General features: G+C 34.2%; 1 protein-coding gene and 1 long non-coding RNA gene across 2 annotated transcripts; one reads left to right on the forward strand and one right to left on the reverse strand.

Annotated features, from left to right (window-relative positions):
- Nucleotides 1-14,784: 14,784 nt before the first annotated feature.
- On the reverse strand, nt 14,785-16,195 carry LOC123534838 (uncharacterized). Its single transcript, XR_006683087.2, has 2 exons — nt 15,887-16,195; nt 14,785-15,553 (listed from the first exon to the last, which is right to left on the reverse strand). It is a non-coding gene; the product is annotated as an uncharacterized LOC123534838 (long non-coding RNA).
- A 12,232-nt stretch (nt 16,196-28,427) lies between these two features.
- Nucleotides 28,428-56,190, forward strand: LOC123533905 (uncharacterized). Its single transcript, XM_045315879.2, has 9 exons — nt 28,428-28,532; nt 35,176-35,263; nt 36,692-36,858; nt 39,918-40,042; nt 47,299-47,444; nt 48,247-48,319; nt 49,949-50,144; nt 52,272-52,365; nt 53,306-56,190. Exons 2-9 carry the CDS (start codon nt 35,194-35,196, stop codon nt 53,518-53,520), a joined length of 1,086 nt encoding a protein of 361 aa, XP_045171814.1. The 5' UTR covers nt 28,428-28,532; nt 35,176-35,193; the 3' UTR covers nt 53,521-56,190.
- Nucleotides 56,191-60,948: the final 4,758 nt, after the last annotated feature.

Raw genomic sequence — 60,948 nt, forward strand, 5'->3', positions numbered from 1 at the left:
GACTGAAAAGTATGTATTAGTTCTTTGTGCATATAATTAAAATAACACTTTCAACGTTTTTTGTCATTTTCATCTATTTTTTCAATTCTACTAATGGCCAGTGCTAATGGCTTCATATTTAGAAAAAATATCTAAACAAGTCTTGATTCAGCACACTCTTTTAGAGATGTTATGCCTTGAAGTTGTTTAGTCTAAAGTTTTGTCAGATCTTGCCTCCTGACAAATGATGCACTTCTGTGCTATCTTGAAATGGTCTCTTGAGATGCAAAGTCTTGACCATTCTTACTTTGGATTATTTTAAAACCTATTAAACAAAATAATATTTATTACTTATCATTCACAAGCAATTATAGTATATAAAAAGCTAGCATTAACAGATTCTTATAAATGAATTTATCACAGATACTGAAAATTAAAATAAATACAATTTCACCAAATCTTAAAATATAACGAAGTATATAAACCGAAGCATCTCTGAAAAAGTTTAGAAATAAAATATACATGTATATTTGGCCTACCTGTAAAAACAACTTCGAAAAGTCCTGATTCCATGAAGTATTCATGACATCTCTAAAACCTTAATGATCATGAGAGTGTGTTCTTGTCAGAGTTAATGTACATTAAATAACAGGTAAAACACTTCAGAGTTTAGATTAAGACTTTTAAAACATGATTTGACTCAGATTGTTATTGTGATAGAGACCTGGATTGTTTATACTAATTAAGTTCACATTAGCCTTAATCTTAATCCCTGTCACACTTAATTTTCATCAATTATTATGATTCTAAGGTATTGATCAAAACGAGGCTATGAATATGGCGAACGTAATTTTTGAATCTCTCTTGGTGTTGAGTGAGAAAATACATAATAATTGGATAATATTTGCTTTTTTGATCGGACATTATTGAAAATCTAGAAAACTTTGTTCGTTGTTACGGAGTTAACACTTAGTGACTAATTACTATAGTGGATGGGGTCCAAAAATAGAAAAAGGACTAAGTCGGAAGCTTCACCAAATTCTACACTGTTGACTCAGGATAAACGCCCTTTTCTTGAAACTTTAAGAGCGGTACCGATGGCACAAAACTTAACCTCACCGACTCAAACTCAGGCTGGGTTTGTGAACCAATTTCCAGTTTACATGGGCAACAATCCAGGAAATAATGCAGGTCAGTTCGTTCCTCCATCAAGTTACATGTATATGTCGCCACCACAAATGGTTAACTCAGTACAGAATCCACAGTCTTCGGCAAGTACTAATGTTGACTTTACATTTTTGTTTGAAAGGTTGGAAAATAAAATTGACTCGAAATTTGCAGCCATTGACAATAAGTTGAGGAAACTGGATGATATTGAAAACAAAATTTCGGAATTGACCCAGAAAATGTTTAGCATGGATACGAGATTAGGTGCGATTGAACTGAAAGTGAGCGATTGTCAACATAACATAACAGACCTAGAGGCTAGTCGTGCGTATGATTCAAGTTTTTGTGACGAAATTAGGTCAAAGCAATTAATGATCGATAAACAGTTAGAAAATGAGAAAAAGGTGCAACAAGAAATTTCGAAAGATCATGATCGTTTGCAACGGGAAAATACGAGGTTATCAGAGGAGATTATTGATCTCCAGGCACGCTCCATGCGTGATAATCTGCTGTTGTATGATTTCGAAGAAGGGAAAACAGCAGATGAGAGAAAAGCAGAAGACTGTGTATCATTAGTATATAATTTCTGCAGGGATGAGTTAGAAATTGACAATCCGCAGGAAAATGCCAAAATTGTTCGAGCTCATCGTATTGGGCAGTATAACCATGACAAGAAACGCCCCATAGTAGTTAAATTCAGGGACCCGGATGTAAAATCAGTAATTAAGCAAAAGGTTTTGGACAAAAAAGAAACGACAGGGCATGGGGCAAGTGACCAGTACCCTAGAGCAATTCAGGAGAGACGGAGGTTGTTGACCCCATATATGAAAAAAGCACGTGATGCAGGTTTGCGTGCAAATCTCCACCTTGACCGTCTATACATTGGCAACAGATTATACACAGTCAACGACCTTCCGATTCATGAGCTTGAAAATTCAAGTTCTATTCCGGGTTTGCATTTTATTGGCAGTAATTCTATGGAAACAAATCAAGGGTCAGTATAGGAAACACTATGGGAACAGTTTAAGATTGTACTGTGGAATATTCATGGTTTAACATCTAAAATAAATGACGCTGATTTTTTAAGTTTTCTTTCACAATATGACCTGATACTTTTGACAGAAACATGGACGTCAAAAATTTCAAATGAATCTATACCGGAATTTGAGGAAAATGTTTTTAGTGATGTGCAGTATGGTTTTAGGCAATCACGATCTACAACTGACGCGATATTTATACTTCATTCATTAATTAAGAAAATATTAGATAAAAACAAAAAACTTTATTGTATATTTATCGACTATGAAAAAGCATTTGATACTGTTGTTAGGGATGCACTCTGGGTTAAATTAGTTGATTCTGGAATAAGTTGTAAAATGGTAAATATTGTAAAGTCTTTATATTCTTGTGTAAAATCATGTGTTAAACTAAATTTTGATGTATCAGATTTCTTCGATGTTTCGATTGGTTTAAAGCAAGGAGAGCCATTATCTCCCTTGTTATTTATACTGTTCATTAATGATATCGAAAATTGTATTAATTTAGAGAGAATGACTCCATATGATCTTGAACTTTTATCAAAATATCTTCTGTTGTTTGCTGATGACATTGCACTATTTACTACTGATATCGATAGTCTACAGGCACAAGTCGATAGCATATATCAGTATTCATGTAAATGGGGTCTTAAAATTAACGTTTCGAAAACAAAAGTTTGTGTTTTTGAAAAGCGTAAATCCATTCATGATAAAGCTATTAAAATAAATGGTGTTAATATAGAATTTGTAGATACATTTACATATTTAGGCGTTAATTTGCTTACACAGGGGATATGAAATTAGCTATTAAGGCCTTATCAGACCAAGCTTTGAAGGCGTATCATAATTTACTGTCTTTATTTGACAGAGTTGATTTTGACATCAAAACGAAATTAAAGCTTTTGACTCTATGGTTGCACCTATCTTATTGTATGGATCTGAAATCTGGGAGTGTACAACTGTAGTGAAGTAGATAAGATACATATTAAATTTTGTAAATATTTGTTAGGGTAAAAAAACAAACACCTAATTATGCGATTTTTGGAGAATTGGGTAGATTTCCATTGTCAGTGTTATGTCAAGAAAGAGCCTTGAAATTTTGGATTAAGATTAAGAAACAACCCACATCACAATTATTCAACATTTATATTGATCAGCTAAATAATGTAAGAGGTAATTGCTGGGCTACTAATATTCATAACCTTATTAATAACTTAGGATATGCAGATGTTGTGGGGCATTTCGACAATAATATTAACTACACAGCGCTATTTAAGCAACGTCTGCGTGACCAGTTCGTACAGAAATGGCACGACTCTATTAATAATATGTCGAAACTTGATTTATACAGAAAATACAAAGATGTTTTTTGTTTCGAGAAATATTTAGATAATGTAGGAAACAATAGTTACGTAAAGAGTTATCTCGTTTTAGATTGTGTTCGCATTCTTTAGAAATTGAAGTTGGTTAGTATAGTGGTTTGGATAGACAAGATAGACTTTGTAAATTATGTTCACAGAATTTTGTTGAAATGAATTTCATTTCTTGTTATGTTGTCCAGTATATAGAGATTTAAGAATTCTTCATAAGATACCATCAGCTTTTCCAACTGTTGACAAATTTGTTCGAGTTATGTCAAACTCTAAGAAAAAGCAAGTATACAATCTATGTAAATTCTTGAAATTTGCTTTTAGCCGTAGAGCTGAGTTGTTACAAAACGCTTGATATGTTAACTACATGATGTAACGTATGAATTTTTTTTTTGTTAACGCTTTAAAACTACTTTATATTGTACGAATTGTATGTTTGCCATATTCATAATTGTATATTGCCAAAGGCAGATAACTGCCGATTTGCAAATAAACTTGACTTGACTTGACTTGTTATTGTGATAGAGACCTGGATTGTTTATACTAATTAAGTTCACATTAGCCTTAATCTTAATCCCTGTCACACTTCATTTTCATCAATTATTATGATTCTAAGGTATTAAAAAGTTGATTATTAAATAGAATGATCTTACCAGGATAAAATACGTTCTACATGGTATTCTGTTCATTACAAACAATGTCATGTTAATTAAGTTTTAACTTCCCCATTGTTTATTTTTTCTTAAATGACTATTTTAGAACTGCAAAACCATTTCATCAAAATATCATTTTCTTTTTTGACATAAAATTCCAGCAGAAGTTTTCAATCTAATACTTTTCTATTCTATAAATGATGTTGGATATTTTTTTTTAAATTGTCTTCAAATTCCCCTTTTTGAACCCCGTAAAGTTCACATTTTTAACTTGTGATATATTTTATTGATAAATATTTACTCAATTATACTAATAACATGAAATAATTTGTTGAAACATATCTAAAGATAAAGATTTGTATTATAAAGTAATATCGATGGAAAAGTTTTTGTTAAAAACAGTGGTCATTTTTGCCCCCATTTTTAACCCTTTCAGAGGCATTTCCCAGATGGCCAACATATATTTTTGGATTCAGCATACCTAAAATATGTTAAAAAAGTATGTTGGACCAAATACTAACAAAAAGCTTGTAACTTCTTAAATAAGCTTATATCTGAAAAATCGGACTAGACTAATAGTTTAGAAGCAAATTTCGTCTATATTTCTTATCTGTCAAAATTACGCCGAAAGTCAAACGCTAAAACTAAAGTTATATAGAGAGAAGAAATGAGAGATCGGGAGAGCATGGCCAGTCTGGCGACAGTCGGTATACGCTACCTGTAGTGTCTGTAGACTTGGTTCCAAATCTGCAATCAGATTTGGCTTGTTTAACACAGTTTCCCGCTAGAACTGATGAAAAGTATGCTACGTGAAACTCTGTATAAGAATAAGTGTCATGCAATAATCTAAAATATCAATGTTACTAAACATACCTTAAATAGTGCCAGCTGGATAAGTCTGGAAGAATGTACATTGTTTTTAGGTTAATTAAGGTAGTAGGAAGTAGTTGTTTATTACTCATAGGAATTATTACTCATAATGTATGTTATAAATCAAGCATTCCTACTACACTTCCGGGGCCTCCGTGGCCGTGTGATTAAGGTCGCTGACTTCAGATCTCTTACCCCTTTTCGATGTTGGTTCGAGCCTCACTCGGGGCGTTGAATTCTTCATGTGATGAAGCCACCCAGCTGGCTTACGGAAGGTCGGTGATTCTACCCAGGTACCGCTTGTGAAAAATAATGTACGGTGGGATACCTGGGGTCTTCCTGCGATATCAAAGCTGAAAAGTCGCAATGTGGCATATAATTGTGTCGGTGCGACGTTAAACCCAATAAAATAAAATAAATAAATCCCACTTCATTACGAGTAGTTGGACTAAGTCCCTACAGGCACTTGTTTCCGCTACTTTTGTTATGTAGCGTGATGTCCCGCTACATATAACTCCTTTCTTTTATCCCAGGCAATTGGAATCATCTTAAATGTTATCAATGTTTTATCTACAATCATAGTTTTAAAGCTTTCTTACATGTACATACTTCACTCATTTCTTCGATGATTAAGGTATGGAAGGTATGAGAATAGAAAATAACCCTCATCGACAGCCTTCGACTGGTAAATATGAGTTAGTCTGGTTGCACTTGCATGAGCTGTGTTGCATTATTCATTGCCTCTCTCAAACAGACTCAACGAACCGAGAGTTAGGTTGCTGGAATGCGTTTGCTTCCAAAGGATCTTTTCACAGATTCTGTCATATTCGATAGCCGAAGGTGAGGTTTTCCCATCGATAGTCTTCAATTGGTAAAGTAATTATGAAATGGCATGTGTACAAAATGTTTTGCATCGTAAATAAATCATTATGTCATAGCTTAAACTCAGCTATGAAATTACATTTTGAAATTGGATAAATATTTATAAATAAAAGCTTCTTTGCTTCAGGGGGATATGTTGTCGCGGTTGTTAAACAATATTTCTTAAGCTATTATGTTACATAATTACCACTTAAGTAACAATAACAATATTTTTCCCTGTTTGTTTTTTATCGCGCTTTGACATTTGAGGAAAAATAAAAGGTCAGGTGGGGGCAAACAACATGTAAAATGATACTCAAACAGCGGACGGAACTCCTTGAAAGAATTTAACCAAGAAATTACTAAAGTAGGACTAAACAAGCGGAAGAAAATTCTACAAATACATTTTATAACACTAACTTTGGAAGCATAGATCGCAAGCCAAGCAAAAACTAATAGGCTCTGTTTGATTGATTCTGTTCATGCCAGGTCAAGAAATGTGCAACGCCCCACACGTCCTCTAGCATCGGCTTAAGGTAGAGAAGGTGTAATGAGCGGAAATTTCAAAAACAAGTTGCATCCTTGATAACATGTTTAAATAATAGCAAAAGCTGATCTTCACGCGATGTAGTATTATTAAAAAGGTCAAATGCACACTTTTTACGCAAACACGTTTTAGCCTTGCCCTAAATAGTTGTGACGTTGCCGTTTTTACGGCGCTTAATTTGGTATCGGGGCGTCCATTTAAGGTAGAACGCGACACTTTGCGAACTTTCGAGAAGCGTCTTGAATTTTTGCATGTGTAAAATTGACCATATTTCAAACAAGATGCAGTTTATTTTATACCAATAGAGCCAACCAGTTTTTGTACACGAGACGTCAAAGTTGACCACCAAAACCCGTTTTTGAAACTGACGTTGCCGCGTATCCTTGGCAGCTGTTACGGGTACTGCAACGGCACCAGCCAACAAATTTTCTCAAATTATACATTATTCGACGAGAATTAACTTTTCCTTTATGGTGATGTAAAAATCATTGTTTTACACCGACAAATATTTGAAAAATGGAAAGAAAATCGCCGTTTTTGACTGAAAATTGACGTTCAGTTTCGCAGCATTTTTCGGCTTTAAATCAGCATATTACAAAATCCCTGAATTAAATTTTTGATTTTTTTCAATAAACGGTGTTTTAAAATGTATACCGAGTCCAACAGACAAATAAAACTGGGGGTCACCGACTTAGTTTTTTTGGTACATGTGATTTTATTTCCCCCACCCCCTTGCGTAAAATGACGTCGCCGCGTATCCTTGTCAACACTGTTACGGGTACTGTGACGACACCAGCAACCAAATTTTCTTAAACTATACATTATTCGACGAGAATTAGTATTTCCTTTATGGTGATGTAAAAATCATTGTTTTAAACCCACAAATATTTGAAAAATGGAAAGAAAATCGCCGTTTTTGACTAAAAATTGACGTTCAGTTTCGCAGCATTTTTCGGCTTTAGATAAGCATATTACAAAATCCCGAAATTAAATTTTTGATTTTTTTTCAATAAACAGTGTTTAAAATGTATACCAAGTCCAAATGACAAATAAAACTGGGGGGGTCACCGACTTAGATTTTTCGGTGCATGTGATTTTATTTCCCTCATCCCCATGCGTAAAATTTGTACCATAATTCGACGTCTGCAGATACGTTCGAGACATCATAATTCAGTCATTTTGAAAATCGCTTTTAATATATTTTCTATATAATAATGATTCTTTAAAATCTTTTTCTTATTCAAAGTACCAAATTAACAAGTTTTCCGTTGTAATACACTGCTAAAATGAAGAATTCATACATATGCAATTGTGTAGATAGTTCGGAGATTTCACATCTGAAACAAAAGTAAAAGCATACTTATTGTAAAATATCATAGATCAGTATTATACAGCAGTTATATATAGTTTTAAGTTTGCCCTCCACGAGAGTAAAGTTTTTCTTGATATTATCCATTTTCCTCCATAAGTACACACGCACGCACGCCCGCACATCCCAATGTCATATATGCTGGTCGTAAATGCACTATGTTGGTTTTCCCATGGCACGGCTCAATAAGAGGTATCGCTTTGAATACTATCCTAAAGTTACATTAACGCATAAGCGTAGCTTAATAAGATTATGATGAGTGAACTGCTAAATTGTTTGAAAATTGTTACATTCTGAATGTTGACATGTCAGACGCTTATTAAAATAAAAATAAATAAAATATAAAATCTTACACATATACATAATTTTATTTTTTATACTGGTACAAATCCTAGTATCTCGTAAATACGAAACCAAGACCAGCAAGTCTGAGCCGTCGGTCCTCTGTACAATCAGAAGGTCGTATCAGTTGTTCCAGGTACAATGTTACATTCTTGAGTCGCTCATATAGATAATTACAACATAGAATTATACATGTTTAACCGCTGATGAGTTACAGCGAGTTTCCATCACAACCACTGTTTTCTGTGTTTCTTTCTTTTACCCCATCCGCTTAGCTCAATTCTATGAATCGCTTTTCCGACCCCGGGTAGGGCGTGACAATTTGGTAGAAGGTATTTGTCCGAAATCATTCGTCCTCCACCTCCGATTTTATGTGGTGAAGTTGAAAGTTACTTGTTGAGGAACACTGGTTAGGTTAACCGCCTATCGTAACAGAAAACAGCGCTAAACCTAAAACAAACAGTTTTCTTTCTTTTTTATTTTATGGAATATTTATCATTTTTAGCGGAGTATGTACTCGTACTTGTTATGTCTGATAGGTCTCTAATATTAGGAAAAATATTATATATGGAATATGTTTCTACTATGTGTCTATGAATACAAGGATAACCTTTCTTTAAACACATCTCTGGAGAGCTAAAACCTCTTTGTAAAGGATGGTGTTTCTATCTAACGTTGTTAATAAATTAACCTTTTCAGAGCAACAGCCTCCGTAGAATGAATATAAATTATGTTTCCCCGTGGCTGCACTTTATTTGAAATCGGGGTGTCTAACTACTCTTAAAACAATCGAAATATTTTCAAAACGTAAAATTTATAATAAAGTTAAATAAATTTGCGATGTTTATTCCAAAGATATTAGGGCTTTTATTTTTTTCTTATTATTTTTGTAAATATTTGCAATGACGTGTGTATTAATTATGTATAATCATGAACTTAAGAGGAAATTCAAGAAATCCTTGCAAAGTTGTAAAGGTCTCTGTTGACTTAGTTCTTCTTAAAATAGGTTAAAAATTGATCACAAGACGTACGAGAACCCGTTTAATTACGTATTTGTATCTGGGGCAGGGGTAGAGTAATATAATCCAGCGTAATAATTTCGCCCACGGTACCGAGTTTTAAAGGCTATTTTGATCTAAAAGTAGAGTTTATCTTAAAATGAAGATTTACAGAAACAAATACTCATTGCAATTAAATAAAGTGTTTATCATCATATTACTTTTTAGTTAAATTATATTGTTTGGGCTTTACATTAGACAAGATTAAAGCATATTTTTTATTATTTAACGTAAATATCGGGTCTAAGGTTAAGTGATCTCCACAAATTATATACCATTTTAAATGCAGATATTTGTTGACTGAACAGAACGATTTACGAAAACAGTCCGACGGACGAGAAATCACGGTTCATCAGAAATGGACGTCTAAGGTTTGCGGAGAAAAAAAGTTACAGAAATATCAAAAATGTAAAATACGCATTATATGAGGAATATGCTGGATTTTAAATTAAACAAAATGTCGAAACGGAACCCACTAACTTCTGAATTTAGACGCATTCCTCCTTACTTATAGCAAATTGTGTCCACTTAACGCATTTAAAGATACCAAAACGCTTCGGATTGTTTTTTTTTTTTTTTTTTTTGCACCATTGACACGTTATCATGGTTATATAATGTATTGAAATGTACTAAGATTTCACTTTTTAATACGTTTTCATCATTGTTTATATATAAACGTTTTGCCATGGAACAAAATGTTTGTTTTTGTTTTGTATAAAGTTCAAGTTTAAGAACCAGCAAAACACTAAATGGTGCAGCTGATAAGCTAAACACAATGGCCAAATCATGATGTCTCAAACGTAACTGCAGACGTCGAATTATGGTACAAAATTTACGCATGGGGGTGGGGGAAATAAAATCACATGCACCGAAAAAACTAAGTCGGTGACCCCCCAGTTTTATTTGTCTGTTGGACTCGGTATACATCTTAAACACCGTTTATTGAAAAAAATCAAAAATTTAATTCAGGGATTTTGTAATATGCTGGTTTAAAGTCGAAAAATGCTGCGAAACTGAACGTCAATTTTTAGTCAAAAACGGAGATTTTCTTTCCATTTTTCAAATATTTGTCGGTGTAAAACAATGATTTTTACATCACCATGAAGGAAAAACTAATTCTCGTCGAATAATGTATAGTTTAAGAAAATTTGTTTGCTGGTGACGTCACAGTACCCGTAACAGTGTTGACAAGGATACGCGGCGACGTCATTTTACGCAAGGGGGTGGGGGAAATAAAATCACATGTACCAAAAAAACTAAGTCGGTGACCCCCCAGTTTTATTTGTCTGTTGGACTCGGTATACATCTTAAACACCGTTTATTGAAAAAAATCAAAAATTTAATTCAGGGATTTTGTAATATGCTGGTTTAAAGTCGAAAAATGCTGCGAAACTGAACGTCAATTTTTAGTCAAAAACGGAGATTTTCTTTCCATTTTTCAAATATTTGTCGGTGTAAAACAATGATTTTTACATCACCATGAAGGAAAAACTAATTCTCGTCGAATAATGTATAATTTGAGAAAATTTATTTGCTGGTGCCGTTGCAGTACCCGTAACAGTTGACAAGGATACGCGGCAACGTCAGTTTCAAAAACGGGCTTTGGTAGTCAATTTTGACGTCTCGTGTACAAAAACTGGTTGGCTCTATCGGTATAAAATCAACTACATCTTGTCTGAAATATGGTCAACTTTACACATGCAAAATTTCAAGACGCTACTCGAAAGTTCGCAAAGTGTCGCGTTCTACCTTAAATCAAAAAGTTTTTTCTTTTAACATAACAAGCCCGTTGAAACCTACACAGTGATGTTATTTTCAAATATGTTCTCCGACTATTCGCCGACGGAAAGCTTACTTTATGCAAAAATCATGCCAAAATCTTTCTACAAAATTATTGTTTTCGAGCGGAATGACTAAGTAGTATGTAAAAACTGTCCCATAGATCTATTTTAAAAACTAAAATTATCATATAAATTTATTTTACTGTAAAATGAAAAAAATACGGGGGTCTCCAACTTCGTTTTCACTGTATTATCTTAAATTTTCCCCTACCCCCATTTCACGCACAGATTTTGTACATCAAAATTTCACAAAAAACTGTTTGTATTCTAGGGAAAAATAAGTTAATCACAAAAGAGTTTACAACAAAATAAATTTCATTTTAAGCGTATTCTAATTTTATAAGCCATTTTCCGATTTCTTTCCAATTTTTATTGTCACACTTGTATACATGAATGCATGTTACACACAATAAAAAGCGTAATGAAAAAATGATACTTCTTATTAAACAGTTTAGTGCTCGTTCTCTCCTCCACAGATTTTTAAAAAAAATCAGGTCTAAAATGTTCCTGAAATGTTTTTGAATAAAATAGGATGTTAAAAGTCCTTGACTACCGAGTTCATTTTCACGCTACGATGCTATGAAAATTGGGAAGTTTAAGCACAATTAAAATGTTACGTCTTTTCCCCGTGTTTTTCAACAAAGTTCACATTGTCTGTTTGTAGAATTTATTTGCAGCCTTTATTGAATGGCGTGTTGCATTATCAATTGGTTTCAATCCGTTTCAACTGTTTCATAAATAGTTAAATAAAATTTTCCCCGGAATCCGGAGATGTTAGTTCGAGCCCGACTAGATACAGCGTTCCATGAAGTGAGAAAGTTGTCAATTTCTTACGGAGAGTGCCTACTGGTTAGAAACTGTAAAGACAGGTTGTGTAAGCAGACTGCAGTGTCATGATTGAAGGTTGTTGAGGAACGGCGTAAATCCAGCACAATTAATAGTTATCAAATGCATAAGTGCAATAACTTATTTATTTTATGTTCGTACACTTTTAACGTCTGACATTAACTTCATGTCGTTTTGACTGTGCATATTTCGACCAACTTAAAAGTCAGAATTAGCCGGGAATAATTATTGTTTGTTTTTGGGTTTTACGCCCGTTTTATTTTTTACAAGCACTAAACTCTTTTCGCACAGTAACTTGCAACTGTTCCATTAAAAAATATCAGTCACGGATAGAGTCACTGTACCGGACACCAAACCTATGACCGCTCGATTGACGGGCGAACGCTCCAACCAGTGTGTCATTCGGTCGGACATGAGGGGTGGGGATAATTTTTGACTGGATGAATTAGACAAGAGACTATTTTCTAAGGTTCAGTTGTATTCTAAAATCTGACTTGCACATATTTGTTAACCATGGTTTAAAATGTTCATTTGAAAAGATGAAAGTTAACATTGTGGAAATGGCTGTATATGCCGATGTTGAGATAACTTGTAGCCCGACCTAATTGTTTTTATGTTATGTATGAAACAAAGAGCCATCAAATGTGATTAAAATAAAAAATGAAGTTAGCAATTAATTCTCAAAAGGAAAACGCTAAAGCTCATTGTTATCCTTCCCCCCTCCCCCCCCCCCCCACCCCCCGTTTATTCATATTAATGTTTTACTTTTTATTGTTTGGCCGGGTTTTCGAAGAATAACCAGGCTTGTAGATTAGGGCTGTCCGGACGGATGGATGGATGGATTGGCGGATGGACGGGCGAATTGGCGGGATTATGAGTCTCATGTTAACCTTTACAATGAGTCTATATTAACCTTTTTGTTCATTCATTTTCCTCAACAACTACTTACCCAAACTTCAGCAAACTTGGTCACAATGATTCCCTATTACCCTAGTTGGTCTAAAGTGAGAATGGGATCACTGGGTCAAAGGTCAAGGTCACAGGGACCTGAACATTGAAAATGGTTTTCGCTCAATATCTGGACATGTATTTCACCTAGAACCTTGAAACTTCATACGTATGTTGGTCTTGATATGTACATGACCCCTATTGAATTCGGGGTCACTGGGGAAAAGATCAAGGTCACATGGATCTAAACATTGAAAATTGTTTCGCTCTATATCTGGACAAGTATTTCACCTAGGATCTTGAAACTTCATACGTATGTTGGTTTTGATGTGTACATGACCCCTATTGATTTCGGGGTCAAAGGTCAAGGTCACAGGGATATAAACATTGAAAATGGTGTTTTTCTTACTTTTATTTTTTAAACCAATTTATTTCTTTAATTTCATTTTCTGCCTGTCCATTTCTGTTTCCCTTTTTCCTTCAATAGTGCTTATTAATTTGGGGGTTATTTATTGTATGCCTTTATTACTACTTTAACTCATTATCACCTAATTCGAAAAACCCGGCCAAAACGCCGTCAGGCGTTAGCTGCTTGTTATTTGTTATTTTTTATAGTGCCGTTTTAAAACAGACTCTGAGCGATCATGTTTCGAGGGACCTGGGTTCTAAATTTTTGCGTAAAAGTTTGGAAACGGCACCGATCTTTCATATTTTATACTTCAGTTCATTCATATCACCCGGTTTTGTTTCAAGCTAAAGTTGAAAATGACAGAGATTAAGCGGCTATATCCAGCTATAATACTTAAGTTTCAAATTAAAAAAAAAAATGCACATACTGATAAAAAGGGTGGAAGTTTTTATCTGAGTGTTAGATATGAATACGGTCAAATGCTGACAAAATTTTAGCGATATTTTTACTCTAAACATTAATAAATATATATTTTTTGGCTTCAAGGCGTTCATTCTAGCTTTGATGGAAAATAATGTATCAGAAAATATCTTTCAAGTAGGCAGTAGTTATATCCACTCCTTTTCTGAACTACAAGTAAATATTTAATTGTTTAAATATGACGAAAAGCTGGATGCAAAATGAAATCTTCAGCATACAAGCTGTTTACCGTCAACGTTTAGAATGCAAAGACGTGGCGTCGTCAAGCATAATGTTTGACGTTACGCTATATGACACTGAATTACGCCTTCTTGACCAGCAAATCGGAGAAAGGTTTCTCCACCTCGAGGGTCTGTCGAGGGGTGGATGTACTGTTAGGAGACGAGCTGAATAAACTTAAGTTCTATCTGTCTGTCTGTCTGTCTGTTTATCTGAATTGTAAATTCCTCCGCCCATTGCTCGCTTCTGTTACAGACGATAGCTTACAAATTACAATAAAAACATTCATCCTTACCTTACAGTTCGACTTCTAAATAATGCAAATCATAGGTTCATGTACAAAAGAAGTAATGGTCTTTCCACCTTTATAAAATACAGCCCAGATCGACCCTTGAATTGAAATCAAATGCAGTCTCTGTCTTAAACCACCGCTGGACATATAATCGGGACCGCATTAATTCTCACTAAATACGTGCGTACATCCTATAGTTGGCGACTACCCGCCGTGATTTGACCGATATTTCTCCTATTTGAAATTCTTTGCATATATTGTCACCAAATAACCCACAACTTTCGTTTTAAATGTTTCTTTAAAATACTCAGAATTTGCCGAAGATAATAGAAATTGACAAGATAATTCTCATCCCACTTTTTTAAAATAAAACCTCGCTCTTTCTACATGTAACGCGTACTTTGTCCTTTTTATTGCCAAGCCGGGCTCAAAAATATTTTGTTTCTTAATTCTAATTATAACATTAAAAAGCTAAAACTGAAATAGAACACTCAAATAAATAATTATGATTTTAATGAGCTTGTCCACTTTTTTAATTTTATGACAATATTGTTGTATCTTTCAAGATCTAAGAAACTGATAAAGAACGTTAGGATTTCATGGCCTAAATTGTATTGAGCTAAAACCATTGGTCTTAAATAAGTGTTGCCATTAAGGCGGCTTAAAAAGTATGCAAACAGTACGGTTAATTGAAAAAAATAAATATTTATTATCATTTGCAACGTGGTATCTAAATGATCATCGCTCTGTCTTACAGAAATATTTAGAAAAGATTTCCGATTATCAAATATTGTTGGTTTCTAACTGGGATTTTTTGTGGGTTTTTTTTTCAGTCAATTTTTTTTATGTAACTGCATCTTACTGCATATCCTATAAATGTTTTATGTTACGAATTACTAGACAAGAAGCTGAGAGATAAAACGCTAAATCCAATAAGCCACCAGAGTGTCAGTATTGCTATTGTCAATTTTCTAGTATCTCCAGTAGTCACTGGGCAAAGCGATATCACCTGCGGATAAGTATACATAATATATTATGTATAATCATTATAACGGTTGTGGGTCAATCTAGCAAACACTGACCATCTTCTACACCGGCATCTTCTCCCTATCTGCACACATTCCCTCCGAAATCCACAGTTTCTCCAAGCACAGCAATTCTGCAGGCGCCAAGATCGTCTGGCCATAGATTCTTCTACACTAGCTACCAATAACAGGCAGATTGTTAGCACCATAATGCAAACTTTCTGCATTTTGATTTGTATCCTGAAAGAATTAGAAAATAGTTTTCATGATATATTCATCTCTAAAAGTATTTTACATGTAATGTGTTAACAAAAGGTAGGGTATTTAAAATATTTACTTACGCTTACTCGTTGACAAATCATGACAAAACTCGTGAGCTATCCGGACAAATATGTTTAACCGCAAAGTTTTTTCCTTTCAAAACAGGACAAGCTTGTCTTACTGCAATATTAGGAGTCAATCAACCGACACCCTTTTGTAAAACAGAATGTATACCTAAAACCCCCTAAAAACCTAACTGAAATTAAAAAATTCAGAATACAGTTTTAAAATGATATGGTTTGGGATGATTACCTTTCAGAATTTAGATCCAGTTCTAAATGAATAAATAAATACACTTCTATGTATGTCCAATGAAGTAAATAACAGACAAATTCCTGTACTCTGATATGAACGCAACGTATGTGGCCAAGATCACGGCAAGCCAGCCGACAATAATATCATCACATTACAAATAAACGGAAACTGGTACTTAAAACATAAATATGCCGAACTAATTATTATATAGTTTTCCTTGTCAAATCAAACTGGACGATTTTGTTGTTTATGTAGTTTCATTCGTTTATTTGAGTCAGATTTTAAAACTTTGTTTATACATTCTACATTATTAAAAATCTGAAAGACACTGATTCTGGTATGCGAGGTATGTGGCCTATGGGGATGATACGGTCTGCGTACTGGCGGTAAGGCTGGACCATTGATAGACTAGCTTCTGTTTATCATCATAATAAGCTACTGTATAGCTACTGTGCAGTACATAGATTGCATGTGATATTTCTCACCTTGATAGCAAACCAGTTCTCACCTTTATATCGAGTTTAGAAAGCCTGATTAAATTAGGGCTAAACAAACAAAGTGATAAGATAAGGGGTATTTTTACTTTTTAATAAATAAAGTTTTATTACAATAATATCTCATTATTGCTGGATTTTTATTAAAAATAAAAGAAAATGCATTCAGGCACCTTTTATAAATAAAACTGAACGCTTCTTTAATTTCTAATAAAATCCAGCAATGATAATTTTTTTTTTGCTTTTATTTTGTTACTTAGATAAAAAGATCATAATAATTAAATAAAAAAAAATACTTGTCATTTCTCTTATTCAGTTTTAAATAATTATTTTATTTTTTATTAAATAAAGGTGAGAGTTTTCTAAAAGGGTGAAAATTGCTTTGCTGTAAGAGTTATAATTTAATTGGTCAGGACATTGCATATCAGTGCCAGATAGTCTGAGCAATTTTTAATGTACAAAAGCTTAATATTTTGTGTTGGATGTACTTTCACAAAGACCTCTGTTTTCTTATTACATTCATAGTACCACATCCTTATCCACAAAGTACTGAATATTACAGGTGTCCATGAGTATTATATCAATTTAGGAATATGTTTTTTATCTTCCCACCATCAATTTCTTAGGTATGCACTCGTCCTCATTTCTGCATGAACTATGAAAATAGCAATATGCGTGCCCTTTGCTTAGACATTCTACATTATTAAAGGTTTTAAACAACATTTATAAAATCCAAAATAATAAACAATCATTTTTCGAGATAAAATGGATATGCATAAAATTGACGTAAAATTACAATTAATTCCCAAACGGCTAATTTTTAAGAATATTTAATAATTAAATAATGATTTAACCGTCTTATTTGATTGAGGTACAAAAATAATTGTCTGTATACAAAGATAAAAATGACTGGATATTTATAAATTTGTTAAGCAATATCAACATGCAATATATAAACAGTTTACAACCAGCACATGTGCTGAGTATTTAAACGCTCATGTATTAAAATTTTGACTAGAAAATAAGTATTTAAACCTGTTAATGTTAGACAACAAAAACCGGTTTAAGCTTCCAAGTATTTTGTGTTGTAATTGACCGTGTAAATACGTTGATATATATGAATCATCGCTTCATTATTCGAGTAATTAAGGACAAATCTCCATCATAATCATTCCCACTAAGCATGACAATTTCAGTTTTACCATGCGCTTGTTCAATGGAAAATGATTCACTAAACGCGAAAAACATTGATGTGCACTTCAAAGCGACCACTAAACGATAGATATCGCAATAAATTGCCCAAGGCAGACAGGTCAAACCTTTCGGTCTAACTGCGCAGTATGTTTTTCTGTTGTTGTTTTTTGCGCTGTGCATTAAATATGAAATATTTGATTAAAATAATAAGTAACTATGGTGGCTAATTTCTGGAATGTCGAGTAAGAGTGTTAGCGGGGCAAGAACACCACAATAAAGCCGACCGACAGATTCAACACCAAATAACGACAAATAAACGGCGCTAACTCCATATATTCTTTATCGACTTTTTGTGTTTGAGTGTATTAAAATGTCGTTTTGGCGCCTTTTTTTCTGTCATCATGTCGTGTCTTCGCTACGCCATCACGACAACTCGACATGACAGAAATTAGCCACCATAATACTACCGTGTCAAAATGAACGTCAAATCTACAATGGTCGCCAAAAATATGAATATGAAATAGTAATTTATTTTCTCCATCGAAACGTCACTGTACTGTAAATGAAGAACATATTTATCATATATATAAATTGTATAGTTTATTAATTTTCTTGTTATATCAATATTCTCCTGTCCGCTTAAGACAATCGTATTGCGGTCCGGCTGGCCCCGACTACGGACGACTTTTATGAGACCAAACTAATCTAAAATGTAAGCTTGAACGTACGCGACTTAAGGTTGGTCGATACCTTATTCGTCAAATATGGCATTCCCTCCGATTTTGATGAAACTTGGTCCAACTGTAGCACTATGGTTCTAAACTATTTTTCCGTCGTCTTGGCAAAAATGCATTATCAGTGATGACGTCACGAACGTCACAACTAAGGGCGCCAAAATGTCGAAATACTGCCGTTTTGAGTTCTCTAAAATGCCAAATTATGATTTAAAATCAGCGAAACTGTACATTTTGAAACTTTATTTAATTTATATTAGGACAAGCATGTTTGTAAGTGGTATCGCACCATATTACAACGGACATTTGTCATTTGATAAAGCAAACCATGTTTCTTCTGATATAAAATTTTGACAAAAAATCGACAAATATACGCGAAAATGACATCTTTAAAAATCTACAGGCCCATTAAAAGTCTGAATTTCGGCACAAGTGATCAATTTGCAAGGAAATGTCAAAAAAAAAGGGAACTTGACGTTTTCAGTTTTTCACAATATTGTGTTGAAGACAAACTGTCATTCCGATTTTTGGACGTACAACGCAACGTTTTGACGTTAGATGCCATGTACGTAAAGCGCGCCATAGCAATTTGATATCTATACATGTGTTTTTTCTTCGTTCTACGAGGAGATCACATAATAAGCAAATACAACTAAGGATAACTTAATTGTAAACTTTGATATCGTATCGTGCGTAGTTGATAAAAGTAAGTGAATGTTATAAGGACAGTTCCGGAATTAATTGTATGGGAATGTCGGAATCCACCACCACTACCTATAATTATGAATTTTCTACTAACTCCCACCCCTATAATTACTAAATGTACAAAAATCGAAACATGGAGAGAGTCTGTGGAATTTACCGTTTTCCCTATCTACATCTCATAAACGTCTAAGAGTCACCAGACTGCTTCATGCCGCTTTGAAAATTTGTCTACGGCCTTCGTGATACATTCTTACGCATAAGAACTCAAAACTAGGGTTATTCTACGATAAACCACGTTTGGGAACTTATTATTTCTTAAATATATAGAGATAGCATTAATCAGGCTCGACGAATGACATCGAATATCTATTAGGAGAAATAGTGATCTTGCATTTCCTTAAGGAACTTGCATAGAATTTCAGCGATTTTTTTCATTAATAACATTGACAACTTAAGGAATTTATTACAAAAATTTTAAATACATTCCTCGGTATGTACCAAAGGTGTAGGAATATACGGATCAGATACAATCGCAGTGGTGTTCATACGGCGGTGTAAATAGAACCTTCAATTATACACTAACAAGAAATATCTTTAAAAATAATAGTCGGCGAATTGTAATAAGGAAAGAAGTTTATGAATTTTTCATCTAACATTCATCTTTCATCTAACATTTTTCAAATTGCGAAACTAAACACCGCACTTTAACAATTTAAATGGTTCTCTTTTAATTTTTCGCAAAGGTTTCGTAGGGTTGCAATTTTGTTTCGTCTATCCTTAGACCAATAATTACAGCAGTAGTTTGATGAAGATTCATGAAGCGGTTCATGAGAAGAGGTCATTAAACGTGTTTATATTTTTAGCTAAATTGGTCCCTTACCCCATTTGTAACAAAATAGCAGGAGACCTTACGATATTGTTACACATCGAGTTTGATAAAAATCCATTACATTTTAGTGGTTAATGCGAAGAAAGGCATATCTACTTTTAGCTATAGTGGTCCCTAACAGGGCCCAAGTTCCTATATAAATAAATTTGGAAGAGGACCATATAATGATGCTCCAGACCAAGTATGACAAAGATCCACCAAGCTGTTCATGAGACGCTGTATAAATAAGATCTCGAAAGTATATCCCTCGGAAGCACCGAAAACAAGGCAAACAGTGAAAATTGCAGACTCGGTTTGATTGAGTCTGTTCATGAGCAGTAATGGAAAATGCAACACTGCCCACGCCCCCTAGCACCGGCTTATGAGGTATTCAATCTTCAAATCTAAATGAATAATTGAAATCAATGATCCCGAAGAACCAGAAAATATTACAACACTGAGATGAAGTCAAAGGCATTTCTAGTTTTAGCTCTAGCAGCCCCTAAAAGGGGTCAAATGTCCCAGCTGAACAAAGTTGGCTGCGGGCCTAATAAAGATGCTACAAATCAAGTTTGATTAGAATACATGAGAAAAAAATCAATTAAAGGATTTTTTTATTTTTTATTTTTATTTATTTCTAAAATAGGCCAACTGATCCCGCTTTAACAAATGCATATTCGCTATTCATGAATCTTTGGACAATGACGTCACACCTATTAAAAAGAGAAGGTCAAGCAAAACATACAATTGTAATTATTTCAATATATCTGTTTCATAAGCAAAGTTTGACCGTAGTTATATCACATAGATAAACTGTATGCAGCGTACGTTCATTTCAGTGTAATGAGATTCAATCATTATATAGCATATATATAATGAAACAGATTTCAACTGAGTTCAATATTTGCAAACCATACTAAAGAAAAATATTCATATATAATAAATCAGTTAAATAATTTATAACAAATATATCAAAGCAAACAAGTACTCATTTTAATATGCATTCTGAATAAGTCACAAAAGCAAGAAACCTTTTCATATACAGACGTCAGTTGTAACAAGGGAAATCTTTTAAAAAGCACTTCTCTACATAAAAGACTCTTATCACACCCTTATTCATGTGATACGCAGACCGTATTCAGCTCTTTCTTTAATTTGATATATGTTGGTATTTGAACAGGTTTTTATCATATTTATTAAACTTACTTATCATTTTGAGATATATCAATATTCTTGCTAAATATACTGAGCCAAAGTTAGCTTTAAAACTGTGAACAGCGTCGTTTAGGATAAACGCTTTGTCTACATTCCACTCAGCGTAGCACAATCAACAGAGTGAAAAAAATTGACACTCTCGTCCAATCAGGCAGAGTGTTGCATAAATCTTCCATTTTGATAAATTATCTATAATGCGTTATCAAGCAGTTTGATTTGCAAACTGAAGTCACGTGGCATAGGTAACGAAAACGAATTTAGACGGCGTCGCCAAAAAAACAAAGAAAAATATCAAACAGGGAATGCCACGCACCAAAAACGTAGCCTCCTCAAAACGAAACCCCCAGCACGCAGACGCGTGCACCACACACACACACACACACACACACACACACACACACACACACACAAAGCCAACACATAAGGACAAAACGAACAACACACACGCACACAAAGCCAACACATAAGACGAAACGAACAAACAAAGGAACACAGTGGGGCACCGCCTTGGAACGGTCAGTGGCAAAAACACCACTGGGGAGCTTAAACCGGTTTATGGTGCACCTAACCTCACTCTTACCCCCACCATGTTCCAAAGACATGGGACAGTGTAAATAAAAGTAATCCCCTCCAGGTGAATCTCTAACACACGTAATGGAAACAAAAAGGCATGGCATGTAAAACACAAAAATGCTCGTGTATAAATATATAAAAAACAAACCTTAAGAACCAAAAACGTATGTACTCAATGCCTTTTCAGAAGACAGAGCAACAAGAGAAACACCCTTAAGGGCTCGACGAAACAGGCCAGAAGACAAATATCAAAACAGTTCAGTCCTGGTAGGATTTAAAAACTGCTTATCATAGAGTCCTCCCCCTCTTCCGTCAGACGCAATCAAAGAGGGAAGCGTAGTGTCCAACTGTAAACGGGTTGAACACTAAACATGCGGTATGTCTCAAAACAGTTGGGTCGTAACCTCTTTTAATAAAACGTTTGATAATCTTTCCAAATACATTTGGAAAATTACCGTGACCCAAGATCTTACGAAGTTTGTAAACCACGTCCCCATAAAAAACGGGTTTAGAAATACCTTCTCGCAGAAGTGGCTTTAAATTACTATTGAATTTTAAAACTAAATCAGAATTACGATAATAAAATTTAGCAAAATATTTACGCAGTTTGTAATAACGGTAGCCTTGCTGAAGAACTTGACCTGTAATATATTGATTACGTTCATTGAAATGCTTGACATGACTACACGCTCTGGCAAACCGGATTAATTGAGAAATATATACCCCATAAGATGTAGCCTGAGGTACATCCCCATCCAAATGGGGAAAATTTACAATACTAAAATTAAAATCATCCCTCTTGTCATAAATTTTGGTATGTATAAAATTGTCATAAATAGAGAGATGTAAATCTAAAAATGAAGCATCAGTATCCGAATTGTTAGTTTTAATTAACTGAAGCTCCCTAGGATAAATAGTACCCACCAATTGACCAAAAAACGGATTATCCATATTAAGAATATCATCTAGATAGCGTGATGTATTATTAAATGCCGTTATAATATCTGCCTGCGTATCTGGAGAGAGGCTCAACATAAAGTCTCTTTCATAAGAATATAAAAACAAATCTGCGACAAGGGGTGCACAATTTGTTCCCATGGGAATACCAACAACTTGTCTAAAAACTGCATTCCCAAACCTGATGTAAATGTTGTTCAATAAAAAGGAAAGGGCTTTACAAACTTCGTCACAGGTCCACATTGTATAATGTTTAATAATATTGTTAGTAAAAAAAGCTTTATCAAAATTGCAAGCAATAAATGTAGCATTCTCTCTGCCAAAAGTCTTTTGAATTAGGGCAGTTAATTTGTCATTTATTAAGTTATGTGGTAAAGTGGTATACAAAGTAGAAAAATCGTATGTACTGACTGTAGGTACCTTGTAATTATTAATTTTCAACTTATCCAGGATTTCACCAGAATTTTTAATCGACCAAAATAAGTGTTTACCAGAGTTCTCGTATACTTTATCGCAGTATCTTTCCACGTGGGCTCTCACAGCAGTTAGACATGATGTTAATAGTTTTGAAATATTTGTAGTTGTACAAGAGCTTGAATTAGCGATGAAGCGAGCTTTATATGGCTGTTTATGCAATTTAGGAATCCAATACATGGTCGGTAGTTTAATTTGGTGATCGTCTATACGAACTTTTAAATTAGAAACTTCAGTGATGTGATCAGTAATCAACTTATTTTCAACAGAAGGACTCAATGTATAAGTGTTAGTGCTATTTAGTTCGTTTTGTAAAACATTAATATAATGTAGGCGTCAAATGATGATAATATTGTTGGCCGCCTTGTCTGCTGGAACTAATACATACTTAGAATGAAATTCTTGGATTTCCTTTTTCAAATGTCTTAAAGTAAACTTGGGTTTTGGTGGAAGTAGGTGTTCATTAGTTTGATAAAATTTTATTCGAGAATCAACAATGTTAAAAATATTTCGTTTCCAAGACGTTAATGCATTGGGATCAGCGTTCTCACGACGACACCATTTAACACAGAAGGTTTCGATGGATTCTGCAATATGACCACGGCAAGCATTAAAATCAATAGTTGAAGAAATTCTATATTTAGGTCCTTTAAAGAATAAATTACGAATACGCTTGTCCTTAACAATATCAAAATTACCAGTGATGACATGACCTGCATCTGAGTAGCAAAATTTTGAGTTTTAACATTCGCAGTAAGAAGGAGTATTTGTTTGAACATCTAAGTCGGAAACAATTTTATTGTAATTGAAAATAACATTTCTTACAGGCGTTTTATATTTATAACAGATAATAGGAACTTCGGCGTTTCTGAAATATTTAGGCACAGAATCAATGACACGTTTATCACGAAATATACTAGGTACATCGATGAAGTCAATACCTTTGTTCATGAAATAAATTTTAAGAAAATGTCTCTCATGGTCAGATTGGGTGTCAATATGTGGACGGAGAACATGATGTGTGTAACTTTGAATAAGATATGATACAGTGTAAAACGGATCTGTTTGAATAACATACTGGTCTGCTTCTTCGTCTAGCTTTTTAAGAGGCTGTACAGATAAAGATGTAAGACGAGAAAGCATTGAATGTCTACCAGAGTTTGAAAGAATTAAATCGAGGTCAGCAACAGATATATTGACTTTAGATTTGCGTTTAACATTACCATTTAAAATGCAATTCTATGAAAAGCGGCACAGTTCCCTAGTTAGCTCTGGTCGAGAGAACGATGTTGGAACACTAAACAAAACTAGAATTTAAAGTTAGGATCCGAGGTAATGGAGGTTCCAGATTGACCTAACGAAATTCCAGAATGACATTATCAAGTGTCTACCAAAACTACATGGATGATACGATTCTAGTGCTACTGGACCCATCACCGTTGACACTATGACAGACAAAGCCGGTATGATCGGGTGTCATCTATCTAGGCAATGGCTATCAAGTGCTTTGCATTAATGGCGAAGTTATCGACGCTATGCTGAAGAAGTGCAGTGTACCTAAGGACCATTCCTGTGATCCGAAAGTAACATATGTCTACATGTTGGAGCAAAACGCACATGCTAAGGAATGATTCACCGATACTTTACCTACTTCTTTCAGTTGTACATGTCTTTCAAGCCAATTTCTCTTACAAAAATGGCTATTCTGTAACAGAACTGCTTGGCACGCATTCTGATACAAAATGTATTCACACGCGTTCCGATACAAGAATGTGATAGGATGCGTCCTGAAAAAAAAACACAGACAATTCAGTACGGCAATACCGTAATTGCGAGACGCGTGGCCCTTACTGGTAACCTCTGCCAACTTCGCCCTGAAAATTTATTGATTAAAACTTTTTAAGTCTACCTTTCAAGCTATAATTTTGAAACTGTACACTTGCATACTATCTTTAAATTAGTAAGTAGTCCAATAATCACAATTATCTCTTGCATTTTGTCAAAATAGTGACCCCTTTTTAATTAGAAAAATGGTATTTGTTTGTTCGTTCTACTTTTCTTCAATAATATAGTTTGAAACAATATACCCTCTTCCGTCATAAGAAGGTCAGAAAGAAGGCCATGAACCATAACTCTCTTCTTGCAACAGACGAGCGTTGGTACTCATAGACGTTGCTGTTTTTGCACCATGTAGGTCTAGATCATTTGTCTTTACGACGTCAGTTTTCAATGAAATTTTCCCGTGAAAACCAACAAAAAAAAAACACACATGCACACACAATACGTAACACTCGTTTTTTTCTCAACTACAAAGGATTGTAAAAGTAAGCAAGTGGTTTAATGTGCATAGATTCTACATAAATCCCAATATTTTGATACGAGCTCCCTGTATGGATGCTTGTACCTGACATGCTAAAGAACCAAGGAAACTTCTGGAATTTTCAAATCACTTACTAATTTTCATTTTACTTCTTTTTCTTGCGCGTTTCTTTTTTAATTTTATTCTGTTTTATTATTTTTCAACCTTTAGTCTACCTATTCTTTATTGTCTAATTTCAGTTGGTTTTTTTTTTTTTTTTGTTGTTGTTTTTTTTTTTTGTTGTTGTTGTTTTCAATCACAAATCGTAAAAGGTATGTTCATAGAAAGAACTTGCAATACATTCAAATTCTACTTGAAAATTTTGAATATTACATCAGTTGAATTTGTGTGTTTCTCATTGCCTCTACGGTGCATAGCTGTTTGTTTTTTAAAATATTTTGATAAAGTAATCATTTCGATCTGCCTATTACATTTTAGATGTGGTATGACGTACCTGTTTACGTGATTTTGTCAGATGATTTTAAATCAAAACAACGCCCAGTTGTAAAGGATAAGAAAAAAAAACACATTTGGTGATGGGTGGATCGTATTAATTAAAACCTGTTCAAATGCACGCCACGACTCTTGTTTACGAAAAACGAACGCGGAAGATGTGACGGGTACAACGTAATACATCATAAAATCACAACCCAGACCTAGCAAGGGAAAACATGCATTATTTTTTTATTATTATTATTAATGTAAAACAGCACAAAGACAAATAGACAAATCTTTATTCAAAAAGTTATTATACGAGAACACTTTTTATCACATGTAAGCGTTTTCAGCTGAAATATTATAATTTCTTCTTCTTTAGTTACCTATATAGACCATGTAAATTCGATCAACGTCTCCTATACATAAAACGATGTGAACGTTAAAGCTTTAGATCTATTATAATATTATATAACAGTCTAGTCTAATTCGGACGTAACTATCACTTTCATTTCATTTCAGTCTGATATTACGTCTCTGTGGACGGGCCGTCAGGGGAGGTAACTAGAGTCACGGATTGGGACTAACATGCCTGTGCAAGACGGGTTTTTTCCCTACCCGAGGGACAGTTTGGAATGAAAAACCGAGCGTTAGCGAGGTTTTTTATCCAAGCTGTTCCGAGGGTCGGGAAAACAGCTGTCTTACACAGGCAAACATGTAAGATCATTTTTCTTGCCTATCACTTTCAAAATAGATCGTGGTGACAAAATGATTTGGGTATTTCCTGCCAAAATGCTTACAGTTTATGACGTCATAATAGCGCCAGTGCTATGTGACATCACCTAAGTGCACGCTTTTTTACACAAGATTTTTCCCTAGGGAAAGACAGGAATATCTATCTCTAGCGTGTGCTCGGACAAATGTATACTTTCCCAGCTAGGTAGGCAAGAATAATTTAAGAAATAATTTATAGCAAAACCGTGTTAACACTGTTTATGCACGATGGGCAGTTAAAAATCGGGCGTAATAATTTCACGAGGGCGCCTTGTGAAATTATTTCAGTCACCCGATTGTATAAATAGTTTTCTAATATGCTTGTATCTGTTAAAACACGCTTACGCTAGAATGACGTCACGTTAACGTGTGAATTGATTTAGACACTTATTTTATGTGACATTTCATTTTAAACATGTTTTTATATAAGATTTGAAAGTGCTATTTCACAATGCGTACAAAGCGCTAGATATCACGTCGACGTGACGTCAACATAATACCGTTGTGATGATTAACACTCGCTGCCTGCGGAAAATTCAAAATATGCCAACGTTTCGTCGATGAGGTAGAAAGCCGTTAGAGATCCGGACGTCAACAGTTACGTTCATGTTTATATATGCCTTAGTTGATTTTTTTACTTCGAGTAAATATTATTTTTGTAAATGAAACTTTCATAAAGTCGATCATATATAGAGGATATTTGTTTGTTTAAATGTAAGATTAAAATATCTTTCACGAGTGAACACCAGATGCAATATTTTCACGAGTGGCTTAGCCACGAGTAAAAATATAAGATATATTGTTTATGACGTCAACATAATACCGCCGTTGCTAGTCATATTCGAATATTAAATATGAAATGGCCTTATTTCACTCCGACGTCAAACACAGGATAAATAAAGCCATGCTACTGTTGATAAAACTTAACCAAAACACGGTGATGTTAACATCATGACGTCATTTAAGAAATAATTTATAGCAAAGCAGTGTTTTAACACTATTTATGCACGATGGGCGGCTATACGTCGGGTGCAATAATTTCATGAGGGAGCAGCTCGAGTGAAATTATATCGAACGACGTATAACCGCCCGAGTGTATAAATAGTGTTAAAACACGGTTTTGCGATAAATCATTTCGATTCTAATATGTCTTTGTTGTAAAATTTGGATCAATATGATAAAACTGTTTCTTTGCGTATGCATGGCGCAAAATGGTAGGTCGTCATGCTCCTTTGTTTATAAACACCAGGACCAGAAGTGGTAATACGTCTTGCGGAAGAGTTCAGTTTGGGCGAAAATGATGGCGAATTGTTCTGCAAAGCGAATAACAGCTTAGTATGTGTGTAAATTAATCAAGACAGTCATGCAATGTGACATTTCGTTTTATACATGCTATTGAATAAACTTTTCGATCAAATTTGAAAGCGCTGTTTCTAGATGAATACATGGCGTTAACTATCACGTCGACGTGACTTCAACATAATGACGTTGTGACGATTTATGCATTGCTAGTCATATTAGGTGTTTCATTTAATATGCTTCTCAAAGTTAATTGCGCTGCAAAGAAAACTGTTCGTTTTAGTTCATTTTTTCTATTTTGTATAATAAGGTATTAAGGTATGCAAGAAAAGTATATATTCATTTGAAGCAGTCCTGGGCGGGAATATAGATACATTCTGAAACATGTTAATAAATATGTTGGCCTTATATAGGAAAATATATAGATTAATTAAGATACGTCACGAAATGAAAAGCTGTTTTAGTCACTTTTATACCCGGTTATCCATATATTTGCACACGATCAAAACATTTTCTTATTGCGCATTTGTTGTTGGAAGTATTTGTACGAATTAATTAAGAGGTAGGGCTTTGTTTACAATTCTTTTAACACAAATTTGAATTATTACTTATAATTATTTTGAATATGAAATAATTTTGTTATATTCAAGTAATAAAATTATTAAATAGTAAAACATTTTGTAATGGAAATATTACTATTTCATATGTTTTATACGGACTTTGTCCTTCATTACTCTATACTAGATTAGCCACTAGACTGAATTTCAGAAATTGTCAAAACATTTCAACTTTGTGACAAACGTTAGTCTATTTTAGAGATTTTCTCAGAGACCTGATTTTAATACTATCTGCCTAGTATCATCCGAAATCTTCTGGGAGCATTGATTGGCACCTTTGGCTATTGAATTTCTTCTAGATAATTTAGCACATCATGCCAGTGATCGAGTTATGTAGCGAGATTTTTAATGGTTATGACTTTTCCATTCAAAAGTTCTTCTAGATATTTGTTCTGAGAAATAATCTTACAAGGAGAGATTAAATGTTTTTCATGATATAGATCTAGGTAAAGATATTAAAGAAGACGTACGAGTTTGTAAAGTAATGGCATTTTTGTTGAAAGGTTGACAATGTATGACCTTTTTAAATCAATGAACACAATGTTTAAACGATACTTAGAAAATAAAAGATGATACTTCCATTAAAGAAACATTGTAGTCTTTTAAAATGTTGCTTAAAGTTTATGAATAAATCTGTCTGACTGTGATTAATCTTGCAATTAATTTGATTACGCATTCAATGAAATTACTTTTTTATCTCCTTAATAAACAGAAATAGAAACATCATTTTTATCGAAAAAGGATCTTGCCACGACAGCCAAAATCAGATATAATTTGAGATCACATTAAAATTTTGCACCCTTAACCATTAGCGTTCTTACCAAACGGGTGATACAAATGAAGAAAATTGAAAAAAAAAATATTTATTTCTTTCTGTTTCAATTTTCAAATAATATACTAACTCAAATGCCAAGTAACACTCAAGCATGATACATCATTATATGTCATAATTTTATCGTGATTTTTCTCCATTGTATACCCATTAACATGTTCAGACATTTCTATCCAGTGTATCCAAAATATGGTCCTTGTCTTGCTCAGTTCTTCAAAGGGGTGAAAAGATACAGAGCATCCACGATTTGTATGTCGTCATGCTCCTTTGTATATACTCCAGGACCGGGTCGCAATTTTGCACTTCCCTAATGAGCAGAATCAGGGTGGCTATTTTATAAATAACGTGCATGTTTTGTGCTTTTAATTAATGGCAAGATCAGGACTCTCATACAAGAATACAGAAAGTTATCAAAACGAAAGTTTTACACAATCCATTAAAAATGGCATGCCAAAGTCATCAATTTTGCACCTTTTGAACAGCCCTCAATGATCCCGCTGCAGGAACAACGCCCAATTTTATTGCTTTTCTCAATTTACTAGTCCCTACTGAACTTCAGGATATAAACGGAATGGGGCCCATCCAGCTCGTTTTTTCACAAAATAGCGAAAAAGTTCCTGAGTATCAATCAACAAGCACGGAACGCCAAGGTGACTCAACGATTCATACAAAGCTAGCAGCAGTTAAATTTACAACTTACATCAAAATTTTAAATGTATCGGCTGTTTAAATTTTCTAAAGAATTAACAATCATTATCTCTCACCTTAATTTACAGACATCCAAAATCACGAAGTTCTAATTATAACAAATATTGACGGGGGCCAAAATTCGAAGTGTACCCTGCTACCTAATAGGTCTGGCGAAAGAGTTCAGTTTAGGCGAAAATGATGGGGGATTATTCTTCAAAGCAAATAACCAGCTCAGTATGTGTGTAATGTTATAAAAAGAGTTTAGCAATGTGATATGTCGTTTTAAACACGCTAGTAAGTAAATATTTGATTAAATTTGAAAGCGCTATTTCTAGATGCATATATAGCGTTAAGTATCACGTCGATGTGACGGCAACATAATATGATGATTAAAGCATTGCTATTCATAACAAACTTCTCAATTGATCATATGTAAGAACCCGTCATTTAACGTTACGTCATTTTGACGTAACGTTACTTCCGTTGTTTTTTTTTTTTTTTGTTTTTTTGTTTTTTTGTTTTTTTTGGGGGGGGGGGGGGGGGGGGGGGGGGGGGGGGGGAATGCATTGCGCCGAAACGTTGATAAAGTAAATATTCCAACACGAGCCGTGCATACAATTATTATGAAGTATGCTAAATCCAAAAACAGAGGAGACACGCGGATTTCTTACCTCAATCAGCTTTAAATGAAGCCCCAAAAAGGGACCTGTGTTTTATTCATTTAAATCATATGTTTTTGAAAGCAATTTCCAAAAAACTTACTTTATGACCGCAATAAGTAATAATTGTTGAGACAATATTTATTAAGTTACATACACATTTGATACATAAGACACAGACAAGTGTCATAGATAAGGCCCTAAAAGAGGGGTGGGGTGAGAATTGTTTAAAAATCTCATTTACAGGATGACTTTATTCTTTAGTATGAATATCATTTCACTTAAATAAAAAAGAATTAATTGTAGTACCGGTATTTAATGATATCAAATCGTTATTTAAACATTAGTTACATTTTGAGCTTCATTTAGGGTACGAGGGTTGATTCAAAAGTAATGTCACTGCGTCAACGGTACGCTTATTGATATAAGAATAATAATAAAAATATACGATTTTATAGCTACAGTGACATTACTCTTGGATCAACCCACGTATTTCATTAAACAAGTTCACATATACGTACATACTGTAATTCATATAATGATCTGCATTCCTGTTCCGTACAATTTTCATTCTCACATCGATTTGACCTTACTAATACTGCACATGGGGTATGGGTATGAATGTAATTACTAGGCAAATATATTTACATTAAAAAAGAGGCTAAATAAACTTGTGGTTATTTTGTGTTGTTCTTGTATTGCAACATCTTATTTAAATCGCAGTAAAACATATGTATAAAACATAACTTTAATGACGGGTAATGCTTTTCAAGACAATTAATGACTTCAAGCTAATGTATACCATCATCCTTATCATCCTTATGCTTTCTTTATAACAAAAGAAAATGGGATGCGTCCTAGATGTATAGTTGTATTTATTATTGCTCGTGTAATACCGAAAAATAAGATGGTTTTATAGGTACTACGGCACTACTTATTATGTCCAAATGATTAAATTATTAATGATTATTACGTTTCTATCCGTTGTTAGACGTAGCTATCCGCGCCGTATGTGTGACTGGGGTATTATAAACAATGTCTCCTTAAAATAACTGATGTCTCCTTAATACCCGAGTCACACATACAGCGCGGATAGCTACGTCTAGCCACGGATAGAAACGTAGTAATCCGTATCGAGCCGTACCTTAGCCGTACCTTAAAGTAGCAATCCGTATCAATCCGTAACAATCCGCACAGCTCAGGTACCGATCGATACGGATTACTACGTTTTAATCCGTAGCTAGACGTAGCTATCCGCGCCGTAAGTGTGACTGGGGTATAAATTAACTGAATTACATTTATCCTACATAATAAAATATGGAAAGTAGCCTTTTGGACAAATAAGGAGACAAATAAGGAAAAAGTGTAATTCTAGCTCGACTATTCACAAAAAAGTAGAGCTAATGGACTCGCCCGTGCGTCCGCGTAGGCGTCCGCGTCCCGATTTGGTTAAGGTTGTTTGTATATAAGCTGGTATCACAGTAACCGCTAGTGGGAATGGATTGAAACTTCTCACACTTATTCACTGTGATAAACTGGCTTACACTGCACAGGTTCCATAACTCTATTTTGCTTTTTACAATATTATGTCCCATTTTCGACTTAGAAATTATTGGTTCAGTTTTTCTATGTAAGCTGGTATCTCAGTAACCGCTTGTGGGAATGGATTGAAACTTCACACACTTGTTCACTGTCATGATATAACGTGCAGTGCAAAGGTTCAATAACTCTACTTTGCATTTTATAAAAGTATGCCCCTTTTTCAACTTAGCAGTTTTTGGTTAAATTCTTATATGTAAGCTAGTATCTCAGTACCCACTAATTGGAATGGATTGAAACTTCACACACTTGTCCACTGTCATGAGCTGATAAGCACTATACATAATCCTGTTTTGCATTTTTTCAAAATTAGGCCCCTTTGTCGACTGTTTTTTATTTCAATTGACAAGGCTGTTGAATAGTCGAGCGTTGCTGTCCTCCGACAGCTCTTGTTATCTTAGTTTCCAAATCGGCCTATATGATAATATCATTTCTCTGATAGACATTTGCGAATTAAGTCGAAGTGGACTGTTGACACCTAGGATGATTGATTTTTCAAGGGGACCGTCTCAACATATTTTAATCATATAATGTGTGTAGGCTTATTGTGCTTTATTCTCGCATACCAGAGGTTTACCATAGTTCCCTGCTTGTTCGTCCCGGATCTCTTACGAACCTGTGATGGATGAGAATAATTATGCCACAACTGTGTAATTGGGGATACAGATTTTGCTTTGTCTCTACGTGCTTGATCGCTCTTAATTACTTCGATACAACGATAAATAACAAAATGAATTATGCCAGACTTAGAATGTTGAAAAATCAGAGTTCCGTGGATTGCTCAGTACAATACAGTCCAGGACACAACTTTTAATCGACAGTAACAGTAGATATAGAGTTATGTTTCAAAATAATTCTATGATATACATTTATTGTACAACTACCAAGACCCGCGCAGGCATATTTTGTATCGCTAAAGAGACCTAAAAATGTGTCTGTTAGGGTAACTGCATCTAAAATCTTACCTAATCCCAACTGCTATAAATGCGAGCAAATTGCATATTCGAACCATGCAAAGCTGTTATTTATTTATATATTTTATATCTTAATTTTCTTTCGGTGCATAGTCAAAACTAACACATTCAGGATATATTAGTTTTTGTTGTAATCGTTTTTGAAATCTTCGTCAATGTTTAATTTAATGTAAGACTTCTGTATCTACATTTTGACAGATTTTTGATCAATGCATCTACCCAGACATTGCAAATATTTCAAGTTTTCTCACGCGAAACATAACTTTTTTCTAGTTAACGTAAACAAAATTTGATATTGGCATATTGTCATATAGGCAGATGTGCTGATCCAGATTTGAAAATAGATGGATAGATTTACTTGAATTGCAACCATTACAAATCTTCAATATCACGCCAAGAGAGACTTTTTTCTTACTCGAGACATGATTTAAAAATAAAACCCATTTGGCATTTGACAATTGAACAGCAGGTAGAGACAGGTGGTCCGTTTTTTGTACACATGCACAAATCGATTACTTCGAGGTTCAATGGACATACATTGTGCTATGTAGGTATGTTTGTAGAAAACGAACTCTCGGTTGTTGCCGGAGAAACTTGCATGCACTATAAATTGTTGGGTAATTGTTCATAATTTCAAATGTAAAATTCGGATCAAGTATACCTTTGAGATATGGTCTGTAGCTTGTATCCACTCGTATATATGTATGCTCGAACCCCCGCACGAGGTGTCTTTTTTTTATAAGAGTAAGACATCAAGACTTTTTGAACAATTCTTGGCTTTATCAAGGTAGCAGTTCATGGCTAAAGATAAGTCTGAAGGAGGCATCCGGGGTCTTCCTCCCAACATTAAACTGTACTTAGATATCTATTGAAGCGATGCAAATATCGGTCAGGGTAGTACCGGGGTATACGCCGATACGCCTGTGCGTACAATTAAATTTGACACCGGGAAATAAAAAAATGTGAAAAAACCCTTTTCATGTTTTTTTTTCTTTTTAATTCATTCTTTCATTTTTGGTCAGTAGCTTTGTTGTTCTGTTTTGTTTTTGTTTTGTATTTTTGTTTTCTTTTCTTTTTTCAGGAAAACTGTTTTGGAGTCCATTTGTAAAAAAAGAAAAATCCTTTTATGTGTGGAAATCCCCATATATATTTCAGTTCCTTTTTTTAATTATTATTATTATTATTTATTTTATGGGTTTTTGGATAAGACATCTGATTTGAAAACATAATTATGTCATATACTGTAATGTAACAGACAAATCTTTTTTATCGTGTTATATTATCGATCCCATTCCAATAACAGAAACAGTTCCTTACATTAAATCTCGTGTAACGTTACCAAAGTGAGTTGAAACTTTTTGAAGACGAAAACAATAAGGAAGAAATTCGCAATTTCAATATACAAAAATGACCAAAGCCAACACAGCCGATTGGGTATTAGAATATATTCAGCACGGACAAAACTTGTTATTGTCTGAATAGTAACTAGATAATTATGTCTTCTTTCGACTGGCTTTGTCTTTGCAATCAATGACTGGCAAAATTCTGTAACGAGTATCAAGAGAATGATATGAGATTTAGGCAGAAGTATTTTGACATTATCAGAAAAATGACATCAAATAAGCTCTTAAGAATTTGTTATTACAGTAATGTTAGTCAGTCTTTTTCAGCCATTTTTCCAAGCTCGATAGTAATTCTAACATCCGCCAATTGTATTAGAGCCTAAACTGAATATAATGTAAAACCGTTACCTTGTTAAGAATTTTTGATTGGTAATCTATTTCTCACATTATGTTTTGTCACATGTATTATCTTATACCATTTCTATTTTCAGATTTTGTTGAAACTAGACATGCACGGATTACTCTTTCTCTTTGTCATGGCACTGATGCTATGTACTATACACGGAAATCCAAACATTAGTAAGCTTCATGTTAAAACTTGTATAAATATTTAGAATGATCAAAGGAAAATAATCATAACTAATTTATACATTTGTAGAAAATAATTATTCTGAATACCATTTTTATAACAGGTTTAGCACTTACAAAAGAAATCACGCCGCTATATGTTAGAACATTCTTAACAAATATTTTACCTTTTATACCTTTTAACGAAAACAGAAAGGTAATATGCTGCTAGTAACTTTTAAGTTATTTCAACATCGTGACATGGCTACGCCTTTAAAGGCAGTTTACATGATACAGATCAAAAGAGCATATCCTGTTACATTTATCTTTTATGATTCAATATTGACGTCCAAGTAAATTATGTTTTATGAAAATATTCTAACTCGAAGGCCTATATTATTTGTTAATTAGATCAGTGCTCGAGTAATAAAAGGGTCAACTAAACTTTGTAATATTAAAAATATTTACAACGGCCTTAAATAGGAAACTTCATCCACAAGAATAAAACACTCCATATTTACTGTTTTACAATTTGAATGAAAATAAAACGTGTATACGCACCACACTGTTCGTCTTCTTGTTAAGAGTAGATAGCTTTTACACGATCTACCTTTAATCCACTGCCGTACACAAATGTATCGTGATTCTCACATTCCACCAGTCATACTTGAGTAGGACGAGCTATAAGATGATACTAATAGAACAAGCCCTTGATTAGCAATTTCCAAGAGTTGACTAAACAAAACTCTTTTAAACCCGTTCTACATTATGATGTCAGAAAGTGGCAAGGATACATTTTGCAACAGCGACATCGTTTTCGCAAAAAAAAATTCTATTATTACTTATACTATTCTTGCTCTTTGTATGGATTCTTACTTTCAAGGGAGAGATAGTTTTATAAAATTTACAGTGATGGATATGTTTCTCCCTGCTATAACCTCACAATTAAAGTCAGACACTCGCAGTCATTACGTCTTGACCCAACTAAGCAACAAATCTTCCTTAAAAAATCTATCGTACCTACCTTGAAAATCGTATGTTATATATCATGTATGGAAATGAACCACATACATTTTATTCAAGTGCCATCAATATAAATGTTGTCGTGGTGAGGCCCGCCCCATAAGCAATTAAGTAGGAGGTCTCTGTCCCGGTTGCGCGGGATTTACACGTAAGCGATGTGATCTTTGATTTATCACATGGAAACATATCTAATACTTAATATTTCAAAATATCCGCTCATCTTTTCTTAGAAAATATTGATTCCTGTTTTTCAAGTACGAGTTGATATACATTTTACATTATATTTTATATTACGATATTACGGTATATATACGCTTGGTCAAAGTAAATTACTATAGCTAATTAGTACATTTACCTGTTTTGTGAAGGACTGTTTTATTACATTAAATCTTGTCATACGTATTCGCACTTTTACAGCGAAAGTCACATGTAAAGCCGGACCAGAATACACCTTTACAACTGAAGGGCAAACTGACGATGGTGTTATTTTTGTCAGTGGCGTGTGTGCATCAAAAACAACAGCTACAACAATCTTTGAATATACATTTGCAGATGGCGATTGTGGTGGTTCTGCCCCGGCACTGGTAAGTAAATGACTTGTAATCCAAAGTACAGCTATGACTAAGAAGGAAGACTAAACATATTTCTTTAGATGAAAGAACTTGACCTTTCAGGTTCAGAACCTGGACGATTATGTTAAAATTATTCACAGTTTGGGAATTAAATTTCCCGGTCGCTGCAACAGCTATTTGGGGTTTGGACCAGCAACGACCCTGTCTAGATCTACAATTTGACCAACTACATCAAAGACCATGAAATAACTATATGAAAGTTCAAAAATGTAAAAACTTAATCAAAATCAATGCACTTCATAAACATCACAATAATTCTCACCGATCTCTTGTCTTTACTGTAACCACCAGTCATTATTCGCTGCGAATGATAAGATATCGAGACCCCACGTATCTGCGAGAAGGACAAATGCTAAGATATCGAACCTCCGTGTATCTGCGAGAAGGACAAATGATAAGATAAGTGATAAGATATCGAACCCCAAGTATCTGCGAGAAGGACAAATGATAAGATAATAGACCCCCAAGTATCTGTGAGATATCGTGCCCCAAGTATCTAAATGATAAAATATCGAACCCCCAAGTATCTGCAAGAAGGACAAATGATAAGATTTAGACCTCTTAGACCCCCAAGTATCTGTGAGAAGGACAAATAATAAGATATCGAACCCCAAGTATCTGTGAGGAGGACAAATGATAAGATATCGAACCCCCAAGAATCTGTGAGAAGGACAAATGGTAAGATATCGAACCCCAATGTATCTGTGAGGAGGACAAATGATAAGATATAAAAACCAAAGTATCTGAATGCTAAGGTGTCGAGCCCCAAAGTATCTGCGAGAAGGACAAGTGATAAGATATCGAGCCCCCGTGTATGTTTGAGAAGGAGAAATGATACGATATCGAACCCCATGTATCTGTGAGAAGGACAAATGATAAGATATCGAAACTCAAAGTATCTGCGAGGACAAATGATAAGCAAATGATAAGATATCGAACGCCCAAGTATCTGCGAAAAGGACAAATGATAAGATATTGAACCACTAAATATCTGCGAGAAGGACAAATGATAAGATATCAAACACCCAAGTATCTACGAAAAGGACAAATGTGAGAAAAGTACAAGAAAGCGTTGTATTACATTTAAAGAAATAATATTTATTGTTATTTATATGATATGAAAAGGTGAATATTACAAGGCTATTACACTTTGTGATACGACATAAAGAGAAAAAAATAAATAAGAAAACAAAGAAGAAAGAAAAAGTTATTGTAGCAGAATTGTCATACTAATTAGATAAGAAGATAATAAAACGAAAGCAATGCCACTAAGTAAAAGCAATTAAAGAAGATGTGTAGAAAATAAGTACACGAATGAACGTCATATTTTTGTTTTTGTTTTACACACTTGTAAAACCCGAAACCGAAGTACACATATCCTATAAAGGCCGTTATCGTAGATATGTGTACGAGGTTTCGGGTTTTACAAGTGTGTAAAGCCAAACAAGATACGACATTTATTACTTTTGTTTCTTTTCATAGTCATTGTTTTCAAGCGGTCTTCTCTTAAGCAAAATCCATCTATATCAACATCATCAAAATTTCCCTAAACTGAAATATACCTTTGAATTTACCTTTCCAGAACAAAAACCTCTACCTACAGTCGATGTTTGTATCTCCCAAAGGATGTTGCTCTATAAAGGTTGCACTGTAAATGCTTTTTCATTTTCATTACAACAGGAGAAAACCAAAATCGAATACTGAGAACTGAAAATACCGATTGTCATTAATTTATAATATTCAAATAAATATATATACAATAAATATATCTTAGTGCTAGAATTAACATCTAGACATACTTTCAGCAAATCTTTAAAATATTGAATTAAATTTTGTCGCAATATTCTGGCATAAAACTGCTGTTCTTGTCATTTCGCTCGTGTGCTCTTTACATATGCACGTCACGTGGCGAAGCGTATACATGTACATTATACACGTGATTACCCAGCGCATGACATGGGCTTCAATATTTAGCGTTTTATGCTAGAATAGTGTTAACACGTTACGATGTATACAGATTCCATCGAGATACGTTGCCGCTACCCGCGCTCTACAGGACTCGACCATTTACCAATCCCTCGGTATTCTGCAGATATATAACAGAACAGAACAGATGATTTATTTAGACTTGTACATGTTTACATCGTCAAATATACACTGAACATAACAAAACAACAATAAATAAAAACAAAATGACCGAAGTTTTACAGGATGTTCACATTTAAAAGATACAGACGATGAATTGTTCTGTATTAATTGCTGATAAAGACAATCTATTTGACAATGCGGTTCTAACATATAGACATTGATTAATGAACATATTTCTATGTTCTGTCTTTAACATCTCAATAAACTTATACGTTCTGTGTCTTATGTAATAACATCGTTTTAGATACCTTTTTCTTATATCGCCCATTCTATGCACTCTTTCGAATTTAATTTCAGATACAAAGTCTTATACTTGTTTCATTTTATTTATTAGAAAATCAAGAATTACATTCTCACTATCCTCGCTATGGGGCCCTTCAATGTTACAGAAAATAAAGTTATTTCTCATTGGATGACTCTGCATATATACACAATCGTTATTCAATTCTTAATTTTTCGTTATTCTGTAACACGAAAAAACAACAACATTGATATGCTTTGATAATGAAGGATAACCGATTATTGCAATGTTTTAAAATAAGCAGAATAAAAGTTGTAATGGCATATGAAGATAAATACTTAAAAGTTATATATATTCTCGTGTACATTTTCAATACATTTTAATACAGTCAAATCTGTGATAAAGACAACCTCTGAACAGAGACCACCTGGCTTTAAAGACCATTTTAACATTTACAGTGTATTTTGACCTGTGAAAAAGACCACATCCCAATAAAGACCACATTTTGGCTCTTCAAATGATGGTCTTTATAGACAGGTGTATATTATAAATAAATCTTTGATATCAAACCCAACAATGTATTTCAAATGTAGTTATCAGTCTTCTGATTAACTTTACACAGGGAAGCGAAATGAAAGTAGTAGTACAAGAAATTGAAGACATCAACTTAGGGAGTGACTTCATCGCTATAATTAATTGTAGCCTTGACACAGATCCAGTTATAAAAGAAGTGTCTGCAGACACAGCGTAAGTAAATTAAGTTATTATAAGGATCAATAATATATTTGTTAAATAGGGTAAAAACTGTGTTTTCGCACAAAATACAATAATCCAGTTTCTATCAACGCTCTGTGTAATTATTTCATGACGATTGTAGGATTGTAGTACACCCAAGATGTAAAACTGTTTTAAATGTAAAACTGATGCTGGTCTCCAATGTCATGAAAAGAACGTAACAAATGTAAAAACTGTGTTTTGCTCAGAAATGTAAAATTCCCTACAAATGTAAAACCGATTTCGAAATTCGAATTTCGTGGGCGAAAACTTCAAAACAGGTCTACACATGTACCACGTGTTTGTCACTGACGCCGATTCGTACAACGCGATCGGATATAGAGGATATTACAGGAGTGTCTTTTAATATTGAATTTATTAAAGGAGTTGAATAAAATAATAAAATGCGAGGCTGTGCTTTCTTACACTTAAGGTTTCGATGGAGGCCTTGAGAAACAAAAATCAAACAACACTAAATCATAGAAAGAAAGAGTTGTTTGACATGAAAATCGAACAGCATGTAAAACATGTATATTACTTTACGAAACAAGTGTCAGTATACTGATATAAACATTGAATTCCGGAAAAGGGCTGCCTAAAGGGGCTCCACTTCCGGACAGTTAAACGCCTTTAAAAATTCACCATTTTCAAAGAACTGTTACACATGTTTGTTTTGATGCATTTGCAATAGCGTGCGAGTGGTGAAATTTCACGTAACAAGGTGGAACATAGTTTTCAGCAATTGTTTATCTTTTTTTCTTTACAAATGGCATTCATTTTCAAAAGGAGACAACTTTTTCTCAAAGATTACTTAAAATATTCGGGAAAAGTTGTTTCCCTTTGAAAATGAATGCCATTTGTACTTAAAATAATCGGGAACAGTTGTCTCCCTTTGAAAATTAATGCAATTTGTAAAGAAATAAAGATAAACAATTGCTGAAAACTGTGTTCCACCTTGTTATGCGAAATTTCACCACTCGCACGCTATTGCAAATGCATCAAAACGAACATGTGTAACTGTTCTTTGAAAATGGTGAGTTTTTAAAGGCGTTTAACTGTCCGGAAGGGGAGCCCCTTTAGGCAGCCCTTTTCCGGAATTCAATGTTTATATCAGTATACTAACACTTGTTTCGTAAAGTAATATACATGTTTTACATGCTGTTCAATTTTCATGTCAAACAACTCTTTCTTTCTATGATTTGGTGTTGTTTGATTTTTGTTTCTCAAGGCCTCCATCGAAACCTTAAGTCGCTATTAGTGTAATATCAAATTTATGATAAAGCGAGGCTGAATAACAACTCGTTTATAAATACAACTTCTGCAAATGTTTGCACTATAGCAGGCATACATGTGTTGAAGAATTAAAGAATGTCAGTTTTGGGCAAACATCAAAAAGATATGAAACTCTATGTTATTATTGTTATTTTCAACCATGTTCGGTGTTTATAGGATTTTGCATAATTATGTCTTTAAAACAGCTACTGTAACACTACAAAATGATGGGTGGACAATTTAAGGCTCTGACTGTATAATTGCATTTTATCAACTCAATATCTTTTAGGCCCTACTTTTAATCTATTTTTATCCAGCGGATCTTTCTGAGGTTCTAAAAACAAAGTATAACAAATATATTACAGTGTAGAGAAACAGAGTATGGCATTCCGGGAGTTGTTACTGCGCAACATTTAACACAGTTGCCGGTCTGTTACTTACTGAACTTACTGATTCTCTTTTGGTGTTAATAATAAAGTTAAATAGTTGCGGACGGTATCGGACACGTCGCGGTAAACAAAATAAATGTGAAAATGTTTTCAGTCGGTTAAAGGCGAAAAGGTCGGGAAAAAAAACAAATGCAATTGAAACTAAGAGTTCGAAGACAGAAAGTAAAGACAATGCAGTATATGTTTGTTACTGTTTATTTATATGCAAGATTTATGCATGATTTAATGATAGCTTATTAGTCCCCTACTGGTTGAAAACCAGTTTCGGGGACTACAGGAATGCGCTTTTCCGTCATTCCGTCCGTCCGTCTGTCTGTCTGTGCCCGCGAAATGATGGTTAAGTGACTGCATAACGGTACTTTCTCTTTGATGTCATTCATTCCGTTCTGTTTATGTGACCTTTTTCTTTTTATGTGACTGTTAGAACAATAGAGAGAACAATGGGGGTGTCACATAAATACCGTTTCGTTAGAACGCCCGTCCGTCCGTCCGTCCGCAATTTCGTGTCCGGTCCATAACTCTGTCATCCATGAAGGGATTTTAATATTACTTGGCACAAATGTTCCCAATGATGAGACGACGTGTCATACGCAAAACCCGAACCCCTAGCTCAAAGGTCAAGGTCACAGTTGGAGGTCAAAGGTCAACAGGGCTTTTTTCCTGTCCGGTCCATAACTCTCCCATCCTTGAAGGGATTTTAGTATTACTTAGCACAAATATTCCCCATGATGAGACGACGTGTCGTGCGCAAATCCCGGACCCTAGCTCAAAGGTCAAGGTCACAATTGGAGGTCAAAGGTCAACAGGACATTTTTCCTCTCCGGTCCATAACTCTCCCATCCATGAAGGGATTTTAATATTACTTGGCAAAAATGTCCCCATGATGAGACGACATGTCATGCGCAAAATCTGGATGCCTAGCTTAAAGGTCAAGGTCACAATTGGAGGTCAAAGGTCAACAAGGCTTTTTTCCTTTCCGGTCCATAACTCTCCCATCCATGAAGGGATTTTAATATTACTTGGCGCAAATGTACCTCATAATAAGACAATGTGTCATGCACAACTTTCAGACCCCTAGCTCAAAGGCCAAGGTCACACCTAGCAGTCAAATGTTAACATAGCATGAACAGGGTCTGTTTCGTGTCCGGTCCATAACTCTAACATTCATTAAGGGATTTTAATATTACCTGGCACAAATGTTCTCCATGATGAGACAACATGTCAAGCGCAAATTCCGGACCCCTAGCTCAAAGGTCAAGGTCACAATTGGGGGTCAAAGGTCAACAGAGTTTTTTTCCTGTCCTGTCCATAACTCTGCCATCCATGAAGGGATTTTGATATTACTTGGCATAAATGTTCCCCATGATGCGACAACAGGTCATGCGTAAAGCCCAGACCCTTAGCTCAAAGGTCAAGGTCACAATTGGAGGTCAAAGGTCAATAAGGTTTTTTTCCTGTCCGATCCAGAACTCTGTCATCCATCAAGGGATTACAATATTACTTGGCATAAATGTTCCCCATGATGAGACGACGTGTTATGCGCAAAACCCAGTACCCTAGCTTAAAGGTCAAGGTCACACTTTGAGATCAAAGGTCAAGAAGATTTTTTTCTGTCCGGTCTATAACTTTGTCATGCAAAACATGATTTAGATATCAGTTGGCACAAATATTCCCCTGGATGAGACAACATGTCATGCGCAAAACCCAGGCCCAAGGTCTAATGTCAAGGTCACACTTAGAGACCAAAGGTCAGACACAAGAATGACTTTGTCTGGAGCATTTCTTCTTCATGCACGGAGGGATTGTGATGTAACTTGGCACAAATGTTCACCAACATAAGACGGATTGTCATGCGCAAGAACAAGCTCCCTAGGTCTAAGGTCAAGGTCACGCTTGTTTTTAGAATTACGTCCCTTTGTTTTTACTATAAATAGATTTTATTGTAACTTTTTTAATACTGGCGGTAGAGAAAAATCGAGACCACTTTTCTGTGGTACAACATGCATGTTACATCCAATTTTGACCTGTCTCTACCTGGTAAAGAGTTTCTTGTGGACTTATATTAAATAGATTTTTTTTTTTTTTTAAGATTAATTTCCCTTTGTTGTTACTATAAATAACTTATATGATAACATTTTTATAATCAGCCAAAACAATTCAATATGAAAACAACTGTGGGTTTTTATATATGCACATTTTAATCCAAGTGTGTTGTTATAACATATTGTATATATAGTACAATATTGTTTATACATCATTGACAGATATTAGTTCATTTTGTTATACTGCAGTACAGAAAATTAGGTGCCTTCCAGTAGGGGACTTTGTATTGCATGGCAATACTTCATTCACTTGTTTATACTGTTGTTATATGTGTAGGAAAGTAAATTCATTTCTGAGGTGAACTGAAGCTAGTTCACTTAGTCTTTTATACATTTAAACCGCTTTTTGAAGAAGAAAAAACCGTAAATGTCCAGTTTTCAGCTGAAGGAGTAGCACTTTATCCAGAATTAACCTGATTAACTCTACTAAATTATATAAATTATATATTGGTACAAAAAGGCTACCATTTTTCAAAGGAGTTCGGCAGAAAGTTGTCACTAAAATGGTTCACTCTTGCTTATCAGAGGAGATCCATTATAAATAATGATGTGCTGCACTATGCATAAAGCAAATTTAAGACTGTTTCTACTTATATACTCCCGAGGATGCAGATGCTTCTGGTTAGAGTAAAGATAAGAGAGATAAATTAGTAAGTTCGAAGTTCTTGCACTCTGAATCTTTCGCAAGGCCGTCTGTTACTATTTTGTTATTTTACCCACTCCCGCTCCAATAACAGGCCACTTAAAACCGGCCTTTGTTTCAGTAAATAAACAACACAGTATTTGGTCTAGATAAAACTTTCAAGGTAAATGAAAAAAGCTCTTTTCACATTTGTTTAATGCAGGAATATTGTTTTACATTTGTGACCAAAACTTTGTGATGGTCTTTATGACATATGTGACAAGCATCATATTTCAATTAGAACAACAAGGTTTCACGTTTGTGGAGCGTTTTCACATTTGCTGTTAAATTATTTCACATTTGTGACTGCTTTCACATTTGTAACCATTTTTACATTTGAGGGCCCTACATAGGATCATTCATGATGACTGGATGAGATTCTAGTCATTACCGTAATCCTAAACAGAATTAATTTAATGACTTTTTTATATTTGTTTTATCAATTTAAGGGTTTGTCCAACTGTGAAGCATTCATAACTGGCTAGACCCTGAAAATCGAACCAAATTATTTGAATTTCGCTTAATACTAGTTGCAGTGATGCATTTGATAACCAATTAAAATATTTAAAACATTCGTAGTTTATTTCCTAATATTTTTAAACCTGAACTCGCTTGGGCTATTCTTATTCACAGTACTGCACTGCACAATGTGTTGCCATTAGGGTATTTGTGCAGCTTGCGTACCATAATCCAGTCAAAGATTCTCGATTACTGATTTCTTTGTTTTCAAAAGCATATTTTATGTAAATTACGCCAAACGGTTTTGTATAGTTGGACTTTTAAAAGTTTTTGTTTAGATCTTGAACCCATTTGACAATTTACAATATCTACCCAGACAATGCAAAGTGTACGCCCACTAATTATAACTGCTTCTTTCATGCTTAAAGTTGAAACGCTCGTTGTCATGGAGTAAATTCACTTTGAGGTCATGCATGGTAGTTTTACTTGCAAATATATTTTGTTCATTCTAATAAATAATTTTCAAGAAAAAAGTGATTTTTATAACAATGCACTGGCTTCGATCTGTATTTTTTTCGTAGATGTTGAAACAAGTTTTCTATCGGCGACAAATACAATGTATATGTACCTCTTACGGGCCTCAAATATCCTATTTTTCACCCGCGTCATTTACATTGGAAAAGTATGTCTTACTAGAATGATACTGCAAAGATATCATCTCAGTTTTACATTTCTTTTTAATGTTTGTTTTACTGCTAAGTTCCATCTGACAGGGGTAAAGGTATTATAAACCCGGTCCCATAATCCTGTACAACTGATGTACTATCGTGGTCTCTATTTGGAACTTACTATGTATGAATTATATTGTTCAGTCTCAAACCAAAGAGTTTCCCTTTGGTTAGAAGGTAATGAAAATTTGAGTAACAAAATGGTTTAAGGCGAAAATCTTAGTACAGTAGGTCATATTTCTTCATTAACACCAAACACGTTAAACATTGGAGAGGACAGTAAAAGCAACCGAAGACTGAAATTTTTACAGTTCAGGTAATGCGCCTAGAGTTTGCCTTGAAGACGTGCGGTCAGTGCTGATAGCATTTGGGATGGTTTCATACTTTCTCTCATCATATTGAAGGTAACTGAATTATCACATTTCGCTTATCATGATATTTATCAGTCAGAAAAAATATCAGAACCAAACCTTATCTACTTTTATAGATATTTGATATTAATCGCCCCTACCCCATTGTACATCTCACATCAATATTAGGCAAATTCCAGCCAAAAATAATGGTGATTTTTTTGTAATGAGTAGAATCTGTTTGGTCAAATGGTACATTATTATTTAAATAAATCCTCTGCTTTTGATAAATACCTTTAGGTTTACACTCTTTTCCTTTTTGTAGAAAATCGATATTATCGTTTATTTTTACAGAATGGTGTGTGCAAGATTTCTGAGGATAATTTTCAAACTGTACAAAAAACAGATTTCAGCTTTTAACAACATACGGGTTCGAAGAAGCAAAGTGTGGTTATGAAGATCTCCGGCCGGCATCACGGCTTGAAGCAGACAAAAAAATATTTAAAATTCTTACTTTGTTTTAGAATGGATTCATTTAATTGTAGGGTCAATATAAGTGTGAATACTTATTTTCAGTCAATTGTTATGAGAATGAAATAAAAATGTTACAAACAGTATGTTTGCTTCTCTTTTAACATAAATGTTTTCGCCTTCGTCAACAATATTAACTGGCGTAAGACGTGTAAGATAAAACAAGATATTTGCAATAAACATGTGGATTGCCTAGACTGTTTTATCGTTTCAACTACTTTTTACCATATATGGTATATCTTTGCAAGAGTCTATATAAATCAGTTTCTACATTACTCTTATTACTTAACAAACTTTGAGAGGTCCTTACTTTCACAAAACCATGAAGTTTCATTTTAAGGACATTTTTATGCTTAACATAGATTCTTTGTAGGAAATAGTTGAAAAATCCTATCAAGTAAATATTAGTATCTCTCACATATAGGTAAATATGAACCCCTTTCATATGATGTATACCAGAGACAATGCTATATTCTTAGATACCGTTTAAAAGGGGTAGCCCACTATGTATATTTTTCATTTTACTGTCATTTTGGACGAAAAAAAGTTTTTTTGTTTATTTCATCCGAGATCAAATACTAGTACTTTTGCCTGTGGTATATTTAAAGAAGTTGTATCCTGTTGAAAAGTTTTCGCCTATTGAATATTTACTTCAGAGGAGGCGATGCAGAGACAATAGATGCCACAGTCAAACCAACGTTCGCGATTCAAATGGTAGGACGGGGAACTACTGCTCCAGTAGCTTCGGGAGAAATTGGCATGCCTGTGGACATTAAACTGGAAATGGATGCTGATTACCAAAGTATAATACTTTACATCATTTAAACAAAACATTATTCAGATTGAGATACATATTTAGTTTTTATTGCGAGTTGTTTGTTTGACATTCTGACATACAAGCAAGGCTTCTGGTACCTTTTTAGCTGGAAAAAGTAAATACTGTTGCTGTAAAAAAGAGTATGGCTATAAACACTTTTGTAGGGATTTTATTGTCCTTGGTACATATAAACGAAATTTGCGAAACTCATTTCCTCTTTACATTTTTAACACAGATTTTAGCGAACATTTTTGACATATTTATTGCGTTCATTAGAATAATAATAAATTAAATTAATGAGCCGCACCATGAGAAAACCAACATAGTGCATTTGCGACCAGCATGTATCCAGGCCAGCCTGCGCATCCGTGCAGTCTGGTCAGGATCCATACTGTTCGCTAACGGTTTCTCTAATTGCAATAGGGTTTGAAAGCGAACAGTATGGATCCTGCTGGTCGCAAATGCACTATGTTGGTTTTCCCATGGTTCGGCTCAGATAATATTGTAAAAAGGTATTCAATTATACAAACATACGCTCGTATCTGCTAAACCGAATGTAGCAAAGCTCGAAGTCCACAGTTACACTATATACATGTATATGTTTTGTAAAATAACAAGTGATTAATATTGAGTTATTATTTTTACAGTTGAATATAATTATGTTCCTATACGTTAAAACCTTTTAAATCCAATGTTCACTTGAAGGAAATCTTGACCCTGTATATGCTTCTTTTAATAAAATACATTACTCATGACGTTTATCTTAAAAATGTAAGTTTTATTTCAGATACATTCATGTTCCAGATCGAAAAGCTTGAGGTACAAACATCGTCTGCCTCTACAGATGTGATTTCAAATGGGTGAGTAAATCAGTTAGAACGAACAAAATATGTTAACACATCACTTCCGTTAGTTTTTGTTTAATTAATGTCATGTTTAAGTAATAAGATAAATCATAATTAAGGATTTCACATAAGTCAGTTTAACGGGTTTTGTAAATGTTGAGTTCTGTCGTCCATGAACAGGCTCAATAAAACTGAGCCTGCAACATTTTCGTTTATGTCGTGTTGGCGACCTGTGATTTTTCACAGTTTCTATGTCGTGACCATTCCATTCAAGAGAAATCTTATGTTAGAATTACATAGAGGATATTTGTTTGTTTCAGTGTAAAATCGAAATATATTTAACCGAGTGAACACTATAATTAAATATTTTCACGAGTAGCGCACGAGTAAAATATATTTCAATTTTGCATTGAAACAAACACATTTTCTTCTTATTTTATGTACTTTCAATGGTTTTAAACAAATTATATCCATTTTACCCGCACATAGTCACGTGCATTGCATCATGACGTCATAATTTCATGACGTCATGATATCTATGTAGAAAAACTGTCAAATAGTTCTATGAAATTTCCAGATTTCTTTTAGATTTTATTACGATGGAACGTATATTTTCATAATCCTGTAATTATTTATATAGATGTACGTCTATATCTTCACTGAAGTATATTTTACAAGGAATTTAGGATAATGTTTAATTAACAATCATTCGCATTCAAGTGTAGTTCCGTACCAGAGAAAAATAAAAATGATATTTTCTCGGTTTGAAGCAGTGAAAATATCAGTTTCATTTCACAGATAAATTTCAGTATGTCACTGAAAAGCATAAAATAAGCACTTCTTATACAATTTGTTCTTCTATATTTACTAAACTCTTCCGGACAAATAGCAAAGGTTTTCTTTAAAGGTTGTTGCATATTTCGTAAAACATGAGCTTTTGCACAGTATAACAAACTTTACATACTTCTTGGAAATGTTGCAGAACAAGTCCATTTCAAATGAACACACAGTGTTTTCAAATATATAACAGGTGAAATAAAAAATATATGCCTGATCATTAAGGCATCCTGTTCAGCGTTTGTGACGTCATTTACACACTACTAAACCTGTTTAGCAAGTACGCTTTTAAATAGATTCACTATATTTTCAAGAATTTCAGAGAGAAAAAAAGCACCAGAGCCTTTATATTTCTTTCCTAGTTGCTAAACATACATATTGTTTTTCAGAACTAGGTAAATTTAAAATTACAGTGAAGGTCAACACATAAATTGAGTATGTCATTTACTTTACATTGTCATAAAAACAGATGATGAGCTGTTCATAACTTTTAATAGAATTTGAATGAACATTCTGTTCAGGACAAAACAAAGAACAAGTAGCCTAGACTTAGAGCATGACAGTAAGATTTGTGACGGATAGAACTTCGTTGGACATGTAACGTTGAACATGTGTACTCTTTTGGCGTATCAACTTTAAATGAATATACGCCAATACCTTAATAAATTTGAAATATGATAAAGGCAGAAGGCCGAATCTTCAATAAAATAAAAAATGTGTGAAAATTAGAGTCTTTGAACATTCGATATCCCTTTGGATTAAAACGGTTTATGTCCCTTTGGTTTTAGTTTTATTTCATATCTTAAGGTGTACGGATGCGAAGTATAAAGATGTTGTCTTTCCACAACCGGGTCCACCTACAGCTACAGATATGACCTTTTCATTTAAACTATTTTTGCCATCGAATACATCTGGCGCTACTCCTGTGGTCCAGGGTAAAACTGCCATCACTGTGACATACACTTTTACAATCCAAGTATGTGTTCCTGACCAGTGTGTAGCGGTAAGTAGTTAAAATTTCTTGGTACCTTCATGTTATCTAAAATGAGCACATTAACTGCATTTTTACTGACAAGTACTATATATGATCTTGAATGCCTGAAAGAAATAGTGTTGCTTATAATACTATAGCAGAGCGATGTTTCAATATATTTAAACACGACGAAGAGGTCATATGTCTGTTGAATAATTTCTTCGCAGCATATACCGATAACATTAAAATACGATTCTGCTATATTTCATTTCGGTTCTGATTTTATGTAAATAATTGGATGAAATAGATGTCCTCTATGTTTTATGTAGTAAACTTATATCTTTACGCAAATTGAATTGATATTTGAAATATTGATAAAGTTATGCTTAATTTCAAAAGCATACATTTATTCACTTTTAAAGATATTGGTAAAATAGCAAACCACATGTTACTTGTTTTGTTCAGTGTAATTATATTCAAGTAAGTCAGCTATAGATTACGAATGAGGAATAATAATACGTGTCTGCGTTTTAGTTTTGTTTCCCTTATCAGCACACATTTGATTTGTTTTATTTTTTTCCATAGTATCGCCGATCTGTTACAATACGTTTTCATAAGAGGTGTAATGAAAGATCGAGCTATCGGTATATACTTTGATGATACGCATCGATGCTGACTGTTAGGATTTCTTCAATTATCTATGTTTTCAGTAGTCTACAAAAACATACTGTGTGCATGAATTTTACCGATTACCCTGTATTTTCACCAGTTGCCCTGTATTGTCATGAATTACCCTGTACTATTACGGTATTAAGTGCCCTCTAAAATGTTGGCATACATCTTCTGTGAGAACAAACTTTGTGCAAAAGCGGGACCCACTTTGATTATTCCTTCGAATCTATGCTCAATTTAGAGATGAATGTGCTACAAAAAGTAGAGGACATCAGGATACAATTATATGATATACTGAACAAATTAGCTAACCTGCCATTTGTTAGTTTGCTCAAATATTAAACATTACTGAAAGCACTAATCAATGAAATTTCGTGTAATCTAAGAGCAGTATGCTGTTGATATGCAATCATATAAATCGACACATTTTACAGATTCAGACCATTTTTGAAAATCACAGGTATACAAAAAAAATGTATGTCTAGAATTTTCAAACTAGCAAGATAACATTATCCATCACAGGAAGAAAGTGACAACCAAAACAAATTCTAACACGACCCGATTTGATTTCCTGATAAACAAAGAAGACTGAAAATTATGTTTTCCTTCGTTTCTGAACTCCAGACAATGACTTTAAAACAGTGTTTGGAGTATATCATTTCTTTGTCATGCCCTATCGAAAAGAACATTTTTAAATTTTCATCAGGTGGCATTCTATTTTCCCTAAGTTTTAATGATATAGTTAATAGTTAATACATTGCATGCATATTTATATTTGAATTGTAACTTTTTGTTCGGGTTATAGCCCTACTGTAGTGTGTAAAATACGTGTATGTTGCATGAACGCAGATGTAAAATGTGTTCTTTAATATGGAGAAAATCAAAAATGAGTTGTGATAGTAAACAGAATTAAATTTAACCCTTCGATGATTCAATATTTTGAAGTTTTATTTATTTTATTAACAACAAATGTTCATTCAAAAAAGCTGCATTAAGGTATTTGCTAAATAGGAAATGGCGACTTCGCTATTTGGGTCAGCATATTAACATTAGTATTTAGGGATAAAGCCAACTAGTGTATGCTGCGATATCAATATTATCGCAAATGTCCTTTCTACAATATCAATATCATCGAATAATCCTTGCCGCAATATCAATAATATCTCAATAGTCCTTTCCGCAATATCAATGTTATGGCAATAGTCCTTTTCGTAATTTCAATATTATCCAAATATTATCAATTATATCACTATCATCGTAATAGTCTAAATAAACTTCAATGGGTATCTCTATTCATAATGATTATATGTTCATTGATACGATACTATTAAATCAATTCAGTTTCTCTTTAAATCTATTTTACTTTACAATTTCAACATTCTAAGATGTAAGTCAGAAATTATATGCAATGGACATTTACCCAGTTTTATTACCAAGGTAAGGTATATATCAGAGTTGAGATAGCTTATTGTAATCTTATTTCAGCTTTGCACATCCCGTCGGCGTAGAAGTGTTGACCAAACAAACTCCACAATCGAGACGGTACAGTACGCAACCTCTGTGACCATATACCCTCCAGGTAATACTCGACTTCATAAAGTGATAACTGACAAATGTCCTTTGTCTATACATGTTAAAGGAGAGTGATTGGTCAAAATAATGTGCATGAGAATAAACGCGATATTTCAAAGGCAACGATGATAACTGTGATTTTAATTATGTTGATGCCGATGTTGCTTGTGGTGATGACGATGATGATGATGATGATGGTGATGATGGTTCGATTGCTGTTTATTCAGTATTCAAATGCAGAGGTTGATAAAAATTATAACTGTTGCATCATCTGATATTTTTTTATACAAAGACGAAATATAAGGAAAATGATTTTAAATAGTAAACTTTGTTACAAGGAGGTGATCTTCCTTCCTAGCTAAAATATTTTCATCTCCTTCTTATCCTACTACTCACTGATGGCACATACTCTTTAATTTCTTCTTAGATAGGACAAGGAAAAATTATATAGATATTAAATTAGTATTTGATTAATTGAAAAACCACTAGTTTAACAATTAGTCTAACATGTACTTTCCTCATTGTAGAAAAATAGGTTTTGTACTTGTTTTCTTTTTTTTTCTTCTTCTTTGAAAGGAGTAACTACTACACAGTTCATTGTATTTTTGCTGTATTTACATAATAATAAATGTAATTGTAAATATGCTTTGTGTAAACATACAGGAAATGACAAGTTTATGTCGGTGGTTATGTTTGCTTTTAATCAAATTTATATGTAAATTTGCAAACAGAAAAGCCAGCAAACCTTATCACTGCAAATGTTAATCAAACATTTACCTGTATTTTCATGAAGGTAAAGCAAACGCGTTATAATTTTCAGGGCTTACTCTTCCATTCTGAGAGCTTTTATCAGATGTAGTTGTCTTATTCATGCACACACTAAGACTCACATAAAAAGTTTTTCACTTCAGTGTAGGGATCTCAAAACCTTTAAAAATCAATTTCAGGTCAGAGGAGAGTGACGAACCAACCAAAAACCAACACAGACACAAACACCAACGTGTGTTTAGCCCAGGCATCCTTCTATGCTCTCGCTGTTTCCCTCCTAGCCGCCCTCGCCGTCTGCATAGGCATCAGTGCATGCATGTGTTATCGTCTGAAAAATAAGCCTGGCTACATGGACAAGGATGCATCTTACAAGAACAAGGCATTTAGTTATTGAGACTGTAGTGAAGAAGAAAATAGTTGCTTCAAGAAAAAAACTACTCCAGCTGTGTGTTTTTCCTCATAAACAATCTATCATTTTATTATATATGTAAACATTTTCTATCTGAAATTCAGCCTATAATTCACTAAATACGAAGCCCTTTATTTAAATAGTTCACCGTTCTAAACGAGTTTTCATTTGTATTTGTCTAAAGCTATAGTATATCTAGACTTTTTTTATTCTATATAACGGCATAAATAACTGTATGTGTGTAACAAACAAACGAAATGGGTCATTAAAGCAGCACCTTCATCTGCAATCTAAATGCATTTGACTGTCGTGGATTTTGCCAGACCGAAACCGCTTCGTGGGATCCAGGTCAGGCAAAATCCAATCAAACCGAATACAACATTGCAGATCAAGGTACCACAGTAATAACCATATTCTATTATAATTTTCTCAGTAAAATATGTAAATAGCTATTTTGGGAGCACAAAATGCAGCGAAGCAAAACAATAACAGACTCGGCTTGATTGAGTCGATAATAAAATGTGCAAAACCTCACACGCCCCCTAGCACCGGCTTAAACAGAACTCTTTTATAGATATTGATTGCACTACGTGATCCCAAAGGACCAGGACATCTAACATCACTCAATTCAAGTGCGAGGTTTTCGAGTTTAATTTCTTAATATTCATCTAATTTCCTACATTCGTGGTTTATTATGTACAGTGTTAGTAATTCCATGTACATGTACATCTTGAAATGCATATATATTTTTAAGTTTCGTTGCTAATTACTGGAATTTAGAAGTGAAAAAGTTTCTTGTTCACGTTAGCACGCACAAAACACGCACACAATACATAAGCTTACATATAACCAGGAGAATCTATTATACGTTTCTGTTTTTCATTTGTTAGTTTTTCATTCGTTTTCGTGCTATGTTTTTTGTAAAACATCACTGTTTTATAGCAATATACTATCTACAACTGCGACTATCGCAACGGCAATGACAGACCTCTGTTGTATAACTTACGTATAAGTTGTCCTTTACCAATCATGAATACAAAGGTTTTGATAATGATACTCGAAATTTAAAACAGAATTCCTTTTAAAAAATAGTGAAACTGCCTGACTCGCGACTTCCGAGGGATCTACTTTCCGGATTATATTCATATAATTATAGGCCAAATTTTCTTTACGTCTCTCTGAAACGCTCGTATGGCGATATTGTTATTTTTTCAATTATTGTTTTAAATATTGATATTTTTATCATGTATTGATTTGCTTATCTTTTATATGCCTGATTTTCTTTGTATTGTTATTCTAACATTATCCCTAAACTATCATACTATAACTTTTCATGAAAGGAGAAGTTAGAGGTATTTTCTAACGTGTTTCTTAACAGTTTCTTGATTAAAAGAATTTAATCAGTACATTTAATTTTGACTTGAAGCTAAACCTACAGTAAACCGATACAAGAAATCTTTGCAAATGAAATACATTGAAAAATGAACGAGATAAATATATCAATTAAATTTAGAATTAAACATGATTTTACTACTATATTTTTCAGTAGTAACTTTCATAGAAAGAAAACAAACTTCTTTTTACTCTTGAACGAGGGATAATTGATATACATTTTATGTGCATAGGGTATTTATTGGTTTGTAAACAAGAAATGTTATTATCTTATTGATCAATTTCATATCACTTTGCTTAAATACTTTTACCCAGGCCCCCTCCCTACCCCACCAACCCCAGTCGGCTGAGAAGTAACTTACTCTCATCAAAGATGCACCCAACTATTTTGGCAAAGAATCGATATTGTCTCATAATTTAGACCCAAACCTGCCCCCAGAGACCACCATTTCATAGCTATATTTCAAAAGTTTCCAGGGGAGACCCACTGCCTTAGCTAAATCGAGAGAGATATCCCCTCGTGTACCTCAAAATTTAGACCAAAAAATGCACCAGAAGCCATCATTTCGAACCTATATTTCAAACATATCTACGGGAGATTACTTTAACCCCCTAACAGGAGCGGAGTACCCTCTCCCGTACTTCAAAATTTAGACCCAAATCTGCGCCAGAGGCCACTATTTCATACATGTATTTAACAAATTTCCAGGGGGTGACCCATTGAGCCGCCTAATAGGAGGGAGTATCCAGTCGCCTGTCACATAATTTAGAACCAAAAAGGCACCAGGAGCCGCCATTTATACCAATATTTCAAAAATTTCAGGTTAGAGGCTCCCCTGACCATCTCTAACAGGAGGATTTGGGACCTTCTCCTGTACTCTAAAATTTAGACCAAAAACTACAACAGAGTCCGCCATTTCATACCTATATTAAAACAAAAATCCTTTGGGAGATCCCCTATCACAAGGGGATACCCTCTTCCGGGATAACCCCACTCAGCGCTATGCGCCTCAACGATGACGCATTCGTTCTAAACTGGTGCCCGCAATCAAATTCTTCTGGATCCGGGAATGTACCCTCTCTTTACTTTTCATGTAAATACAAATGTCCATTGTAATATAGACTGAGGAAAAAAAGATTTACATTGTTTTTGTACATGGGGTATTTATAGGTTTGTAAACCAGAAAATGAATTATCTTATTAATTTCATATCACTTTGTTCAAATGATTTGTTCATAATTAATAAACTGTACCTATACCAAGTATTTTGTTTGATTTGATTTGTATAAACCGTTCGACTTCAATACAGCCGGTGTAATAAAGCTGAGAATTGAGCAGCTCATATCTTTACCCCGTGTGTTTGATATAACGTTGTCGTTACAGTGTGACTGACGTTAATAGAACTGTTCAAACAGATACAGAGTCTTTACATGTATACACACATTTTGTAGAAAAGAAGTTGCTTGCGTTAAAGTCACACCGACACAATTAAGGTCGTATCGCGACTTTTTCCCGAACCCGGACGTTGCTTCAGGAATTGACTGGCACCTTAGTAGAACCACCGATCCTTCGAAAGCCGGTCTGAAAGTTTCAAACATAAATAATAAAATCTGTTTAAAAAATCCTTTGGAAGCAAAGAATGCAACCAAGAAGAATAATAGCAGACTCGGTTTGATTGAGTCTGTTCATGAGAGGTAATGGAATTGTGCAACACCTCTCACGCCCCCTAGCACCGGCTTAAGCGGAACTCTATTACACATATGTTGAAAGGATTCCATAATCCCAAAGGACCAGCAAATTTAAATATAACAACACTGAATCCAAGTACGGGAGACTTTTACAGCCTTCACACGGCACTTAAAGATTGCTGTTGTGGTAGTTAATAAAATCTATAAAAAGATCCTTTGGGAGCAAAGAATGCAACCAAGAAGAATAATAACAGACTCGGTGTGATTGAGTCTGTTCATGAGAGGTAATGGAATTGTGCAACACCTCTACATATCCAGCAAGGCAAATGATTCGAAGTCAACGACCTTTACTATTCAGCCACAAAGATCCCTAGCTAGTCAGTTTGTGTCAACATCCCGTAATTAACTTAAATTGAAAATGTGCATAGGAGCAAGGGCGTTTGAGGCTACATATTCTTTGGTCCTCGAACTTATATTCCTATTTTAATTTTTAAACTGTAAAAAATCAGCAGCATCAATGTCATTATGACGCGTTACCCTTTTTCTGTGTAGCCCTACTTTATCACATCCCATACGAAAATTGATAACCGTTATACCCAAACCATAATATGAACTTAGGTGCTACCTAGAAGGCAGAGCTCCCTCGAAAAAGTCACCAGTGCCCCTTGAAAATTAAAGGAGTGCTGCTGGAATTATCTGGAATCCGTTTTAGGAAGTTTATGTTCATTAAGATCTAGATTCTATTAAAATTTTAAGAATTGATGATAATTCATGATTTCTGAATGAATGTCTTAGAATGCATTAAGATTAAATCTTGACATGCGAAAACTCTACAAATATGCTATATACGAACTAAAGAAAGTTACGGTTCTTTTTAGAAGGAAGAATGTGTCCAACTTTAATTAAGGCAAAAATACTGCTATGATAGATGTCTGGTATGGGAGAATGAAAATCATTTACATGTACAAAGCTTGTTTAAAATCCAAAAGACTAGCCATCTTTAAAAGTTAGTGATGGGAATTTTACCCAGAGAAAATCACTGTTGGCCGAAATTCTCGAAAACTTCTGTTTTATTTACTGAACTGCTAAGTTAACAGTCTATGACATTTTTATGGTTAATCTTTTAGCACTACTGGTATAGAAGAATAGGAATGGTAGTAGGAGCCTTTTTGATGTTTGATAATTCATAGGCAATAGGTTTTTTTCCTAGTAATAAACTCTGGTCAGTGATTTTTAAGCTAGTGGATGAAATATATGTGAACGGGGAGAAGAGCATTATGTGCTTTTCACAGTTCAATGCCTGTATGTTTTGATCCCAAAACTTTTTTAGAAGTAAGTTTTATCTACAGACAGTACTTTGCAACCTGACGTCACTAACAAAATAGAATCTGGAAAGTAGATCCCTCGGAAGCACCGAGAACAAGACAAACAGTGAAAATTGCAGACTCGGTTTGATTGAGTCTGTTCATGGGCAGTAATGGAAAATGCAACACTGCCCACGCCCCCTAGCACCGGCTTAAGCAGTATTCAATCTTCAAATCTAAATGAGTTGAAATCAATGATCCCGAAGGACCAGAAAATATAACACTTGTTAAATATCCCATGAATGACTTTATTTTTTACAATGCTTTTAAAACTCATTATAAATAAATAAAAACTGAAATAAAAAAAAGAACAATAAAAAAATGCATCGAACTCCCGACCTTTGGTTTTCGAAGCGAACTCGCTAACCACTGCACCAGTGTGGAAGTATGACGTCATCAACTCAAATATAAGTATATATAATAAATTTCAGTTATGGAAGCGTGATGAAAATCGTTTCGCATTGAAAATATTGTATTTTATCTGTTTTTTCTTCGTAGAAAATGTATTTAGCATTAAATTCTTATTATCAAACGCTCATTTACATTTTTATTTAGTTTACATATTAGAAGAATGAGAATAATGGCAATGGAAACTTACAGAATTTTCAATGATATTTCACCAGTTGTTCTTTCAGATCTTGTTATTAAAATTCAAGTTTTAACTTCAGGTATTCAAATATTTTACAGGTCCCTAGAGTAAAAAACACCAACCTACGGTAAGAACTCTTTTCGGTATGCTGCCCCCGTGCTGTGGAACTCTTTACCAGACGATTACAGAACTGCAACAAGCTTCAATCAGTTCAAGAGGCTGATGTCCTCATGGACAGGAGCTGATTTTAGGTGTGTTGCATGTTCGTAAGGAGGGACACAGCACAGGGGTTGCTGCCAATATTTGTTCAATGCAAATTTTGAGTATGTCCTTCCTTATTTATTTATGAATTATCTTTCCTCGCTTTTTGTTCTCATTTATTTGCTGTTTTTTTTTGTTTGCTCTGTGCTAATGCAATATATCATTATTAATTTGCTCTTTTCTCATTTATTTGCTTATTTGCTTTTTGTTTGTTCTGTGTTGTTATTTTGCTGATTTATTGCTTAAATGTGCTTGCCTTTGTTCCCGTTACACTTGCATGTACTTGTAGATGTATCATTTAATCAGCTTATAATGCTCCTTGTGTTTGTTTCTGTATGTCTACTGCTTATTGTTTTTAATCCTTAAATGTTTTTGTAATTTGTACGTGACGTCTATGAAGGAGTTGCTGATCAGTTCTCTCCAAATCTGATTTGGGGTGTTAATAGGTCTTTTAACACCATTTTCTAGCAATACACGGTTGTGTCCTTTTTTCTTTTCAGTGTCTTATACAGATCCTTTTTATGGCAGTTTTTAGACCCTTGTGTCAAGATCAGCAATTCCAGCATAGCTTTAATCATGACCTGCTTGAGTTGTCTCTCTTTTTTACAGCTTTTATACAATATGTTCTTACTGTTTTCATCATGTTGTTATAGTCGGTTCAAAAGCTCTTCAGAGCTTATGTTATAATGTTGCTTTCTTGCCGACTTTAAATAAAACTTATCTTATCTTATCTTATCTTATCTTATTCACGTTCAAAGCAGTAAGCGAAACGCTTTTGTCAACCGTAAACAGCAAGCGTCTACTGACGTCTTACTGATTAATTACTATGAGCATTGTGTGCTGGAAGAAAACCGAACAACACCGATTCCAAAAAAGTACCACGAATTTTCAACTCGATAGTAATTCTTTACACAGTTTTAATCATTTTGTTTTTCACAAGTTTAACCGTAATGCAACGCTGTCGGCGCCGCTTCGCGGCGCCGGTAGCTCTGCTATTAAGAATTTATACACAAATAAGAAAAGAAACGAAATTAGTGTGTAAAATTGAATGAAAAACGTTTAGAATTACTTTCAATAACGGAAACATAGTCCGTTAACTGTTTACTGTTTCTGTTATCAAAAAAATAATCTTAACACATGACTTCGATGAATACCCATTTCCACCCTTAGATTGCTTATAAACTCGCGTTTCTTGAAAGTTACTGTAATGGGCAACCGGTGCAAAGGAGCGTTCGTTTCCTCAATGTCAGCTAAAAAATCAAATCATTTTTCAGGAAACAAAAAAAAATATGCCGAGAGTGTATATGCTGGTTATGCTGACTAGGATGTAACTGTTGCTGCTATTACATCATTCTTATTGTTTTTCTTTAGTACACTATAACAACAACAATTTTCTCTGAGTTACATGCTTTTTTATTTTATTTTCACGATATAAAAAGTTCTTGTTCAATAAAAAAGTACCTTATATTTGTAAGATGACACAGAAAACCATAATATTTATATTTCTTCTGCATTCGCCCAGTAAACCTGTATGTCCTTTGAGTCTGAACTCACATGACGTGACGTAAAGGCGGGACGTTTCAGAGATAACGCTCAACTGACTACGACTTGTCAATATCTTTTATCATGAACAATATAAGCAGTGTGTGCACTAACTTCTTAAAAAACTGGATCCAATTTTATAACGGGATGTTCTCTCCAACAGCAACACTTTTAAAAAAAAAAATATTCTAAATTCCCCCAAAAAAACTTTCTAACGTTTAGTTTTATTGAATGAAAATGAAATCATTTTATTTCGGAAAAGGCTATCGATTGATAGGCATCCTATAGTGCGCTTAAACAAGCTTGTACGGGTAGCTTTTCTTGGAGAAAACATAGTGGTTATGTAGACTGTAGGGATATCTTTGTTAGTGGAAAAGCATTGTACTAATAGGTTTGTCCGGGTAGCTGAGCTAGTTTAACTAACTTGTTCTGGTTACTGTGCTAGGGGCAAGCATTGTAGTTATACAGGTTTGTCTGGGTAGCTGAGCTAGGGGAAAAACACTAAGTTGAACTAACTTGTTCTGGTAACTGTGCTGGGGGCAAGCAATGTGGTTATACAGGTTTGTCTGGGTAGTTG

The sequence above is a fragment of the Mercenaria mercenaria genome, chromosome 12 (assembly GCF_021730395.1).
Source record: "Mercenaria mercenaria strain notata chromosome 12, MADL_Memer_1, whole genome shotgun sequence".
Taxonomy (NCBI): Eukaryota; Metazoa; Mollusca; class Bivalvia; order Venerida; family Veneridae; genus Mercenaria; species Mercenaria mercenaria.

What these genes read in the sequence shown, in the direction of transcription:
- LOC123533905 (XM_045315879.2), top strand. Translation starts at nt 35,194, where the DNA reads ATGCACGGATTACTCTTTCTCTTTGTCATGGCACTGATGCTATGTACT. An exon ending in GTGGTTCTGCCCCGGCACTG is followed by an intron (nt 36,859 to 39,917) that starts GTAAGTAAATGA and finishes AACTTTACACAG; the next exon opens with GGAAGCGAAATGAAAGTAGT. An exon ending in TGTGACCATATACCCTCCAG is followed by an intron (nt 52,366 to 53,305) that starts GTAATACTCGAC and finishes AATCAATTTCAG; the next exon opens with GTCAGAGGAGAGTGACGAAC.